We start from the raw sequence: 72,089 nt of genomic DNA on the forward strand, positions 1-72,089 counted from the left end.
ACGGCTTTGACTACCATCTCTACGCAGATGACACGCAGATCTACATCTCCGCCCCGTCCTCTCCCCCTCCCTTCAGGCTCCCATCTCCTCCCGCCTCCAGGATGTCTCCACCTGGATGTCGGCCCGCCACCTAAAACTCAACATGAGCGAGACTGAGCTCCTCATCTTCCCTCCCAAACCCGGTCCTCTCCCAGACTTCCCTATCACCGTGGATGCCACAACCATCCTTCCCATCTCTCGGGCCCGCGATCTCGGTGTCATCCTTGACTCGTCTCTCTCGTTCACCCCACGCATCCTATCCGTTACCGACACCTGCCAGTTTCACCATTACAATATTGCCGAGATCCGCCCTTTCCTCTCCACCCAAATGGTTACCTTACTGCTACGGGCTCTCGTTATATCCCGGCTAGACTACTGTGTCAGCCTTCTCTCTGATCTCCCTTCCTCCTCTCTCGCCCCGCTCCAGTCTATTCTTCACTCTGCTGCCCGGCTCATCTTCCCGCAGAAACGATCTGGGCATGTCACTCCCCTTCTTAAACACCTCCAGTGGTTGCCTATCAACCTCCGCTCCAAACAAAAACTCCTCACTCTAGGCTTCAAGGCTCTACATCACCTTGCCCCGTCCTACCTCTCCTCCCTTCTCTCTTTCTACTGCCCACCCCACACGCTCCGCTCCTCTGCCGCCCACCTCCTCACCATCCCTCGGTCTCGCCTATCCCGCAGTCGACCCCTGGACCACGTCTTCCCGCGGTCCTGGAACGCCCTCCCTCGTCACCTCCGCCAAACTGATTCTCTTCCCCTCTTCAAAACCCTACTTAAAACTCACCTCCTCCAAGAGGCCTTCCCAGACTGAGCTCCCCTTCTCCCTCTACTCCCTCTACCGCCCCCCTTCACCTCTCCGCAGCTTAACCCTCTTTTCCCCCCATCTCCCTCTGCTCCTCCCCCTCCCCCTTCCCATCTCCTCAGCTACTCGTCTGCTCAACTGTATATATTTTCATTACCCTATTTATTTTGTTAATTTTGTTAATGAAATGTACATCGCCTTGATTCTATTTAGTTGCCATTGTTTTTACGAGATATTCTTCCTCTTGACTCTATTTATTGCCATTGTTCTTGTCTGTCTGTCTCCCCCGATTAGACTGCAAGCCCGTCAAACGGCAGGGACTGTCTCTATCTGTTGCCGACTTGTTCATTCCAAGCACTTAGTACAGTGCTCTGCACATAGTAAGCGCTCAATAAATACTATTGAATGAATGAATGAATGAATGGTCTGTGAACTCCTGTGGGCAGGGATTATCTGTACCTACTCTTTTGTATTATACTCTCCCAAGTGCTCAGTACAGGGTTCTACATTCAGTAAGTGCTCAATAAATAGCACTGATTGAATGATTGACCACAGGATTAAAAAGTCAGTGGAGGAGAAGATCCTTAAGAAACCTCAGGACACTGGAAGGAGTCTTTAATTATTCTGTTATTGGATTAATGGGGAAAAAATGGACTGATGAGAAGGACAGCAAGGTCACCTGAACATTCCTGCTAAACAGCCTCTTTTTGACATATTGTCTTTAAGGTTTAATTGCTAATTGCTTCTTAACCGTCGTCACCTGCCCAAAAGGTGGTCACGGATTGACTAGCTTCCTTTCCTTTTTTTTTCAATCCTCAAGCACCTAATATAATGTGGTTGCATTTAAAGGTGCCCAATAGACATTTTTGTGCTGCTGTTGATTACAAGTTTTTATGCTCCCTGCATATGGGGGAAAGATAAGCTAAACATGAGGAGCAGCATGGCTTAGTGGAAAGAACCCGGGCTTGGGAGTCAGAGGTTGTGGGTTCTAATCCCAGATCTGCCACTTATTAGCTGTGTGACTTTGGGCAAGTCACTAAACTTCTCTGTGCCTCAGTTACCTCATCTGTAAAATGGGGATTAAGACTGTGAGCCCCATGTGGGACAACCTGATTCCCCTGTGTCTACCCCAGCGCTTAGAACAGTGCTCGGCACATAGTAAGCGCTTAACAAATACCAACATTATTATAATTAAAATGGGGATTAAGACTGTGAGCCCCACGTGGGACAACTTGATTACCTTGTATCTACCTCAGTGCTTAGAACAGTGCTTGGCACACAGTAAGCACTTAAGAAATACCGTTGTTGTTATTATACTTAATAGTGAGCATATACTATCCCTAAAACAAAAATATGATAAAATATGTTCTAATATTGATATTCTGACTATTCCTGGACATATTCACTTGCATTTCAAATTAACAAGGTTACTAAAACCTTTTAGTTTTTAAACAATTAGGACAATAATGCCAAAACAGATTTTTCTGCAATTCCTCCTCACACATGCTTAAAGACCACCAGATGATAGCATATGATATGAATTATTTAACCTTCTTCGGGAATCTTGGGAGACACTGTCACCTCCCATTTTAGAAACAGGCTGATCAAACAATGGAATGTTTCCGTTTAAAGCTGCATCTCCAGCAGGACATGTTTATTGGAATACAGGGAGCAAAGCTACGTGAGGAAGGATCCTTGTTATTACCATGCTACAAGATAGCTGGAAGAAATGCTCTGTGGACATCGATTAGTGGGATTGCTCTTTGGTCTCCGGACAGGCTCAGGATTTAAGGTCTTAATCTTTGGCATAATGAATACCCTTGCAATTTAATAAGATTAGAATCACTTTGTGGACATAGTGTTTTCTTATCTCTCCCTAATATACCTGGTGTGTGCAAGCAATTGACAGCCACAGACCTAAAAAAACCTAGTGTGAATATTTCTCCAGTGCCTTTCAAATCTTTTTTTTCTTTTTTCTTATATTTCTTCCTTAAGAAGAGGGATTTTTTTTCAGGCATGGAGAAAACTCCACCCTCTTTCTCAGAATGAATGCTGGGAATCAGTACTGGAAAAGGGATCTTCTGTAATTGTTTTTTTAAGAGCTGACTTGCAATTTTTCTTTATCTCTTGGGACTTAAACCTAACACAAGAAGAGAAGGTTAATGTTTTGAGTCTCAGAAGAATATAAATAAATGGAGGAGTGTGCTGTAATGGAAAAGCCATGATGAGGGCGAGGACCTGAGTTCTAATCCCAGCTTTACTACTTGCCTGCTGTGTGACCTTGGACCAGTCACTTGACTTCTCTGTAGCTCAGTTTCCTCAATGTACATCTTCCAAGCTGCATTATCATAAAACTGTTAGCTGACCATTGGAAATAAAGCAGTAGCCCCTCAATGTAAGCCCTTGTAGCAACGTTGGTGTCATCTTTGACTCAGCTCTCTCATTCACCCCACACATCCAATCCGTCACCACCACCTGCCGGTCTCACCTTCACAATATAGCCAGATCCACCCTTTCCTCTCCATCCAAACGGCTATCGTGCTGGTACAAGCTCTCATAATATCCCGACTGGATTATTGTGTCAGCCTCCTCTTGGATCTCCCTTCCTCCTGTCTCTCCCAACTCCAGTCTAGTCTTCATTCCGCTGCCCAGATCATCTTCCTACAGAATCGCTCTGGGCATGTCACTCCCCTCCTCAAAAACCTCCAGTGGCTGCCTATCATCCTTCACACTCCTCACGAAGTGAAAACTCCTCACTCTTGGCGTCAAAGCTCTCCATCACTTTGCCCCCTCCTACTTCACCTCCCTTCTCTCTACTGCCCACCCCATACACTCTGCTCCTCTGCCTCTCACCTCCTCATGGTCCCCTGTTCACGCCTATCCAGCTGTCGACCCCTTGCCCATGTCCTACTGCTGTCCTGGAATGCCCTCCCTCCTCACCTCTGCCAAACTAATTCTCTTCTCCTCTTCAAAGCCCTACTGAGAGCTCATGTCCCCCAGGAAGCCTTCCTAGACTGATGCCCCCCGTCCCTCTGCTTCTCTTTGACACTGCCTTTGACGCTGTGGACCATCCCCTTCTCCTCAGTATGTTACCAGCCTTGGCTTCACTGACTCTGGGCTCTCCTGGTTCTCCTCTTATCTCTCTGGCTGTTCATTCTCAGTCGCTTTCACGGGCTCCACGGGCTCCTCCTCCCCTTTCTATGCCATAACTGTAGGGGTCCCTCAAGGTTCAGTACTTGGTCCCCTTCTGTTCTCCATCTACACTCACTCCCTTGGAGAAGTCATTCACTCCCACAGCTTCAACTATCATCTCTATGCTGATGACACCCAATCTATATCTCTTTCCTTGTTCGCTCTTCCTCCTCAAAGTTCACAACTCTTCCTGCCTTCAGGATATGTCTGCTTGGATGTTCTCCTGCCACCTCAAAGTTGATATGTTCAAGACAGAGCTCCTTATCTTCCCTTCCAAACCTTGTCCTCTCCCGAACTTTCCCTTCACTGAAGACAGCACAACCATCTTTTCCGTCTCACAAACACATATCCTAGGTATCATCCTTGACTCCACTTACTCTTTCACCCCATATATCCAATCCCTCACCAAAACCTGCCGGTCTCACCTTCACAATATCGCCAGGATCCTCCCTTTCCTCTCCAACCAAACCACTACCATGCTAATACAATCACTCATCCTATTCTGACTGCATCAACCTCCTTTCTGATCGCCCAACCTCCTGTCTCTCCCCACTTCAGTCCATACTTCACTCCACTGCCCGGATTATCTTTCTACAGAAACGTTCAGGGCATGTCACCCCCCCTCCTCAAAAATCTCCAGTGGTTGCCTATCAACCTTTGTATCAAACAAAAACTCTTCACTATTTAAGCTCTCCATCACTTTGCCCCTTCCTACCTCATCTCCCTCACAGATTGCACACACTACTTCTCTGGTGCTAACCTTCTCACCGTGCCTCGATCTCTCCTGTTTCACTGCTGACGCCTGGCCCACAACCAACTTCTGGCCCGTAAGACCGTCCCTCCTCAAATCTGCCAAAGAATCACTCTTCCCCACTTCAAAGGCCTACTGAAGGTGCACCTCCTCCAAGAGGCCTTCCCAGAGTAAGTCCTCTTTTCTTCAGCTCCCCCTCCGTTCTGCATCACCTTGACTTGCTCCTTATGCTCTTCCCTCATCCCCACCCCACAGCCTTTATGTATATATGTATATATCTATAATTCTAATTATTTTTATTGATGCCTATTCACTTTTTTTGATGTCTGTCTCCCCCCTTCTAGATTGTAAGGCCGTTGTGGGCAGGAATTGTTTCTCTCAATTGGTGTATTGTAATAATAATAATGGTATTTGTTAAGTTCTTACTATATGCCAAGCACTGTTCTAAGTATTGGGGTAGATACAAGATAAACTGTTTGTCCCATATGGGATTCACAGTCTTCATCCCCATTTTGCAGATGAGGGAACTGAGGCACAGAGAAGTTAAGTAACTTGCCCAAGGTCACAGACAAGTGGCGGGACTGGGATTAGAACCCACATCCTCTGACTTCCAAACCCGTGCTCTTTCCACTAAGACACACTGCTTCTCCTTTCCAAGTGTTCTGCACACAGTAAGCACTCAATGAATATGATTGAATTAATGAATAAATATGGATGTTCATTCATTCAATAGTATTTCTTGAGCACTTACTATGTGCAGACCACTGTACTAAGCGCTTGGAATGTACATTTCGGCAACACATAGAGACAATCCCTGCCCACTGACGGTCTTAGAGTCTAAATCGTGCAGGATGTTGTGAGGTAATAGTTAATCCTGAGGTAGGGGACAGCATTGAAGTGTGGGGCAGCATTTAGATGAGGGCATTTGGCAAGTGATGTGGGAGAGCAAGTCAAGTTTCCTTACAGGTCCCTCTTTGTAAGGGTCAGTATGTCAAAAGGGGGCAACTTTGACTAGTTGAACAATTGTGGGGTGGATTTATATTACTTAAAACAATTAATCTCTTCTGAAATTTTTCACATACACATACAAACACACTCACTCTATAATTTTCTTTAGTAAAACACTCCTCATGAAAAGGAATTATTTTTTCCAGCATACATTCACACACAGACTTTGAACTACTAGGGATCTATGCCAGGCTTTTTCACAAAAGGAGTTAATATATCTGTGTTTAAGTTTCACCCTTGTCAGGTAGCATTTTCCGCCACCATTATAGCTTTAAAGTAAGGGTGGGATAATCATAATAATTATATCCCATTAGCAAAGTGATCTGGCATCAGAGTCTTCCTCCTGTTCTCCAGACCACCCTTTGGAGTTACTCTCTAAATGGACTTTCAGAGTATTTAAGTGGAAGATAATCAGAAGTCTAAAAATGAACCAGAGACAGTGAATATATCAACCCATTGAGGTTGGTTAATGGATCAAGACCAAGGATATCTATTTCTTTTAGCATTTCTAGTGAATGAATAACAAACAGCTATCAATTCATAGATTTGAACAATAACATTGTCATATCTCAGCATATCAATTATTCACCTATCCATCCACCCTCTCCCTGAAATACTGGAGAAAATTAAGTTTTCAAGAGAGTTAAAATTCTCAGTAGAATCCCAATGTTTATTTTGGGCCAGATTCTGTTGGTTAAACTTTCTACTGGGCAGTTATATGAGCCTGTGGTAAAAACCACATTCTGATTCGTGACTATTTTGGTCTTTAACTGAGAGAAGAAATGAAGCATCATATAACTGGGGCAGAAGGCAGCCTAAAGTCTGTAAATATTTGAAATAATTATGTGTCATTTTGTCTCTTGGATCACAACTTCTGGCTGGACCTTTTGTTTCCTTTGACATCTGTGGGAGCTGACTCTCCTATATTTTGCACTAGTCCCCAGCTTCTTCTGATGGTCACCAGCTGCCAGAAGACAGCTGACCTGAGGTCAGCCGTGCTTAATTATTGCAGTTGCTAGCTTATTGATTGCCATGGTTTATTTTTAGTAAGTTCTCCATTAATTATGCTTCCTGCTTAAAGGTTAAGATGATGATGAAAAGGTGTGAAAATTGTCCTTTCCATTTATGCTGAGATGGCCCTCATTCTGGATGCTTAGGGATCTATATATCGCTACTGGAAACAGATCTCTAATGAGGAGTGAAATAAATAAATGTAGTTTTTTTTACCCACGTGGTATTTGGGGGTGAGGGAGGAAAATAGGGTGACCATTTCTCCCAGTGGTAATACTAACTAAAATGCTTATTTTTTGTGCTGGTGGAAGGAAGATCTCCTGAGAGTTTGAAAATGAAAGGCGGAAAGAATAGCAATGACTTGGCCCTCTAGACTGTAAGCTCATTGTAAGCCACGAGAAGCAACATGGGTAGTGGAAAGAGCATGGGCTTGGAAGTCAGAGGATGTGGGTTCTAATCCCGGATCTGTCACTTGTCTGCTGTATGACCTTGGGCAAGCCACTTAACTTTTCTGTGCCTCAGTTACCTCTGTCAAATGAGGATTAAGACTGTGAGCCCTATGTGGGACAACTTAATTACCTTGTATCTACCGCAGTGCTTAGAACAGTGCTTGGCACATAGTAAGCAGTTAACAAATACCATTTTTATTATTATTATAATTATCATTATTATGGGCAGGGAACAAGACTACCAACTTTTCTATATTGTACTTTTCCAAGCACCTAGTATTGTGCTCTGCGCACATTAAGCACTCAAAAAAAAAAAGATCGATTGACTTAAATCTTTTTAAGACTTTGATTTTTCTATTTCACATACTTAACACATCAATCAATGGTATTTATTGAGTACTTAGTGAAGAGTACTAAGTGCTTGGGAGAGTTCAATACAGCAGAGTTAGTAGACAGGTTTCCTGCCCACAACAAACTTTCTTTATTCATACAACATGCCAGTGAGGTGGGAAAAGATACCTTTTACTATCCCCATGTTAGATCTGAGGAAACTGAGACTCAAGTTAAATAATTTATCTGAGGTCCCACAGCAAGCCAATGTGGAGCTGGACCTAAAACCTATAATTCCTGCTACGCAGTTCCGTGGTCTTTACAATAGACCATATCACTTCCCCTTTCCCATGGTGGGGATTTAATACTAATACTAACAATAATAATAACTGTGGTATTTGTTAAGCACTTACTATGTTCCAGGCACTGTTCTAAGTGCTGCTATAGATACAAGATTAATCACGTTGGACACAGTCTCTGTCCCAAATAGAGGTCACAGTCTTAATCCCCATTTTACAGATGAGGAAACTGAAGCACAGAGAAGTTGAGTGACTTAGTCAAGGTCACACAGCAGACAAGTTAGGAAGCCGGGATTAGAACCCACACCCTTCTCACTCCCAGCCCTGTGCTCTTTCCCCTAGGCCATACTGAGATTTGGGATTGATATAGGTTTTTATAGACATCTGGACCTTTCTGTCCATTTGATTTATGCATTGTTGAGAATGTTTATCTTTTGTTGGGCACATGTTCTTATTCCAGGATTTTGAAAATGTCCTGTGAAGTCTGGGCACAGTCAGTATACCTTAAACCTTATTGTAAATAGCCTGTGGCAAGACTAATGATCAGTTAGCTTGTTTTCTACTAACATAGGCTCAAATTAATTTGCTTACCTCTCTGTTGATCTCAGAATAAATATTCTGAACAAATATTTCGTGAAGCAGATTTGGCACATTAATAAAAGAAACTTACATGTCTTTCATTTTTTGTTATGCAATTAGTCTTAATAATAAAAAGAATGTGAAAAGATCAAGAATCTCTCTATTCCCCATTCTCCAATGTCTCTCCTCATTTATTAAATCAGTTGCTAGTATTGATTGAGTACCCACTGTGTGGTGAAGTCTACAGTAGTCTCACGGGAAACTACTGTAGAAGACCAGTAGCCTGAAAACCATACAAACGGTCTTATTTAGAAGTAAAAAATACCTCAGAACTGTTTTCAGAGCCTGAAGCCCTTTTCTAACTTTTGCATTTGGGATAGAGCTGGTTATAAAAGGACATAAAAGTCTTAACACTGCCACACTGAGTCAGATCTACTGTTCATATAGCTCAGTTATTCTGTCTCTAATGGGAACACTGAAGTACACTTGGAGGAATAGTCTGATGATTGCCCTCCTCAGCACCTGATTTCTGGTCTTAGAACCTATCTATTCACATCCTTAACTTCTCCCTTTTGTAAACCTATTCCCTACTTCTCATCAGGAGTACCTTCAACCTCCCCCTCGCACTCTCACCCCTTGAAATTTTGGCTAGCACATTTGTCTCTTTCATTCATTCATTCAATCATATTTATTGAGACCTTACTGTGTGCAGAGCACTGTATTAAGTGCTTGGAAAGTACAATTCAGCAACAAATTGAGACAATTCCTACCCCACAATGGGCTCACAGTCTAGAAGGGGGAAGACAGACAACAAAACAAAACAAGTAGACCAGCATCAATAGCATCAATATAAATAAATAGAATTATAAATATATACATGTCATTAAAATAATAGAATCATAAATACGTACATATATACACAAGTGCTGTGGGACAGGGAGGGGGGTAGAGCAGAGGGAGGGAGTTGGGGTGATGGGGAGGGGAGGAGAAACAGAGAAAAAGGGGGGCTCAGTCTGGGAAAGCCTCCTGGAAGAGCTGAGCTTTCAGTAAAGCTTTCAAAGCTTTCAGAGGTTTCAGGGCTTTGAAGGGGAGAAGTGTGCTAGTTGGTCAGATGTGAAGAGGAAGGGCATTCCAGGCCAGAGGTAGGATATGGCCCGGGGTCGACAGCGGGACAGGTGAGAACGAGGCACAGTGAGAAGGCTAGCACCAGAGGAGTGGAGTATGTGGGCTGGGATGTAGAAGGAGAGAAGGGAGGTGAGGTAGGAAGGGGCAAGGTGATGGAGAACTTTGAAGTCAAGACCTCCTTCTTGCCAAATCCAATGGCTCTTACTCTATCCTGATCCTCCTTGACCTCTCAGCTGCCTTTGGCACTGTTGGCACTGTTGACCATCTCCTTCTCCTCAACACGTTATTCAACCTTGGCTTCATGGACTCCATCCTCTCCTGGTTTTCCTCTTATCTCTCTGGCCATTCATTCTCAGTCTCCTTCACGAGCTCCTCCTTCCCCTCCCATCCCTTAATTGTAGGGAGGTTCCTCAAGGGTCACTTCTTGGTCCTGTTTCATTCATTCATTCAATTGTATTTATTGAGCACTTACTGTGTGCAGAGCATTGTACTAAGCACTTGGAAAGTACAATTTGGCAACAGACCGAGACAATCCCTACCCAGCAATGGGCTCACAGTCTAGAAGGGGCAGACAGACAACAAAACAAGTAGACAGGCATCAATACCATCAAAATAGATAAATAGAATCATACATATATATGATAGATAGATATATATATACATCATTAATAAAATGTAGTAATAAATATGTACAAATATACACAAGTGCTGTGGGGAGGCGAAGGGGGTAGAGGGGCAATGGGGAGGGAAGGAGGGACAGAGGGAAAGGGAGGGCTCAATCTGGGAAGGTGAGCTCTCAGTAGGGCTTTGAATGGAGGAAGAGAGTTAGGTTGGCGGTTGTGAGGAGGGAGGGCCCCTTCTATTCTCCATCTACACTCACTGCCTTGGTAAACTCATTCATGCCCACGGCTTCAACTATCATCTCTAAGTAGATGACACTCAAATCTACATCTCCTTCCCTGTTCTCTCCCCCTCCCTCCAGGCTCGTAACTCCTCCTGCCTTCAGGACGTCTCCACCTGGATGTCTGCCAGCCACTTAAAACTCAACATGTCCAAGACTGAGCTCCTCATCTTCCCTCCCAAACCCTGTTCTGTCCCAGACTTTCCCACCACTGTGGACAGCACTACCATCCTTCCCTTCTCACAAGCCTGCAACCTTGGTGTCATCCTTGACTCCACACTCTCATTCACTCCACACATCCAAACCGTCACCAAAACCTGCCGGTCTCACCTTCACAACATCACCAAGATCCGCCCTTTCCTCTCCATCCAAACCATTACCTTGTTGGTACAATCATCTCTCATCAAATCCCAACTGGATTATGACATCAGCCTCCTTTCTGATCTCCCAATCTCCTGTCTCTCCCCACTTCAGTCCATACTTCAGTCTTCTGCCCAGATTATCTTTCTACAGAAATGCTCTGGGCATGTTACCTCCCTCCTCAAAAATCTCCAGTATTTGTCTATCAACCTCCGCATCAAGCAAAAACTCTTCACTATTGACTTCAAAACTTTCCATCACCTTGCTCCCTCCTACTTCACCTCCCTTCTTTCCTTTTACAGCCCAGTCCACACACTCTGGTCCTCTGCCTCTAACCTCTTCACTGTGCCTCATTCTCGCCTGTCCCATTGTCAACCCCTGGCCCACGTCCTACCTCTGGCCTCAAATGCCCTCCCTCCTCACATCCACCACACTAGCTCTCTTCCCCCCTTCAAAGCCCTACTGACAGCTCACCTTCTCCAGGAGCCCTTCCGCGGCTTAGCCCCCCCTTTTCCTCTGCTCCTCCTCCTCTCCCCATCACTGCAACTCCCTCCCTCTGCTCTACCCCCTTCCCTGCCCCGCAGCACTTGTGTATATTTGTGCATATTTTTTATTCTATTTTTTATTAATGATGTGTATATATCTATAATTCTTTTGATCTATTTTGATGCTTTTGATGCCTGTCTACTGGTTTTGTTTTGTTCTCTGTCTCCCCCTTCTAGACTGTGAGCCCGTTGTTGGAAAGGGATTGTCTCTATTGGTTGCAGGATTGTACTTTCCAAGGGCTTAGTACAGTGCTTTGCACACAGTTAACATTCAATAAATACAATTGAATGAATGAATGAATGAATAGTGAGGAGTTCAAAGTGTCTTTGCTTTGTGATGAAGTGTTCATTTTGCTCATTTTGACCCTTCTGTCTTGCCATCACCTGCTTGCCATTTGCCTGCTCTGTGACTTCGGGCAAGTCACTTAACTTCTCTGCTTCAGTTTCCTCAACTACAAAATGGGGATTTATTACCCCTTCTTCTTCCTATGTAGTTTGTGATCCCAGTGTGGGGCTGGAACTGTGTCCCACCTCCTTATCTTGTTTCTACCCCAAAACATAGTTCAATGCTTGGCACTACAAGTATTGCTACCTTGAATTGATACCCCTTTGTCTGGGCAGTGTATACCATGCAGCCCTGCATTCAATCCTAGGGGAAGAGGCATTTCTCCCACCCGCCTAAATACATGTGCAGCTCGGGATGCATCCTCACACTGGTTTAGGCTGCCCCACACTTGGAAATGTTCCCAGAATCGTCAAGATACAAGAATCAAATCTTGGCCAGTAAAATCTATGTTCCTCATCACTGAAGCACTCAATCATCTAACCTTCTCTTACCTTACCTCATTGATTGCTTGCTACAGACCAGAATGTAAGCTCACTGTGGGCAGGCAATGTGTCTGTTTATTGTTGTATTGTATCTCCCAAGCCTTAGTACCAGTGTACCAGTTCTGCATACAGTAAGCACTCAAGAAATACAATTGAATGAATTCACACTTTGCTCCTCTAATGCCAGCCTGCTTACTATGTCTGGATCTCATCTATCTCACCTCTGACCCCTTTTCCACGTCCTCCCTCAAACCTGAAACTCCCTACCCTTTCATATACCCCAGACCCACCACTCTCCCCACCTTCAAAGCCTTATTAAAATCCCATCTTCTCCAAGAAGTCTTTCCTGATTAAGCCCTCCTCTTCTATCTGTGTCACCATTGTACTTGGGTCTGCACCTTTAAGCATTTGATGTCCACCCAGCTGCCCCACAGCAATTATGCACATACCCATAATTTATTTATATTAATGTCTATCTCCCTTTCTAGGCTTGTGAGATCCTTGTGGGCAAGGAATGTGTCTACTAACTCTGATATACTCCCAAGCGCTTAGTACAGTATTCTGCATACAGTAAGTGCTCAGTACATGCCATTGATTGATTGACTGACTGTGGCCCGGGGTACCGGTGTGAAGTGGAAACTGAAAGACAGGAAAAGCCAATTTAGTTTTGTTACCCCTGGATCGAAAAGAAGAGATGAGGGTAGAGAAGAGGTAATCTGCTCTGGAATAACACAGAAACTGTCTGGAATAACACGGAAACTGTCTGGATCACTTAACTATGATGAGAAATTTAGACAACAAGTGTCCGTTTCCTGGAAATCTCTAGCAGCACCCAAAGCAGAACATACAAACAATATTGTCTCTTGCTGAGTCCCTGTACATAATGCTATGCTAGCTGGCAATGGCCTCGGCATGGAACAAAGTAAACAAGTATTGTACCTGCTCTCTGGATGTCTTCCTTAGCAAATGTGGATGGAGTAAACATAAGAAAGTCATTTATACAAGCACATATCAAATCAGGAAAAGCAAAAATGTCACTGATAACACGTTTCCAAGTTGTCTTCCCTCGGTATGAAGTGAGCTCTTAGGGAAAATTTTCAAACAACAAGCCCCAACTAATTCTTTTGGGAAAACAATGGAAAAAAATCAATATTACACTTTGAAAATATACAAGACTTAATAAGAGACTGGAAAACCTGGGAAAATAACAGTGAACTGATGGTAATGAATTAATCAGTGCCATTTATTGAGAACTTGTTCTGTACAGAGCACTGTACTAAGTTCTTGGGAGAGTACAGTAGAATTAATAGAAATGATCCCTTGCTCCTAAGAAGCTTACAATCTAGTGAAGGAGACAGGCACTAAAACAAATGTAGATAAGGAGAAACAATAGAGGTTAAAGACCTGCATATAATTGCTCCAGCTTGGAGTAGGGGAGAAGAAACCAAGTGTTTTGGTGATTTCGAAGAGGGGAAATAGAGGTGGGAGATGAGAGATTGATCATTCATTCATTCAATCGTATTTATTGAGTGCTTACTGTGTGCAGAGCACTGTAATAAGTGCTGGGAAAGTACAATTCAGCAATAAAGAGAGACAATCCCTGCCCACTCCGGGCTTACAGTCTAGAAGAGGGAAGACAGACATCAAAACAAGTAAACAGGCATCAATATAAATAAATAGAATTATAGATATAAACATAAATACATAAGTGTAGTGGGGTAGGGTGGGAGGGGAAGAGCAAAAAGGAGCAAGTTGAGGTGATGTGGAAAGGAGGGGGAGCTGAGGAAAAGGGGGGCTTAGTATGGGAAGGCTTCTTGGAGGAGGTGAGCCTTCATTAGGGCTTTGAACTGGGAAAGAGTGATTGGTGGGTTTTTGAGGAGGGCAGGCATTCCAGGCCAGAGGTAGGATATGGGTCAGGGGTTGACAGTGGGATAGGTGAGATCGAGGCACAGTGAAAGGGTTAGCACCAGAGGAGCAGAGTGTGGGGGCTGGGATGTAGAAGGAGAGAAGGGCAGTGAAGTAAGGGCTAAGGCGATGGAGAGCTTTGTAGCCAATAGTGAGGAGATTTTGTTTGATATGGAGGTTGATAGGCAACCACTGGAGATTTTTGAGGAAGGGGGTGACATGCTCTGAATGTTTCTATAGAAAGATAATCCAGGCAGCAGAGTGAAGTATAGACTGAAATGGGGACAGGCAGGAGGTTGGGAGTCAGAAAGAAGGCTGATGCAGTAATCCAATCGGGTAAGGACAAGTAATTGTACTAGTATGGTAGCGGTTTGGATGGAGAGGAAAGGGAGAATCTTGGCAGAATTATGAAGGTGAGACTGGTGGGATTTGGTGACAGATTGGATATGTAGGGTGAATGAGAGAGAGCGAAGTCAAGGATGACACTAAGGCTATGGGCTTGTGAAATGGGAAGGATGGTTGTGCCATCCACAGTGATGGGAAAGTTTGGAGAAGACAGGGTTTGGGAGGGAAGATAAAGAGCTCTGTCTTGGACATCTTGAGTTTGAGGAGGCAGAAGGACATCCAAGCAGTGATGTCCTGAAAGCAGGAGGAGATGAGAGCCTGGAGAGAGAGAGTACAGGGGAGGAGATATAGATTTGGGTGTCATCGGCATAGAGAAGGTAGTTGAAGCCATGGGAGCAAATGAGTTCTCCAAGGGAGTGAGTGTAGATAGAGAATAGAAGGGAACCAAGAACTGAACCTTGAGGGACCCCCACAGTTAGGAGATGGAAAGGGGAGGAGGAGCCCATGAAAGAGACTGAGAATGAACAGCCAGAGAGATAAAAGGAGAACCAGGAGAAGGAGAACCAGGAGAGGCTGGAGTCAGTGAAGCGAGGGCTGGATGATGCATTGAGGAGAAGGGGGTGGTCCACAGTGTCAAAAGCAGCTGAGAGGTTGAAGAGGATTAGGATGGAGTAGGAGTCATTGGATTTAGCAAAAAGGAGGTCATTGGTGACCTATGAGAGGGCTATTTCAGTGGAGTGAAGGGGATGGAATCCAGTTTGGAGTGGGTCCAAGAGAGAACTGGAGGAGAGAAATTTGAGGCAATGAGTGTAGACTACTAGCTCAAGGAGTTTGGAGAGGAAGGGTAAGAGGGAGATGGGGGCGATATCTGGAGGGGGCTGTGGGGTCAAGGGAGGGGTTTTTTTAGGATGATGGAGATGTGGGCATGTTTGCAGGCTGTGGGGAAGAAGGCATTGGAGAGTGAGCAGTTGAAGATGGTAGTTAAGGGAAGGAGGGAAGGGTGAGAGTTTTTATAAGGTGCAAAGGAATGGGGTCCAATATTCATGTGGAGGGGGTGGCCCTTGAGAGGTGACAGGAGATCTCTGAAGATACTGCTGGGAAGGATGGGAAAGTTGAAAAGGGGGCTGAGAGGATGAAGGATGGAGGAGGAGAGGTTATTTTGGGGAGCTCAGACCTGATAGTGTTAATTTTCTTAATGAAGTAGACAGATTGTTGGGGGCGAAAGATGGGGGTGGCGGGGGACAGGGGGCCTGAAGAGGGAGTTAATGTCTGGAACAAATGATGATGGTGATGGGCATGGATGTCAGTAAAGGAAGAGAAATAGTTTTACCAGGCAAAGAAGAGAGCAGTCTTAAGGCAAGAAAGGACAAACTTGAAATGGACAAGCTCGACCTGAAGTTTAGATTTCTGCCAGCAGTGTTCAGTGGCTTGAGCATAAGAACAAAGGAGGTGGATGATGCAGGTGATCCAGGGCTGGGGGTTAGTGGGAAAGCGATGAAGGGATAGGGGAGCGAGTGAGTTGAGTTGAGAAGAGAGGGTGGTGTTTAGAGCATCTATTTGGACATCAAGAGTGGGTAGAATGGATATGGAGGCTAGGTGGGGTGTGATGCGTTGAGAAAGATGGATGGTGTCGAAAGAGTGGAAGTTTCTTTTGGGGGGAATAGTACAGATTTACGGGGAGGAGGAGAGCGGGAGAGGTGGCAAGTGAGAAGGTTGTGTTCAGAGAGAGGAATTTCAGACTTGGTGAAGGTAGAGATTGTGCAGCAGTTAGAGATGATGAAATCAGGGAAAGCCTTCTGGAACAGATTTTTAAATGATCTTTGAAGATGGGGAAAGCAGTAGTCTACCAGATGCGTAAGAGAGAGAATTCTGAGAAACAGTGGCCTAGTGGATAAAGCACAGGCCTGAGAGTCAGAGGACCTGGGTTCTAGTCCTGCTCTGCCATTTATCTGCTGTGTGACCTGGGACAAATCTCTTAACTTCTCTGCACCTCAGTTACCTTATCTGTAAAATGGAGATTAACACCGGGAGCCCTCTGTGGGACAGGGATTGGGTCCAACCTGTATGTACCTTGTGAGTACCCCAGTATTTAACAAATGCCTGGAACATAATAAGTGCTGAACAAATACCACAAAAACAATTCCAGGCAGGAGGAAAGGCATGAAAGAGTTCAATGGCAGATGTGTAAACTTGTGAGCAAGAGATCTTGTCTATCAACTTTTTGTATTGCAGAGAAGCAGCGTGGTCTAGTGGATAGAGCACGGGCCTGGAAGTCAGAAGATCATGGGTTCTAATGCTGTCTCCAACACTTGTCTGCTGTGTGATCTTGGGCAAGTCACTTCCCTTCTCTGTGCCTTAGTTACCTCAACTGTAAAATGGGGATTGAGACTGTGAGCCCCATGTGGGACAGGGACTGTGCCTGAACCAATTTGCTTATAACCACCCCAATGCTAAGTACAGTGCCTGGCACACAATAAGCACTTAGCAAATACCATAATAATAATTATTATTAATGTCCCCGAACCCTAGTACAGTGCTTTGCACAGAGTAAGTCCTCAAATACCATTGATTGAGAAAGATAAAAACAAAGCAGAGTGAGAAGGTTGACTTGAGTGGCATGAAGCGTATGATGTGGAGTGAAGTGGGAATTGAAGGAGGATGGGTAGGGGTGAGAGCTGATTGAGTCTTTTACAGCTTGTGGTCGGGAGTTTTTGCTTGGTGCAGATGCTTGATTGAACCACTTTTAAGGAACATAATTCTGTATTCCACTGAACATCTTAAAGCTGTTAACACTTCATTGTTCTTAAGCAGAGGATGGGATCCCTCTCAAAAAGCTCTCAAATGTCTCTGCTGTCTATAGAATCTGAGTCCATCCCAACCTTTTCTCTTATAGCCATACAGGCCAACCCAAGTCTGATCCCATTTCTCCTTAATTTACAGAAAGCTGTGGAAGTTGCCTGGTGAAATGCAAGCCTAAGGCAACTTCCTCATCAGGCTCTATTCATGCATTCAATTGTATTTACTGAGCACTTATTGTGTGTAAAGCACTGTTCTAAGTGCTTAAATCAGAGACCAACAGGAACACTTCCTGTTTGGTATCTGAGAACAACAAGCTATTTTAATCTCAGTAGTGAGATTGTACTCACTGTACTCTCCCAAGTGCTTAAGACTGTGCTCTGCACAAAATAAACTTTCAATAAATACTGATGATTGATTGATAGTACTGGGGTTGATTAAGTACCCTGTGCATGCAGCGTGGCTCAGTGGAAAGAGCCTGGGCTTCGGAGTCCGAGATCATGGGTTCGAATCCCGGCTCTGCCACTTGTCAGCTGTGTGACTGTGGGCCAGTCACTTAACTTCTCTGTGCCTCAGTTACCTCATCTGTAAAATGGGGATTAACTGTGAGCCTCACGTGGGACATCCTGATTACCCTGTATATACCCCAGCGCTTAGAACAGTGCTCGGCACATAGTAAGCGCTTAACAAATACCAAACCAAAAAAAAATACACTGTACTAATCTAGCTGATGTTTCTCCTTCCCTGTGATAAAACTAAAGCTAAAGAGGACACCTTCAAGATAATTTTCCAGATTTGAGAGAGCAAAATGTTCATTCTCTGAAATTTTTATAAAACTTCAAATAAATTTAGAAAGCGTGTATATGTTCTCAGTACTCTATGTCTTAAGTTCTGTCCATTTCTGATGCTGCGGTGAGTTTCTAGTCCCGTCTATCAACCCAAGGATCAGAAACTGGAACTTGGGGGTCACCTCCTACCCTGTAACACAGGATCTAGGTGGGAGGCGAGAGGAAACTAGAAATGTCCTCTCACTTTCAGCACTTTATTAAAAGGATTACTCAAGTAAATCTCTAAAGTGAGTTTAAACCACCATTATGAAGAGTACATGCTCCCAATGCACTCCCAATCCATATGTGTGGAGAAGCTACATTCCTTTCAGGTAAAGCACTGACACTTGATAACTCTCTTTTAAGCTAATTAAGTTGATTACAGTTTCTCCAGGAAAAAAAAAGCCCGAATTGCTAAAGTTGAGACTATCATAATCTCTGCACATAACATAATTGTTCTGCACTTACAACCAACTCTCATATGCCTTAATGATTAGTCCTCTTTTTCTTTAATTTATATGCAAAATTGATTTTTCCAATCAATATCCCTGTGGGCTTACAAGGCCCCGCTCTACTAGTATAGTTTGACTGGGGCTGTCTGAATTTTAATTGTTGCTACTGTTGACTCCGGGAGCTCAGGATGGGGGGGGGGCCTCAATTCAGAGGCTAAATTTGGCCATGTGTCAAAATCTATAACAAGCACCAGGGTCATTTTTCTCCAGACCCCCCAAATAAAGTGAGATTAATCACATTTGTCCTCCTTGCTCCCTTCTCGAGATGGGGCTTCAGTTTACAAGCGGCTTGTTGACTCTTAATTTTCTGAAACTCCAGAGTGCAGTTTGAGGGCTAAATAGGCAGACTGTGGGGCTAACTCCTTTACTGACAGAATTGTCTGACTAGACACTTGAAAGGGTAGGAGGAAAGCTCCCAAGTCAAAGAAGGAGGGGAAAGTAGGTAAGCAATCAACCAATCAATCATATTTATTGAGGGCTTATTGTGTGCAGAGCACTGCATTAAGCACTTGGGAGAGAATAACACAGCAATATAACAGACATATCCCCTGCCCACAACCAGCTTACAATCTAGAGCGGGAGACAGACATTAATATGAATAAATCAATTATGGATATGTACGAAAGTACTGAGGGGTGAGTAGCAGGACCAATAAAGAGCCGTCAGGGTAATGAAAACGGGATTAGGAGAAAAAAAAAATGAGGCTTTAGGGAAGGTCTCTTGGAGATGTGCCTTCAGGAAGGCTTTGAAGGGGGAAAGAGTAATGCTCTACAGGATATAAAGAGGGAGGGAGTTTCAGGCCAGAGGCAGGATGTGGAAGAGAGGTCGGTGGTGAGATAGACAAGATCGAGGTACAGGGAGTAGGTTAGCATTTGAGCAGTGAAATGTGAGGACTGGGTTCTAGTATGAAATCAAGGAGGTAAGGAAAGAAAGGGAAAGGTGATTGAGTGCTTTTAAGCTGATGCTAAGGAGTTTTTGATTCAGAGGCAGATGGGCAACCTCTGGAAGATCTAGAGGAGTGGGGAAACACGGACTGAAGATTTCTGTAGAAAAATGATCCGAGCAGCAGCATGAAATGTGGGCTGGAATGTGGAAAGATAGGAGGTACAGAGGTCAGCAAGGAGGCTGGGAGGTCCGCAGGATGGCTAATACCTTAATCAAGGCAGGATAGGATAAATGCTTGGATTAACATGGTAACATTTTCAATTGAGAGTAAAGGATAGATTTTACTGTTATTGTGAAGGTTGAACCAACAGGATTTAGTGATAGATTGAATATGTGGGTTGAATGAGAAAGAGGAGTCAAGGATCATGCCAAGGATATGGGATTGTGAGACAGGAAGGATGGTGGTGCTGGCTCAGTAGAGAAGAAGCGTGGCTCAGTGGAAAGAAGATGGGCTTGGTAATAAGAGGTCATGGGTTCTACTCCTGGCTCCACCGCTTGTCAGCTGTGTGACTTTGGGCAAGTTACTTCACTTCTCATGCCTCAGTTACCTTATCTGTAAAATGGGGATTAAGATTGTGAGCCCCATGTGGGACAACCTGATCACCTTGTATGACCCCTGCCCCCCAGTGCTTAGAACAGTGCTTTGCACATAGTAAGTGCTTAACAAATCATTATTATTATTATTACAGTGATAAGAAAATCATGGGGTGGACAAGGTTCGGGTTGGAAGATAAATTCTGTTTGGGATGTGTTTAAGTTTGAGGTGACAGTAGGACAACCAAGTAGAGAGGTCTTGAAAACAGGAAGAAATGTGAGACGAGAAAAGGAGATCGGGGCTGGAGATGTAGATTTGGGAATCATCTGCATAGAGGTGGTAGTTGAAGCCAGATAAGCAAATGCATTCTCCAAGGCAGTGGGTGTAATTGGAAAATGGAAGGGGACCCGGAACTGAACTTTGAGGAACATCCACAGTTAGGGGTTGGGAGGCATAGGAGCAGCCCACAAAAGAGACTGAGAATGAGCGGCCAGAGAGACAGGAGAATCAGGAGAGGACAGTGTCAGTGAAGCCCATGTTGGATAATGTTTCCAGGAGAAGGGGGAGGTCGACAGTGTCGAAGGTAGCTGAGAGGTCAACGAGGATTAGGATGGAGCAGAAGTCATTGGATTTGGCAAGAAGGAAATCATTTGTGCATCATACAATTATAGCTGCAAAACCTTCCAACCTCTTTGCCTCTCTGTTGCCATGGCTACCAGGTGAGAGCATGGTATGGACTCCAAAAGGGAGAAGAGATCATCCACCTGATTGCCCATCCACACTTCATGATCCAATGGCGCCTTTGAGGAGGTGGTTTCCCCGGCTTGTCTTCTGACATCTTTGAGGTTCTGCCATCCATTTGGCTCCAGTTGAAGAGGTTTGAAAGTTAGAGGAAAGGCAAGGCATTCCAGGTGAGACCACAGTCCTACCTTAGAGCTTCCACAGGGTTGGAAGTCACCAAGTGATCGACACCACACCTACGCAGGCCAAGAGGTTTGTTGAGGCAGTCGTCTCATTCATTCATTCATTCATTCATTCATTCATTCATTCATTCGATCATATTTACTGGGTGCATACTGTGTGCAGAGCACTGAACAAGTTCTTGGGGGAGCACAATACAACAATAAACAGACACATTCCCTGCCCACAGTGAGTTTACGGTCTATAGGACGAGCTTACACTTATTTCCTCAACTCTCCATGACACGCTGCCTGCATAGACAAAGGACCCAAACTGAATGAAGTTTTGTCTAGTCAGCTCCTGGATAGGAGCATATTTTCCATTCTTTCAACCTACTGTTTTTGGGCATGTTCACCTTATTCCTTCAGAGGTTAGAGACAGGAAAAGGAAATAAGGCAATGTGATCATAGCATGCTAGACTGTAAGCCTGTCAATGGGCAGGGATTTTCTCTATCTGTTGCCGAATTGTACATTCCAGGCACTTAGTACAGTGCTCTGCACATAGTAAGTGCTCAATAAATACTATTGAATGAATGAATGGTAGCTCGATGACTCAACTGTAGGAAGCAAGATGGAAACTAGTCATCTCCCATGCTCAAGTGGCGGAATCAAAAGAAGTGTCAAGCCTGGCACAAACCAACTGCAAAATCACGACACAGAGTAATCTTCAGTCAGCATCTGTTATGAGAAGCAGCATGGCTTAGTGGATAGTGCACTGGCTTGGGAATCAGAAGGACCTGGGTTTTAATCCTGGCTCCACTACATGTCTGTTGTGTGACCTTGGGCAAGTCACTTCACTTCTCTATGCCTCAGTTACCTCATCTGTAAAATGGGGATAAGAGTCTGAGCCCTCATGTAGGACCGGGACTGTGTCCAACCTGATTAACTTGTATCTGCCCCAGGGTTTAGAACAGTGCTTGGCACATGGTGAGGGCTTAATTATTAATTATTATTATTATTGGCATTATCCATCTTTCCAGCCTAACTTATGCTAAGCAATAAATTCCTCTGTTGGATGAGTCATCTTAAATTATGAAGGAAAGTGAGATGTGGCATTTGCTGAGAAGTACATCTTAAAATCCTGTATTCAACATGGATCAGTATTATGATTCTCAATGAATGGTGCCTATGTGCATTCTCATTTAAGTCTTGATCTATGTTGTTTTCCCCATTGGGATAACATCCTGTCTTCCATTTCCCTAACATCACTGCTGATGCCCTTGGCCCAGTGCGCTGCTTTATACCTTCTATCTATCAATAGTATCACTTCCATTAATTTGGTATGATGTTTATTGAGACCTAGCTCAGGAAGATCATGCATTAAGCAAGCCTCCAGGGTACAAATAAATATCTTGTAAATACAACGGATCTTCTGAACCTTAATTTGCATTCAAAATTTCTTGTTCCCCCCTCTATTTTTTTCTCCTCAGTCTGTCTTCCTCCTATATTTCCTATCTCTGCTTTGAATTTGCTCTGTTTTTAGTTATTGTCAGGATGAAAGATATTGCTTTTCTTAGAAAGAAAACTGACTTAATAGGATATAGATTTTAACGTGGGCACTCATAGTAGGACTGAATTGGGCTCTTATATGATTCTACTGTTTATCTCAAAGAGCTTCACAAAGACTTGAGTTACAACAGAAAAAATCGCTGGCCTCACTAGAGAATTGACCCCCCCTTCTCTTTTCAAAAAATTTCCCAGACTTTTTCCACTTTTGTCTATGCCCTTTGTAGAATATTGATTGAGTTCCATTGGCTGTTTCTCAGAGCCTAGTTAAATTCTGGCCAGGGTGGTTGGGCTTTGTTGTCAAATTAGACACCCAATAAATGCATTTCAGCCAAGACCCCAAATTCCAAGGATAAGATGGTCAACACTTTCATTCATTTATTCAATTATATTTATTAAGCGATTACTGTGTGCAGAGCACTGTACTAAATGCTTGGGAAAGTACAATACCACAATAATAAAATACAACACCATATTTAGTCAATAATTATAGGGTTGGATCCAACTGGGATCTGTCCATTATTTCCCACAGCACTTATGTCCATAGGCTTAATTTGTTTACATTAATATTCATCTCTGCCTCTAGACTGTGAGCTCATTCTGGGCATGAACTGTGCCTAACAACTGCTGTATCATATTCTCTCAATCAGTGCAGTGCTCTACACTCAGTAAATGCTCAATAAATACCATTGATTAGTTGATTGATCTTCCATCAGGGTCTACGAGGGAAAGGGGGTGGTTTCTGAGGGGAAAACATTTAGAGCAGGAATTTGATAGAAGGGCAAGAGGAATCATGCAGCCTGGGAACCACAGAAGCAGGAAGGAAGGACTTAAGCTTGTTGCTTTTTCTGAAAAGTAGTATTTATGACCAAATAGACCTACCCCAAGAGTCTCTTAGGCTCCATAAGGAGCACTTAATGTCATCAAATCAGCTTCTAGCAATAGTTGAATACAATGAATAAGGGCCTTCATGGCTTTCCTCCCAGTTTTGCTGTTTCAAGGAATGCCTTTAGGGTGTCTACTGGATGTTTCATCTTTCCATGGATGCAGCTATGGTACTGATGCTAATTATTGACCTTTGAAGTTCACTTTGATTCTGGGGCTTTGATGAATGATGAGGAAATGGGCAATATTCCAAACCCACCCAAATCATGCCTTCTGAAAAGAATCCACATTGCTGTGAGTTTGGGTTTTGTCAAACTTAAAGGTTGCAAGGTGAGTACACTTCAAGTCTCTTCTGAGTGTGACCTAATTCTTTCCCCAGGGACTAATTTTTGATGCTGAGTTTAAAAAACTTCACTCTTATATTAGGAAAAATGTTCCCATAAGAAGCATAGTTCTTCCAATGCCGTGAGATACTGTAGAAAGCATTACTCTGGATGAAGTACAGAAAAGACATCTCTAGCCCAATCAGTGGTATTTATTGAGCACTTACTGTATGCAGAACATTGCAATAAGTGCTTGGGAGACTGCAGTAGAGTTGGTAGACACAATTCCTGCCATGCAGGACCTAATAATCTTTCAGGGAAGACAGTATTTAAATACTAAATTACAGATAGGACTATGCACATAACTGCTGTGGGGGTGGGATGAGTATCAGAATGCTTTGGGGGTATGGACTTAAGTGCACAGATGATGAAGAAGAGAGAGAGAGAATAAGGTGAGGAGATGAGAGATTATTCAGGGAAAACTTCCTGAAGTTGATAGGATTTCTGTAGGACTTTGAAGATGCGGAGAGTAGTGATCTGTCAGATATGAAGCAGGAGGCAGTTCCAGGCAGGGGGGAGAGTGTGAGCAAGGGATTGATGGTGAGCATGATAAGATCGCTGCACAGTAATTAGGTCTAAGTTAGTTTTAGAGCTGAGCAAAGTGTATAAACTGGGTTGTAGCGAGAGAGGAGAGCAAATAGGTAGGAGGGAGATAACTTATTGAGGGTCTTAAAACTGATCAATCAATCAATCAGTAGGATTTATTGGGTCCTTACTGTACTTCAAGAGAAGCAGCGTGGCTCAGTGGAAAGAGCATGGGCTTGGGAGTCAGAGGTCATGAGCTTGAATCCTGGCTCTGCCACTTAGCTGTGTGACTGTGGGCAAGTCACTTAACTTCTCTGTGCCTCAGTTACCTCATCTGTAAAATGGGGATTAACCATGAGCCTCACGTGGGACAGCCTGATTACCCTGTATCTACCCCAGTGCTTAGAACAGTGCTCGGCACATAGTAAGTGCTTAACAAATACCTACATTATTATTATTACTAAGAGTTTGGGAGAGTACAATATAACAGAGTTGGTAGACATGTTCCCTGCCCACAAAGAGCTTACAGTCTAGCGGGGGAGACAAACACTGAAATAAATTATGGATATGTACATAAGTGTTGTGGGGCTGAGGGTGGGGTGAATATTAAGTGCTTAAAGGGTACAGATCCAAGTGTTGCAAGAGGCAGAGGGAGTAGGGGAAATGAGGCCTTAGTAGGGGAAGCCCTTTTGGAGGAGATGTGATTTTTATATGAATTTGAAGGTGGTGGGCATGGTCATCAGGCATATATGAAGAGGGAGGATTTACAGGGATCGAGGTGCAGGGAGTACATTGGGATTAGAGGAGTCAAGTGTGAAATCTGGGTAGTAGGAAATCAGGGAGATAAGGTAGGAGGGAGCAAGGTGGTTGAGTGCTTAAAAGTCTATGGTAAGGAGTTTCTGTTTGATGGGGAGGTGGACAGACAAGCACGGAAAGTTATTAAGGAGTAGAGAAATGTGGACTGAATGTTTTTGTAAAAAAATATCGAGTCAATATAGGCTGGAGTGGAGAGAGACAGGAGGTAGGGAGGTCACCAAGGAGGCTGATACTGTAATCGAGGCAAAATAGGATAAGTGCTTAGATCAGCATGGTAGCAGTTTGGATGCCGAGGAAAGGGCAGATTTTAACAATGTCGTGAAGGTAGAACCGACGGGGCTTGGTGACCTTGAACATGTGGGTTGAATGAGAGCGATAAGTTGAGAATTGCACCAAATCATAGGCTTGTGAGACAGGGAGACTGGTGGTTCTATCTACAGTGAAGAGGAGGTCAGAGGAAGGATAGGGTTTGAGTGGAAAGATGAGGAGTTCTGTTCTGGATATATTAATAATAATGTTGGTATTTGTTAAGCGCTTACTATGTGCCGAGCACTGTTCTAAGCGCTGGGGTAGACATAGGGGAAGCAGGTTGTCCCACGTGGGGCTCACAGTCTTAATCCCCATTTTACAGATGAGGGAACTGAGGCACAGAGAAGTTAAGTGACTTGCCCACAGTCACACAGCCGACAAGTGGCAGAGCTGGGATTCGAACTCATGAGTCCTGATTCCAGGGCCCGTGCTCTTTCCACTGAGCCACGCTGCTTCTCGTTTAAGGTGTCAGTGGGACATCCAAGTAGAGATGCTTTTGGAGGCAGGAGAAAATATGAGACCCCAGAGAAGAGAGATCAGGGCTGGAAATGTAGATTTGGGAATCATCTACAGAGAGATGGCAGTTGAAGCCATGGGAGTGAATGAGTTCTCCAAGGGAGTGGATGTAGATGGAGAAAAGAAGGGGACCCAGAACTGAGCATTGAGGGATCCCCACTGTCAGAGGGTGGGAGGCAGAGAAGCCAGCAAAAGAAAGTGAGAAGGAGCAGTCAGAGGGATAGAAGGAGAACCAAGAGAAAACAGTACCAGTGAAGCCAAGGTTGGATAGTTTTCCAGAAGAAGGGGTTGGACTACAGTGGAAGCCAGCTAAGAGGTTGAGGAATTAGGATGGATTAGAGACCACTGGATTTGATGCTGAGGGTGAGGAGTTTGTTTCCTAAGGAGATGAATGGGCAACCATTAGATATTTTTAAGGAATGTGGAAATCTGTGCAGAACAATTTTTTAGAAAAATGATAAGCATGTCAGAGTGAAGAATGGACTAGAGAAGGGAGAGGCTGAAGGCAAGGAGGTCAACAAAGATGTTGTTGAGATAGGATATAGGGGCTCAGACTGGATGGAAATATGTTGTTGAGATAGGATATAGGGGCTCAGACTGGATGGAAATAAAGGGGCAGATTCAGTAGATAATGTGAAGATCGGACTTCCAGGATTTGGTGACTGAAGACAAGCGTAATGCCAAGGTTGTGGGTTTATGAGACAGGGAGGTTGGTGGTATTGCCAACAGTGATGGGGAAGGAGAGAGTTCAAGGGGGAAGATGAGCATTTCAATTAATTCACTAACACTTTTTCAAGAACCCGTGAATGAGTAAAATTGAAGGTTTCACCAGGTTGATTTATTGAACTTCTTAATGTATCGCTTGTACTGTTAACCTACTCATGGTGAGGGCATGTGACTATAATGCCCATCCTGGGCTCAGTCTTATAGGACCGCAGTCATATAATCCCTGATGTAGCCTCTCTTGCTTATTTCCTGCTGCCCTCCATGGTGGTTAGAGGGAGAATAGGAGAGGGAATGCAGAAACTCTGTTTGTCAGGGGAGGGACTAGTATGGAATATGGAAATTTTGGACTCTGGTGGTTGAGAGGAGGTGAAAGGAAATTATCTGAGCTATGCAATACCCAGACTTTTACACTTCCCTTGGGACTAAAGTATAATGTGAAAAATATGTAAAGAACCGGCAAAGGAAATTTGGGATTTGAGCTGTCACTGACAGGAGTATGATATGGAAGAGATTAAAAGTATAATCTGCATTATCCTATTCTATACTGCTTGTAGTCTTAGAGTATCTAGGTTTAGTCAATGCATTTTTAAAACTGGAAAGGGAACCTAGCTGAAGAAAGCAGCATGGCCTAGGGAAGCAGCGTGTCCTAGTAGAAAGAGAAAGGACCAAGAATCAGAGGACCTGGGTTCTGGTCCTGACTCTGCCACTTATCTGCAAATCACTTAACTTCTCTGTGCTTTAGTTCCATCATCTGCACAACGGAGATTCAATTCTTGTTCTCTTTCCTACTTAGACTGTGAGCTCCATGTGAGACCTGATTATTTTGCATCTACCCCAGCACTTAATACAGTGCTTGACATGGAGTAAGAGCTTAACAAATACCACAATTATTTTAATATAGCAGAACTGGTAGTGCCATTCCCTTATCCAAAAAGAACTCATAGTCTTGATCTATACCTAGTTGGCTAGTTTGATTCTTGAGACTTGATAGCTTTTCACAGTTTTGTAACTATGTATAGATATGATCTGCCTACCTATTGTTCCCCATTTGTAAATAAAGTAAAAGATGATCTGCCCACCCTAATCAGGCCCTTCAATTAGGCTTCCTTTGAGTTTAGAAAATAATACATTGATAAAGGAAAGAAGATACCAAATACCAGTGTTATTGGCTGAGAAATGAAAGAGGATAAATGTTTGCAAAATGTGCAGATGAGATGCTAAAGTTATACTGAAGCAAAATCTGTAGACAGTGTAACACAGTCATCAGTGACTTGCAGCCAGCAACTTGTGTTGTCCTAAAGAAATACAAAAGGATGCCGTTCAATGTGGACAAAAATCTATTGATCAGATAAGACCACTACAGACACTGCAATGAGTGGTAAATCATCAACCATAGGACAGGCAGTACTTGTTAGAAGTAAGACTGACTTAGATCTCGTCATACAATATCTCTAAAATGGCATCCATTCGAAGTGTGTAGTGTACACATAGATCCGATAACATCCCTGCAGAATAATAATAGTATAATACACAACTGTACTCTCCCAAGTGCTTACTATAGTGCTCTGAACATAATAAATGCCCAGTATATATGATTACTGGCAATCATGTGTCAAAGTAATGAGATAGATACAAAATAATCTGATCTAATCCAGTCCTTTTCCAACGGCAGCTCAAAATCTAAAAGATATAGAGAGCAGATATCTCACCTCCAATTTACATTGAGGAAATGGGGGCTCAGAGAGGTTAAATGATTTGTTCAAGGTCACCCAAAGGGCCATGGCAGAGTTGGGATTTTAGAGCCCATCTTATCTTGAGTCCCAATTCTTTGGAGTTTCACCAGGTCATGGTATATTCCAGGCACTGTAGTAAGCACTGGGGTGGTTACAAGCAAATCGAGTTGGACCCAATCCCTGTCTCACATGGGGCTTATGGTCTCAATCCCCATTTTACAAATGGGGTAATTGAGGCACAGAGAAGTGAAGTGACTTGCCCAAGGTCACCCAGCAGAGTTATAGAAAACTGTAAAAATGCATCGTCTCTGTCCCTAGAATCCTTCCTCATTAGCTTTGGCATTCTGGGTTCCCACACTGTCTCAAAGGTGTCAAGGGCTCAATTGTTGTGATGCACCAGGAGCAGTTGCTGGCTGACTAGGAAAAAGCAGGACTTAAAAATGACTTCAGTTCCAAAAGCAGAGTGTGCACCTGGCTCTGTTAGCATTCCTGAAGAAATCTACAGGCCAGGAGAGCACCTGATAATTTGTGTTTTCCTTTAGCTTCTCCTCCATATGTTGAAAACAGCATAGGTTAGTTCTGTAGACAACCCGTTCCCTTCCTCTAGTCTGAGAAAACAAGTTTGCACAGGTAGGTATTAGTGCCATGCCATTTTTAGAAGGAGCCGGAAAGCCAAAGGAACAGTGATCATTTTAAGGTTTAGATGGTTATTAAACACGTTTTTACCCCTATCCTGGTGAACTTTCCAGTTGCTCTTGGTGACCAGAAGACCTATTTTTCCTTGATTTCCATGTACAAGGTAATCACATATTCAACACAATATACAATACACAAAATACAAGACAATACAAATATTCAATTTTCAAAGAGAGATGATTGTATTTTCTACTTGTCACCACATGGCAAATGTGATCTCTCTATATAATAGTGTAAAAGGAAAAGGGAGCTTCCATAAAGCAGGAAACAGATCTTTCTAAGGAAATCCCTTTCCTCACATTACTAAGCAGAGAGTAGAGTATTCCTAAAATCAATGTTTGAGTTCCAAAGTTTTTAATAGATGTTTTCCCCAATGATGATGACCAAGGCAGAAGTGCTACTTCAAGGCACTGAGAATTTTGTTGTCTAAATGGGCATTTTCCATTAGGTCTCAAAGCTATACGACTGAGCCCATCAGATTTGTTTAGTCATCTGGCTTATTAAAATCATTTTTGTCAATTTTCTAGATTTCTCTAACTGCTTTCATGTCATTGGTCATTCCTGTCATTCATTGGACATTACTGTCATTTTACTTTTCTCTACAATAACAGATGATCACTGTGCATTTTCAGAAACTCACCGAGAAAAGACTAAAACTAGCGTGTGTTTTATTTTCTCTTGCCGTATCCAGTAGGCCGTTCTGGCTCTCAAGTGCGGGTGAAGAAGGGTGCTGCATGAATAAAATTATTATCATTCCTGACAGTGACAGATGGTTTGTGGTAAAATAATGATTTGGGAATAATATGAGAATATGATTAATACTAAAATTGTTGCCAAGACTTTTTGTTTACTCAATGAGATTCCACTAGATACTTCAGATCCTGTTATATTTTTTAAATGAGGGGATATATGGAAGATGCATTTGTAGTATAATCAAGTGCTCTGAAAATTGCACCTGTCAGTATCCATGTAAAATGTATCTGATTTAGATCAGTTAAACCTGTTTTAATCTAGAGGGAGACTATGTCCAGGACATAAAGGTCATTATTGATTTTACAGGGCCGAGAGCCAAAATTGACTCTGGGAGGTTGTACCAAGCAGCAGAACTAAGCCACCTGACCTGTGGGTGTTGGAGGGAGAGAGGGAGGGGACAATTTTATCTGTCCTTCTAAAGAAACACCAAACCTTTGGTCCCCTATTTTAAGAAATTCTAAAATTGGAAAGGGCAGAAGGATTGCACCTAGAAGTTAATGCTTGGTTAGTAGCAGTTTTTAACATCCTATAATGTGAATATTAAAACTTTTATTTTCTGAACTACGTATTCTAAATTCTTACCTCATAATAGCCTAGTGGAAAAAGTATGGTCCTGGGAGTCAGAAGACCTGTATTCTAATCCCAACTTCACCACGTGCCAGCTTTGTGACTTTAGGCAATCAATAAATTGCTGGTATTTATTGAGCACCTACTCTGTGTAGACCACAGAACATTGTACTAAGTGCTTGGGAGAATACAATACAGCAGAGTTTCTACACGTTCCCTGCAGTAAGGAGCTGACAATCTAGACGGGGGCAAGTCAGAACTTCTCTGTGCTTCAGTTTCCTCATCTGTAAAATGGGGATTCAGAACCCGGTCTCCTTCCCCTTTAGAGTGTGAATGCATGTTGGGTAGAGACTGTGTCTGACCTAACAATCTCATATTTATCCCAGCGCTTAGTGCAGTACTTGGCATATACTAAGTACTCAGCAAATACCACAGTTATTGTTAGTATAACCCCCTTCCTTCCGTCAGTCAGTCAATTGTATTTCTTGAGGGCTTACTGTGTGTAAAGCACTGTACTAGTGCCTGGGAGAGTAAAATGCAACAATATAACAGACACACTCTCTGCCCCAAATGGGTTTGTAGTCTAGAGGGAGAAACAGACATTAATATAAATAAATTATGGAAAAGTACTTACATGTGGATGCTTTTTGTTATTATGATTATTATGATGGTATTTATTAAGCACTTACTCTGTGCCAAGCACTAAGTTCTAAGCGCTGAGGTATATGCAAGGTAATGAGTTTGTCCCACGTGGGGGTCACAGTCTTAATCCCTATTTTATAGATGAGGGAACTGAGGCACAGGGAAGTAAAGTGACTTGCCCAAAGTAACACAGCTGACAAGTGGCAGAGTTAGGATTAGAACCCACAGCCTCTGACTCCCAAGCCTGGTCTCTTGCCACTGAGCCATGCTGCTTCCCCGGGGCTTACCTCTAGCGCTCTTGGTTGACTCCCGCAAGGTGGGCAAAAGGACTGGATCAACCTTGCAACCCTTGTACTCGTATTGCAGGACTCCCTGGAGAGGAGCAGAGTTTAAGATGAGGGGTTTAGGGCAGAGTCTCAGTAACAACATTTAGTAGTACAGTGGCATGGTATGCGAACTGATGCGTCTTCACCTCAGTCGGTCTCAACTTCATCCTAGTAAAATCCTTATTTATTTATTTATTTATTGATGATGTTGGTATTTGTTAAGCGCTTACTATGTGCAGAGCACTTTTCTAAGCGCTGGGGTAGATACAGGGTAATCAGGTTGTCCCATGTGAGGCTCACAGTTAATCCCCATTTTACAGATGAGGTAACTGAGGCCCAGAGAAGTTAAGTGACTTGCCCACAGTCACACAGCTGACAAGTGGCAGAGCCGGGATTCAAACCCATGACCTCTGACTCCCAAGCCCTAGCTCTTTCCACTGAGCCACGCTGCTTCTCTGAGCCACACTGCTTCTCTACTTGCTTACTTACTTATAAAATCCTAATTAATTTGTATTGATGTCTGTATCCCCCCACAAACTCGTTGTGGGCAGAGAATGTTGTTGTTGAATTGTACTCTCCCAAGTGTTTAGTACAGTGCTGTGCACAAAGCAAGCAGTCAATAAATACAATTGAATGAATGAATCCTAAGTCTAGGTCCCCTGGTGCTGTGTGGCCCGAAGGAGACCCAGCAACATCTGGCATATTGCTGTTCATTTATGTAGGTGAGGTGGAGCAATTCTTCTTCTCACATGGGGCTCACAGTCTAAGTAGAAAGGAGAACAGGTATTGAATCCCCATCTTATAGTTAGGAAGCACCTTGTTTCCCAGGATGGGGAAATGGGGCTGTCTCTTGGGCTAGAAAACCGAAAAACTTTTGGTTGTATTTCCCCCGGGGTCAGAACCCACCAACACCCCAAATTCCCTCTTGAACAATATATTTTTCACAGTGCCAAATGAACTTTAGGAAGTCAAGAAAAAGTGAAATAGCTTACCTTTTTCCCATTAGTTATATCACTGGGCAAACACTAATCCCAAGAAGATTGAAAATCTTTGTTCTGCATATTCACTGCAGGTTATTCACTCAGGTTAGATTATATTGAAACTCGTATATTTCTCTTCTGGTCAGATAGCTGAGTGAAATAGGAAAAGCTATTGTGGACCAAAAAGATCAAAATTAATCATTACAGTATGTGACATCCTCCTATTGAAAGAGGTTGGGAGGTTATTACTAAACACAACCTTTGCTGATGTATCTTTCTCAGGTCTGTTGTTTTCCATGACAGGAAAGTGGCTACCAATTCTGTTGTATTGTACGCTACCAAGTGCTTAGTACATTGTTCTGCACAGAGTAAGCACCCAATAAATGCTATAAATAAATAAATGAGAAGCCTCGTGCCTTAGTGAAAAGAGCATGGGCTTGGGAGTCAGAGGTTGTGAGATCTAATCCTGCCTCCGCCACTAATCAGCTATGTGATTTTGGGCAAGTCACTTAACTTCTCTCTGGCTCAGTTACCTCATCTGTAAAATGGGGATTATGACTGTGAGCCCCACGTGGGACACCCTGATTACCTTGTATCTACCCGAGTGCATAGAACAGTGCATGGCACATAGTAAGCTCTTAACTAATACCACCATTATTATTATTATAAATACCATATATTGATTGGTATTTGTGACCCACATTATTATTATTGTTTTGGTATCCAAAGAGGTTAGTAATTGGTAGGTCAAACCTGATTGGGATATGTTTTAACCGGGTAAATTTTCATTTGGTGGTAGACAAAAAATGTTCATGAAAGGGAATTATGATAATTTATACTTCAGCTGAGGATTTCAAAGTGCTTTACATTCTTCAGCACTCTTTCTAATACTCCAAGGTGGACTAGCTCAGTGACATTTTTACCTGTTCTTTGTCTCTCCAGATGATGTCCTGGTAATAAAATGACTGAAAAGATCAGTCTCTAGAAGAGGCAAATGAAAAGTTGAAAAGCTGAAGGATAGTATAATTCACTTAGTTCAATTCTTCCCTTTTGGGGCAGAAGAGAGATAGCAGGAAATCCTCTCAGTGAAGTGTATGATTCCAATCAAATTGCCTGAAATTGTTTTGGGATCCCAGGGACGTTTATGTACTAATTATCTTTTTTGCCATCCTCCTCCTTCCTCCTCCCCACTCCTACCTCTAGGAGAATATTAGGGTGAATTCATCCTCAAATAGTAATAATTATGGTATTTGTTAAGTGCTTACTATGTGCCAGGCACTGTTCTAAGTGTTGGGGTAGATTCAAGATGATCGGGTTGGACACAGTCCCTGGCCCATATTGGGCTGACACTCTTAATTCCCATTTTACAAATGGGAACTGAGGCACAGAGAAGTGAAGTGACTTTCCCAAGGTCACACAGCAAAGTGCAGAGCTGGGATTAGAACCCTTGACCTTCTGACTCCCAGGCCTGTGCTCTATCCAGAGGGCCATGTTACTTCCTATAGGCCATGCTGCTACCTTAAAGTATCCCCAAAATATTGTTATATCTATTTAAACATGATATGGGATACTTGCCTGCGTGACCCTGGACAAATCACTTAATTACTCTGTCAGTTTTCTCATCTACGAATTGGAGATTGAATACCTGTTCGGCCTCTTTCTTAGTCTGTGGGTTTCATTGTGGGACAGAGGCTGACTGTGTCCACTCTGATTATCTTGTATATGCTCCCGTGCTTAGTACAGTGTGGGGCACATAGCAAATATGATGATGATTATCATTAATGATAATAATGATAATAAAGTGGATCTTTGGGTAGGTTCATTATTCAGTTAATGATCTGTAATAAAGTTAAGCGATATTGGGATTAGATGGATAATTGAAATGTACAGATAATCCCAAATCCTCAGTTTAGCAATAGTTTCACTTCCTCCATCAATCTGTTTTCTAGAACTGCTGAAAAGCAATACAAAGGACTGACAGCTATGTGTACAGCTCTCTTTCCTAAACCTGCCTGCATTGGCAGAGGGATTCACTCAGAGGGAAATCAACAGTAGAAGGACAAAGGAGGAAAATCTAAGAGCCACAGTTATATTACCCATGATTAAAGGAGGAGAATCTAAGAGCCACAGTTATATTGTCCACAATTAAAGATGGGTAATGGGACTGTAATTCTGGGAACAGGATCCTGAATTCTGAACTCAACTTGACTATTCAATGATATTGACAGACTGCCCTGAAACTCTATCTCATCCTCGGAGAGGATGAGAAAAATAATTTGGAAGGGGTAGGATTTAGGAAGAGTGAGGAGGGTCGATGAAAGTAATATTCACAAGAAAATCCCTGGGCTGTATGGCTTAAGAAGTTGTGTAAGATGAAGAGCACTTGTTGCCTTCCGGCTAAAATTCTGAAAGGAAGCACGGTACTTAGCTTCCCTCTGAGATTGAATCCATGTGAAGCAGAGTAGCCCAGTGGAAAGAGCCTGGGTTTGGGAATCAATGGACCTGGGTTCTAATGCCAGCTCTGCTACTTGGCTGCTTTGGGACCTTGGGGAGGTCGCTTAACTTCTCTGTGTCTGTTTCCTCATCTGTAAAATGGAGATTCAAGATCAGTTCTCCCTTCCACTTAGAGAGAACCTCATATGGAAAAGAGGCTGTGTTTGACCTGATTATCTTATACCTACCCCATGCTTAGTACAGTGCTTGACATTTAGTAAGTACTTAGTAAATACAATTTATTATTATTGTTAATAATAATAATGATACCATTCTTTCAAGAAATGGGCAGAAATTGCCTTTCCCCTTAATGCCCCTGCAGAGAAAAATAAATATGACTGTACTCTAACTCTTAGGGGAAAGGACATTTCTGCAAGCCAATCTCTTCTAATGATGGAACAGTTGCGATGCCAGAGGCAGAGTTGAGGATGAGTGGTGGGATGAAAAGTTACTCAGCTTGAATATCATAGTATGATGTTCCAGCCATGTGCCAGTCCAGACACATATTAATGGTTTGGGTCAGAGTTGATTAGCCCTGAATTGCAGCTGGGTTGTAGTAAACACTTAAAGGAGGTGGTGTGTGAGTGTGTGTGTGTGTGTGTGTGTGTGTGTAGGTGAGGTGGGGTGGGGTGGGGTGGGGGTGGGGGGTGCTAGAGATGCATTCTTCAACTCTTCAAGGAATGGAGGGTTTTGGAAACTCTCCAAGCAGCTTTAACAGGAATTTCACTGCTTCTGCAGCTACATCACTTCATTTGAAAATCCAGGCCTGCAGAAGCTGCAAATTGTTAATGAGGGAAAATCAGAATTAGGTATTGATTCATTTCCCTACTAGACTCAGTCTCAAACTAATAACGTACTTCCAAGATCAGAGCTCATGCAAAGCTTTTATATATCTCCCAAGCATCTAATACAGTGCTTTGCATGAATGAAATGGACTTATTAGGCACTCAATAAATACTATTTATTGATTTTTTTCCCTCTGAGAGCAAGAGGCCATAATAATAATGATGGTATTTGTTAAATGCTTACTATGTGCCAGACTCTGAACTAAATGCCAGAGTGCATACAGGCAAATGGGGTTGGTCACAGTCGCTGTCCCATGTGGGGCTCTCAGTCTTAATCCCTATTTTGCAGACGAGGTAACCGAGGCCTGGAGAAGTGAAGTGACTTGTCCAAGGTCACACAGCAGACATGTGACAGAGCAGGGATTAGAGCCCATGACCTTCTGACTCCCAGGCCTTTGCTCTATCCACTACACCATGTTCTATCTTCCTGGAAAAGGAGCATTGGTTGACCGGATTGTGTCTGGAGTCATGGGTGAAGGGACCTGGAACTCTTCATTCATAGTAATTCAATGCCTGTGGAACCTGCTTAACTAAGTATCATGGCCCTTGTAACTCTCCCTGTTCTATCTCCTGAGGGACTGCAAGGTGAAGAGAAACAGTTTGACCTAATGGAAGGAGCACCGACCTGGAAGTCAGAGCAACAGGGAGAGTTACAAGGGCCAGGTTGGGTTCGAAACCCGGCTCTGCCACTTTTCAGCTGTGTGACTGTGGGCAAATCACTAAACTTCTCTGTGCCTCAGTTACCTCATCTGTAAAATGGGGATTAAGACTGTGAGCCTCCCATGGGACAACATGATTACCCTGTATCTACCCCAGCACTTAGAACAGTGCTTTACACATAGTAAGCGCTTAACAAATACCAACAGCATCATCATTATTATTATTACCTAGTTAAGCAGGTTCCACAGATATTGAGTTACTAAGAATGAAGAGTTCCAGAGCCCCTCTCCCATTACTGCAGACACTGTTTGGTCCACTAATATTCCTTTTCCAGAGTTCTAATCCCAACTCTGCCACTTATCTGATGTCTGACCTTGTTCAGGTCATGTAACTTCTGGGTGCCTTAGTTACTTCATCTGTAAAATGCAGATTAAGACAGTGAGACTCATGTGGGATATGTACTGTGTCCAACCTGATATTTTATATCTACCATGGGACTGGGGTAGATAAAGTGCCTGGCACAGAGTAAGCACCGAACAAGTACCATTTTAAAAAAGGAAATGGTGAGGATAGTGTACTAACTGTTTTGCTGCAACTTCTTGATCTGGAGGGTTTTCTTATCAGTCCACTTCTCGGGATCTTCCCTGTTGATGCTTGCATTTCGGGTGCTTTGATCCAAAGGGGCCAGCTTAGATCTTGTCAAAGCCTATGATACCCAAATCTACATATCCAGCCCTGATCTCTCTCCTTCTCTCCAGTCTCGCATCTCTTCTGGCCTTCAAGACATCTCTACTTGGATGTCCTCCCGTCACCTCAATAAATATGATTTTGAATGAATTATCTCATAACAATACTATTACCACCTCAGAAACAACCAGCATTAACTACTTGGATGTTAAGCAAATTATAATACTCATTTTTGAGTTTACAGAATTGTCACGGGAGACTAGTAGAGAGAGAGATTAGATTATCAAAGTCCCCAAGATGGAAAAAGTTACTGTTGTTTGCTCTGCGAAGCAGCGGACAAATTCATATTTCCCAAACAATAGAAGCAGCTTGGAATTTTACACTACTCGTCACCCAGAGCTACCCTCCCCTCCCCCAGAAGCTTTGCAGATCATCTAATTATCTCCTGATAGAGATGGGAGTGCCGACATGTGCCAACACGGCTGCCATGAGGTGCCAGCGGCATCAGTCAGGTGCCAGCGGCATCAGTCAGATTGAGATGAATATGAGTGCCAGGCAATCTGGGCTGGTCTGGGGTGGCAGTGAAATGAGATAGAACAGAAACATCCAGATCAGCCTGCTTCTTCTTGCACTGGGCAGTGAGTTTGGCTCATTTCCGTCTAAGAAGCCACCAGAAGAGACAGGCTGGAGGTCGGGCTCCAGTCATTTTAAAAGGCTCTGACCACAGCCACCCAGATTGTTCCTATGCCAGGACCTGGAGGTGGCATATGTCTGGGTTCACCAACTGCTATTGGATCCTCCACATGGAAAGCCCAGAGCAAAGCTTCATTAGCAGTCAGCAGGACGTAAGCGTGGCTTCTTCACTGAATAAAAACCAGCTGACAGCATTTGGTCCCACTTTTTCCTGAGAGAATTGAAGGCAGCCCATATTTACGTATCTCTAAGAACCACCTCATGGAATGTAGATCACTAAACCTAGGGTTCAGAAATTAATAATACCATGTTGATAGGGGTTGAGCCAGTTTTGGAAATTTATCTTCCAAAGTAACATTCCTAAAAGAGTTGATATGGGAGCTTCCAGAGTGGTCTAATTGACAACTGTGGAGAATCTTGAGTTTTAGGAAAATATGACACTTTATAGACAGCCTCACTTGAGATCAAAATAACCTTTGACACAAGCAGCAGAGCCGTTGCCCACTGTGATCGTCAGACTAATAATCCCAATGATCATGGCGTGGCGGGGTTGGGGGGGAGGGGGCACAAGCAGGTTAGGTTGTGAAGAGAGTTTAGGGGCCATAGCAGGTTAAATTGTGAAGAGAGTTTCAGAAGGTTGTCTCCTTTCAGAAGGTGCTGACTTTGTCCCACTCTGACCCACTCCCGATTTCCTTCAGGTGACCTTTCAGCTGTCTCTTTTCACAGCTGATACCTGAAGCCAATAAAAGGCAACGGTAGAAATGTGCTAACTTGTAAATAGGATTTCTCCAGGCTGTTATGATGCAAGTGTTTTTCAGCAATTGTTCAAGGGTTACCTTGAAGGCAGAGGGCTCTTTAGAATACTAACTCCCTGATCTGTGAATGGCTGAAAGCCTAGTTGGAGAGCCTTAGGTCAGAGAGCTGGTTACCCTTTCCTCGAACTGTGGTGGAGGCTTGAAGATGGATTTAAAACAGGTCAGTAAATGTGAAATGCATCCTTCGTCAATATCTTCACTAACTTTTGAGCTTCAAGTTGAAGACATTTTGCTGTATGGCATTTTGGATGTGAATGTATGTATCAGTTACTTCTCCAATAAGGGTAAGGGACTTTCTGAGTGTTGAATGGGGTAAAGATACTAAAAGATGAGGATGAGAAAGACAGGAACATATCAGCCTCCTTTTATTTTGCCATTATTTTATGAAACAAAAAAGTTATTTTCTAAGTCATGTTTGATGCTATAGTTTTAACAGAGGAATTAATGGTGTTTTTACTGTGAACTTACAGAAATTAATGGTGTTTACAAAGGAAGCTAAAAAATTAATGATGTTACATTGTTAGAAAACAAAAGATTAAGTAGAAAATGGAAATGTTTGGGTCAGCATCCGGGAAGGCTTTCTCCTGGTTTTGTGGGTTTCTAGCTTGTGTCCTGCTTAAATTTTTTCCCACTGTACCTTGTGTTACATTGCTACTGTGGTATGGTCTCTGTGCAGTCTGGAGTTATGGCTGTTTCCATGAAGAATAAGGTCATTTTAATTTCCTTGTTCCTCCTCTACTGTCTAGGAGTTAAGCCTATAAATGAAGAAGATTCACTGCAGGGTAACTTGTCTATGGGAGTAGGTCCATGAGTCTGGGTCCTCCTATCCTTTTTTTTTTTTAAATGTCTGTTTCCCACCTCCAGACTGTAAGATCATTGTGGACAGTTCCCTGCCCTGTTCCCATGTCTTTTATATTGTACTAACTCAAGCGCTTAATGCAGTACTCTATTCACACAGTAAGCACTCAATAAATCCCACTGATTGTTTGATTGCTCAAAGGAAGAAAGGAGTTGCTTATGAAGAGAAAAACTCTAAGCGAAGACAATTATCACCTTTGAACATACATGAGTAAAGTTAATATAGATTTGGCTCAGGCAGAAATTCAGTAGTTTAGACATACATTCACATGCTTTAGACATTCAGTCATATTTATTGAGCACTTAGAGTGTGCAAAGCAGTGTAATAATGGAATTTGTTAAGCACTTAGAGAAGCAGTGTGGCTTGGTGGAAAGAGCACGGGCTGGGGAGTCAAAGGTCATGAGTTCAAATTCCTGCTCTGCCACTTGTCAGCTGAGTGACTTTGGGCAAGTCACTTCACTTCTCTTTGCCTCAGTTCCCTCATCTGTCAAATGGGGATGAAGACTGTGAGCCCCATGTGTGACAACCTGATGACCTTGTATCCTCCCCAGTGCTTAGAACAGTGCTTGGCACATAGTAAGCACTTAACAAATCCCATCATTATTATTATTATTATTACTATGTGCCAAGAACTGTTCTAAGCACTGGGATAGATGCAAGATTATCAGGTGGTCCCACGTGGGGTTTATAGTCTTAATCCCCATTTTACAGATGAGGTAACTGAAGCACAGAAAAGTTTAGTGATGTGTCCAAAGTCACACAGCTGACTAGTGGTGGAGCTGGGGTTAGAACTCACAACCTGTGGCTCCCAACCCAGGGCTCCATCCACTAAGCCATGCTTGGGAGAGTACAATATAGCAGACACATTCCTGTCCACAATGAGCTCACAGTCTAGAAGGGGAGACAGACAATATAAATAGACAAATAAGATATATGCTTATACACATAGGTGCTGTGGTGAGATAAATTTGTCTCAATCTATACATATTTGTGCTCAAATAAAATTTATAACATATTTTACTCATTTTTCCCCCCACCACTCTCCCACCCAAAATTTGAATAATCAGGTTCTTTTGTCTTCTTATCACACCCAGCTTGGAAACAGCTGTTTCGACTTTGTAAAGCTTCATTTCTAGAACCTCTGAATCTGTGAATTTTGATCAGATTTGCTTCCAGAGACTTTTCCTGGCTTGGCTTTTAGGAGAAAGTGAAGTGTAATCCAATTCCTAATAGGATTTAGATTTCATTGCTTATGGTTTCTAAATGTTAATTTGTAATGTGGAACTTTCATTCCATCATGCATAATGGGAAAGTTTAGTTTGATCAACATGCTGCTAATGTCTTCTAAAAATATAGGACTAGAGAACGTAATCCTAACGGCCTGTTGGAAAATTGCTTTTTTCAGGAGAAATGAATTTAGACCAATCAGGGGATTGGATTAGTCAGGCTTGACCTGCTAAATTGAATCAGACACTTCTACAGCATCAGATGTTCACTGCATTGACCTTTTTAATGAGATATGGGTCTATTAGATCTGTTTTACTCTGCTATAAAATATTTTATGAATCTGTACAGGGCTCTCCATCATTGAGATGGATCTAAAGATCTGAAGATGAGTTAGGAAGGTCCGAGCAAAATTAGCTCTCTAGCTTGGCCAGGTGGAAATGTATACATTGTTAACTTGCTGACCCTCTCTCACTAGTGTGCCCAAAGCTTCATAAGACCAGACACTTGTGAATACCTTTTATGGGGAGAAGAATAAAGCCAGAGGGACCAGCAGAAATTCTTTGGCAAATCTCATAAAGTATGCAACCTCTCATGTTGGGTGAGGACAATGGAACAGGACTGTTCGCTTTCATGTCACACATTCTGCTCCTGTTGTCTGATGCAGCTTCAGGGGATGACAACTGGAGTAGACCAGTTAGGTGGGTCTAAAGTTTCCTTTCTGAAATCACCCAGCTGTTCTTTTTTGTCTCCCTCAGCTGGTGAAGAGGTTGTTACTATTGTGAACCAGGAAACAGAGGCTTGGAGGCAGGTGTGAATGGGGCCAGAGTGCCAGTGGAGGGTCATTTTGCTTACTACACTATTCTATCTCTGGTGGAAAGTCGAATTGTGTGCAGGCCTGTGTGCTGATGTTTTTCTAAGAAAAGGTAGATTGTACTCTATTAGGGTTTAATCCATCGATCAATTGTATTTTCTGAACACTTTGCGCAGAGCACTATGCTAAGCACTTGGGAGAGTGAAATATAATAGAGTTAGTACATCTATTCCCTGCTGTGTGACCTTGGATAAGTCAATTACTTTCTCTATGCCTCAGTTCTCTCAGTGGCAAAATGGGGATTCAATACCTGTTCTCCCTCCTACTTAAACTGTGAGCCCCAAGTGGGACACGATTATTTTGTATTTCTCCCAGTGCTTGGCAAATACCACAGTTATTGTTACTTACTAAAGAGATTACAGTCAAGAGGGAGTTTACAGAGACTCCACTGGCCTGTGAAGTGTGCTGAGGATTCCTGGGCTTGAGTCCAGGTTCAAAGTCTGACTGCTATACCATGTGACTCAGAGAGAGCCCTTTAACATCCTCAGCCCTCAGTTTTCTCCTGGGGAAATTCATATTAGTTAACTTCAGGCCTGTGAAAAACATGTAGGGCACTTTAAAAAAAATACAAAAGTGTACTTGTATCTATATCAAATAGTATATGTTTAAGTGAAGTGGACTAGTAGAAAGAGCACAGGCCTTGGGGTCAGAGGACCTCATTCTAATCCCTGTGCATCCCTTTGCCTACTGTGTGACCCAGGATAAGTGACTTAACTTCTCTATACCTCAGTTTCTTCATCTGTAAAGTGGGGTTTAAGCACTTGTTTTTCCTTCCCTTTATACTCTGAGCCCCAGTGGGAGAGTGTCTATGTGTGACCTCATTATAGTGTATGTATGTACAGTATGGTGCTTGGTACATATTAAGCACTTGATGATAACTTATCGTTATTGAACATGTTCTGTGTTCAGAATACTATGATATTAAGTAGCTGAGAGAGTACAGGATAATTGGTATGGTCCCTGCCAGCAATGAATTTACAATCCAGTGGTGGAAGCAGACATTAAAATGTAAATTATAGGTATGTGGAAATAGAATATTTAAAATATGTCCATAAGCACTAAGGGGGTTGGGAAAGCTCTGAAGTAGCAGGTGTAAGGAGCTAAGACATTGGTCTTGGAAGACCTCCTGGGGTGGACATTGAAGATGGGGAGAGCAAGATGTGAAGAGGAGGAGGTTCATGGTGGTGGGGCTATAGGAAGGCTGTGAGCAGGAGGTTGGAAGGTCAGAGAGATGACAACAACACAGGTACCCATCTGAGACTGGATTGGGTCCACTCTGGCATGCTTGACCCCAATTTGGTAGGGGGGGGCAGATGCAGGGGGAGCTAGAGCCATTCTCGGCACAAAGTGTGAATTCCTTGGAGTGGTGCTCCATGGTGGGTGGCTGAGGGGAGCGAGAGATGGGGGAGACGGGACACCCCATCCTACCCCTCTGGCTCAGGCCTGGACTAGCCCTGAGGCAACAATTATGATAATACTGGAGGGTGAATTTCAGTTTGGGCCGTGAAGGTCACGGTCTCTCAGCTGTAAGGTTGTCTGTCTTCCCTCTGTGAAGAAAACTTCATGGACTCTGTGTTCAGAGACAAGTGAATTACTATTAACACTTCTAGTACTAGTAGGGAGTGGTGGTTGTCGTAGTATTTTCTCTATTAATCCAGTCCAGCTCAACTTCATACAATAATTGCTTTATATACAGTTGGCACAACATCCTAGCTTCACATGTGACTGAGGAGCACAAATATTGTATATATACCTTTAGCCAAACAGCAGTAAATTCTAATCGGGGTAATTATCAGGCCCCACCTGGTTCTCTCCACTATAAGGTTCTTGTGGGAAAACAATATTGATAAGCAGTTAGAAATTCTGACCTGGATTCTTCCTGTCTCAAGACCTTAACAAATCAAACTTCCTGATAAAACAGCTAAAATGAAACCAAAGAGAGAGGAGGATATGTGATGTGTCCACTTCGAGTAAATGGCTACTTGGCCAGACAAAATGAATTCCAGGCCTAAAGGCCCATCATGTTCTATATCTTGTTATTCTACCACTCCTAGGTATTCTAGTCACCAGAGTTGCTCTTGTTCACTTAAACTAGGGTTAGGAGACAATCAAACAGGTCTAGAAACAAAACAGCTGAAAGGGAACAGTTGGATGAAAAGGGGCTAGTGCCAGGTCCAGACCACTGTGCTTCCACAACCTCTAGACAAACAGAGGAAGCAACACGGCCTAATGGATAGATAATGGACCTGGGTTCTAATTCTGACTCTGCCACTTGTCTGCTGTGTGACCTTGGGCAAGTTACTAAACTTCTCTGTACCTCAGTTATCTCATCTGTAAAATGGGGATTAAGACTGTGAGCTCTATATGGGACAGGGACTGTGTCCAGCTCAATTATCTTGTATCTACCCCAGGTCTTATTGCTGGACACATAGTAAACACTTAAATACCACAGTTTTCATTTAGACTCTAAGCTTCTTGTGTGCAGGGACCTTGTTGACCAATTCTATTGTATTGCACTCTCCCAAGTGCTAAATATAGTGCTCTGCAAAGAGTAAAGACTATACTAAGAACCTATATATACTATATAGTGAAGCAGAGTGGCCTAGAGGAAAGAGGACAAGCCTGGGAGTCAAAGGACCTGGATTCTAATCCCAGCCCCACCACTTGTCTGCTGTGACCTTGGGCAGGTCATTTAACTTCTCTGTGCCTTAGTTAAGACTTTGAATCCCAAGTCAGATATGGACTGCATCCAAACTGATCAGCTTGAATCTACCCCATCACTTAGTGTCTGGCACTTAGTGCTTAGATGTTTGCTTAACAAAAACCATTAAAAAAGTGCTCAAATGCCCTGATTGAATGATTAAAGGCTCATAAACACATTAGTGAAAGCTAATTAAGGCTTCATTGTCAGGAATATTAACTATCCAAACAAACCCATTACTGGTCCCAAAACGAAAACTGCTTATAAAGGTGTCCTGACAATTGGATTTAAGTATTCCTACCATCTTTCTCTTTCTTAGATATCTGCTCTCTGGATTCATTACTCTTTGCTCCACCCAAGCTAGCTCTCTTAGTGTACCTGTCTCTCTACTCTCCAACCTCCACCTTTGCTCATGTCCTTCCCTCCATTTGGAACGCTTTCCCTTCTTCATATTCTCCAGACCAAAGCCCTCCTGAATATGAACGTCCTATAGGAGGTTTTCCACCACCTTAGTCGTATAATTCCAACAGCCATCTTTAGACCTTTGGTATACACACACATTTACCTATTCCATTAATTCATTCATTTTTCCATTCTACTGCTAGTTGTATCTTTCCTCATGCTCCCATTTTATGTAAAAAAAAAAAAATGCCTATCCCCCTCATTAGATTAACTGTTCTTTTACTTCAGTTATAATCTCTGAAGCACTTGGTAGTAGAGGCTGTCTACTACATCAGCATATAACTTCATCTTTCAAAAGAGATGGCAATTCTCTGGGAAGGACCAGGGAAGCAATTCCTTCTCGGTATCCTGGATCCTGATTGTGTTTTCCCATAACTAGGTTTCTTCTCTGTCTCTAAGCTTGTTTGTTCAAGGAAAGTATGGTCTCACTCCATGGACTTTACTTTCCTGTGAAGAGTGGGCCGGGAAGGACCAGCATGGGCTAGTTTCCATTCTTCCTATCTCAAGCCCTTTCCTCTCCACCCAAACGGCTACCTTACTGTTACGGGCTCTCGTTATATCCCGGCTAGACTACTGTGTCAGCCTTCTCTCTGACCTCCCTTCCTCCTCTCTCGCCCCACTCCGGTCTATTCTTCACTCTGCTGCCCGGCTCATCTTCCTGCAGAAACGATCTGGGCATGTCACTCCCCTTCTTAAACAACTCCAGTGGTTGCCTATCGACCTCCGCTCCAAACAAAAACTCCTCACTCTAGGCTTCAAGGCTCTCCATCACCTTGCCCCTTCCTACCTCTCCTCCCTTCTCTCTTTCTACCACCCACCCCGCACGCTCCGCTCCTCTGCCGCCCACCTCCTCACCGTCCTTCGGTCTCGCCTATCCCGCTGTCGACCCCTGGGCCACGTCCTCCCGCGGTCCCGGAACGCCCTCCCTCCTCACCTCCGCCAAACTGACTCTCTTTCCCTCTTCAAAACCCTACTTAAAACTCACCTCCTCCAAGAGGCGTTCCCAGACTGAGCTCCTCTTCCCCCTCTACTCCCTCTGCCACCCCCCCTTTACCTCTCCGCAGCTAAACCCTCTTTTTCCCCTTTTCCCTCTGCTCCTCCACTTCTCCCTTCCCATCCCCACAGCACTGTACTTGTCCGCTCAACTGTATATATTTTAATTACCCTATTTATTTTGTTAATGAATTGTACATCACCTTGATTCTATTTAGTTGCCATTGTTTTTACGAGATGTTCTTCCCCTTGACTCTATTTATTGCCATTGTTCTTGTCTGTCCATCTCCCCCGATTAGACTGTAAGCCCGTCAAACGGCAGGGACTGTCTCTATCTGTTGCCGACTTGTTCATCCCAAGCGCTTAGTCCAGTGCTCTGCACATAGTAAGCGCTCAATAAATACTATTGAATGAATGAATGAATGAAGTGTCTGTCTGCCATGTGCCTGAAAACATCCAAGTGCTGCTGGGCTGTGATGAGATCACAATTAACCCCATACCCACGATACTCTCATTCTTCTTATAGCTCTGCAATTCATGCTCTGCCCTTCTGTGATCTCTACAGATGAACAAGGACCGAAACAGCTGTGTATTTTTAGGAACAGCTGGCACATGCCTACACCTACCATGATTCTGTGACAGTAAACATTCTTCAGTGTCTTCCATACTCTCCGGGGACTCAGCCTATCCATTGCTTCCTGGCGCAAAACATCTCTTGATGAACGCTGTCGCAGATGTCAATCTAGTGAAGCACTGTTTCTGGTCTTGTTTCTATCACCTGATTTTTGGATCCGCAGGGCTGAGGAATTGCTTAAGGCTGGGATTGGAAGACTCTGTTTTGGACATAATCCGAGAAGCAGCGTGGCTCAGTGGAAAGAGCCTGGGCTTTGGAGTCAGAGGTCGTGGGTTCGAATCCCAGCTCTGCCACTTGTCAGCTATGTGACTGTGGGCAAGTCACTTAACTTCTCTGGGCCTCAGTTACCTCATCTGTAAAATGGGGATTAACTGTGAGCCTCACGTGGGATAACCCGATTACCCTGTATCCACCCCAGCGCTTAGAACAGTGCTCTGCACATAGTAAGTGCTTAACAAATACCAACATTATTATCCCTAGCAGCTGATTTTCAGTGGAATGAGGGTGAGGACATATTTCATTCTCTCTTAAAAACAGTCCCAACCCTAAAATACCAGGGAAATACAGGGAGAGTGAGATTTAGCCACTCCAACCTCACCTGTTGAGTAATGTTGAATAAATAAATTTCAATTGTATTTATTGAGCCCTTAATGGGTGCAGAGCATTTTACTAAGCATTTAGGAGAGTTTAGTATATCAGAGTTGGTAGATACATTCCCTACAGATAAGGAGACTACAGTCTGGAGGGGGTTGTCCTCTGTGAAAGGAACATTAAATAGATTTGATGTGATTTGGAGGAAAGTAGCTCCAGAGGAATTGGGATTTTCCTCCTGAGCACGTGGCATCCTGTCTTCTGAGCATGGGAACTATGGCTTCTGGGGCTCTATGCCCTTTCTCCTGCATCCTAATAAAAATTGGACAAATGGAGGAGAATAGTCTCTCAGACCAACCACAAGAGAACTATGCAGGAGTGCATGATGGAAGTCACTGTTTGGATGAATTCATATGTCTGAGCCACTTCTCAGTGCCTTTGATTCATATTGATAAAAGGGAAGTGGAGCTGAAAAGCATAGATTGGGAAACAGGTGTGGGGAGAAGAGGTAAAATTGCAAATAGTTATGTGAAGTAGGAGCTCCCACTGTTATCCTGGTCCATACCCTCCTCCTAAGCAGACCATGTGGCATCACCCTAAAAGCTTTGATATATGACATCTTGGGAGGAGATTGCAGCTGGATAATCAGCCAAGAACAAAAAAAAGGACTTTATTTCCCTTAGCTTGGCTTCCCTCAGGGAAAGTAAGACAGGTAGTTGCTGCTGATCACATTACAGGAGGTACAGTCAATCAATCATGCTTACCATGTGCAGAACACTGTACTAAGTGCTTAGAAGAGTACAGTAGCTCAGAGTTGGTGGATGCGTTCCCTATCCACCAGGAATCCCAGCACTCTTTCTTTTTTTAATTGCATTTGTTATGTGTTTACTATATGCCAGAAACTGTACTAAGCACTGGGATAGAAGATACAAGATCATCAGATTGGATACAGTCCATGTCCCACATGGAGTTCACAGACTTAATTCCCATTTTACAAATGAGGTAACTGAGACTCAGAGAAATGAAGTGACTTGCCTAAGGTCACCACAGCAGACAAGTGGCAGAGCTGTGATTAGAATGTAGATCCTGCTGACTCCCATGTCCATGCTCCCAATGCTACTTTTCTTCTTCTGATGACTCCCCAGTGCACCCACAGGGCAAACTCACCAACTGTCAATTTATACCGCTTCTCACATCTCCTAATGTCTCTTTGTAAACTATTTTAGTGATCCAATGATTGCTCAGCTATGAGGAAAGTATACCTCAGGACGCCAGTGCTAGAGTGCAGCATGATATAGTGGATAGAACATGGGCCTGGGAGTCAGAAGGTCTTGGATTCTAATCTTGACTCTGCCACTTCTCTGCAGTGTCACCTTGGGCAAGTCACTTCACTTCTCTGGGCTGCAGTTACTTCATCTGTAAAATGGGGATTGAGACTGTGAGCCCCATGTGGGACAGGGACCGTGTCCAACCCGATTTGATTGTATCCCGCCCAGCACTTAGTACACTTAGTACCTAGTCCCTACTCTGCCACTTATCAGCTGTGACTTTGGACAAGTCACTTCACTTCTCTGTGCCTCAGTTCCCTCATCTGTAAAATGGAAAGAGCACGGGCTTTGGAGTCAGGGCTCATGAGTTCGAATCCCAGCTTCTCTGTGCCTCAGTTCCCTCATCTGTAAAATGGAAAGAGCACGGGCTTTGGAGTCAGGGCTCATGAGTTCGAATCCCAGCTCTGCCACTTGTCAGCTGTGTGACTGTGGGCAAGTCACTTAACTTCTCTGTGCCTCAGTTCCCTCATCTGTAAAATGGGGATTAAGACTGTGAGCCCCACGTGGGACAACCTGATTCCCCTGTGTCTACCCCAGCGCTTAGAACAGTGCTCTGCACATAGTAAGCGCTTAACAAATACCAACATTATTATTATTAAAATGGGGATTAAGTCTATGAGTCCCACATGGGACAACCTGATTATCCTGTATCTACCTAACCCACTGCTTAGTACAGTGCCTGGCACCTAGAAAGTTTTGAATAAATACCACAGTTATCATTATTATTAGAGTGGAGATCCAGTCCCAGGGGAAGATCCAAAGAGTGTTGGGCTTGGGGAGGCCTTTTGGTCTCTAGTAAGGCTGGGTGGGGAAGACCCAGAAGCATTTGGTCCTCAGTGACAGTTGGTCTGAAGTGTTGCTGCCTTCAGGCATTGCAACCGCCCAAGGAAGGTACCCATGCCTGTCAATGAATTCATTCCAATCACAGAGACTTGTTTAATAATGATGGTACTTGTTTAGTGCTTGCTATGTGCCAAGCACTCTTCTAAGCGCTGGGATACGTAGCTACAGGGTAATCAGGTTGTCACATGTGGGGTTTATAGTCTTAATCCCCATTTTACAGATGAGGGAACTGAGGCACAGAGAATTGAAGTGACTTGCCCAAAGTCACAGCTGATAAAGACTGTGAGCCCCACGTGGGACAACCTGATTCCCCTATGTCTACCCCAGCGCTTAGAACAGTGCTCGGCACATAGTAAGCGCTTAACAAATACCAACATTATTATTATTATAAATAGCAGAGCAGGAACTAGAACCCATGACCTCTGACTCCCAAGCCTGGGCTTTTTCCACCAAGCCACATTGCTTCTTTGTGCAAATTCTCCACTTTGTTCTTGCCACCTCTGCCTCCAAAATCCTCAACAGCAGTGGAGGCAGAAGTCTTAGGGAGCCCAAAAGGTAGGGTCAGAAAGTGACCTAGTGGGTTAGGACCGGCAGCTGCCATGATACTGTCAGTGGAAGTGGGTGTTTTTAGGGTGCAGAGCTCCTAGAGACATTGCTTGAGGCTCCATGTGATCAAACATTTGGATCCTTGAAGAGATCTTTGTTCTCCAGCCTTTGAGCCCTGGTCCTCTTGTCTAACTTGTTCCTGTAACGCCTGAAACCCTAGGCCTAGAGCTGCTTTTCTATTCCCCCTAGCAAACAAATCTGCTCCCTTCTCCTCCCACCCACAGAGTTGCCCACCTTCAGGTCTTTTCACATTCCCTTCCTCTTAAATGGAATGTTCCCCCAACTCCCCTTCACCAGATCTTATTCCTCTACTCCTTTAAAACTCTATTTTAAAATTCTCCTCCTCTACAAAAAATTTCCTGAGTTCTGACTCTTCAATCAGATTATTCCAGCTTTTCCACCAGCCCTCATACAAATCCCTGAAAATTATGTACTCTTTGCCTGCATTCTGCTTGTTTTTCCATGGATCATTTGGACCCTGTCTAGCTATGTATGAGACTTTTTATTTGTTTTTCCTGAATCCCCTAAGTTCTAATCCTGTCTCCACCACTTGTCTATTATATGACCATAGGCAACTAACTTATATTCTCTGTATCTGTTTCCTTGTGGCTCAGTGGAAAGAGCACGGGCTTGGGAATCAGAAGTCATGGGTTTGAATCCTGGCTCTGCCACTTGTCAGCTATGTGACTCTGGGCAAGTCACTTAACTTCTCTGTGCCTCAGTTACCTCATCTGTGAGCCTCATGTGGGACAGTCTGATTACCCTGTATCTACTCCAGAGCTTAGAACAGTGCTCTGCACATAGTAAGCGCTTAACAAATACCAACAGTAAGTGCTCAATAAATACCATCATTTTGATCATTCTACAGTTGTTCACTCTCTCTCTCTCTCTCTCTCTCCCACAGGTTCAGCCTTCCTGATTGCTCCAAATTGAGGCTGCACTCCTCTGTGTGATTCTGATGGGTGTGGGGAGGACTTAGCCTCCAAATCACATCCCAGAAGGACTCTGATATGCACAATTCTATTTGGGTCCATCAGCCATTCTAAGTACTGAACTTTTCAAATGTAAATAATGTAGGCTGATGTCCTTCTATAACTCCACTTGCCTGATTACACAGCTCTCTTGGCTCATGTTCCTTGGGTTATTAAACTGTGAAGGATATTAAGCTTGTGAAAAAGATTCATTTTAAACCACCAAAGTCATTAAATCATGTTTTAAATGGAAGCCATTGAGAGAGTCCCCATGGCATATGAAGTCTGAGTCCATAAAGCATGAGGGGTTGATTCTTTTTCAAACTCATGCCCATTTACTTGCTTTAAAAGTTATCATTTCTGGCCTTCTTTCCCTCCCAATGGGCTTTCAAAGGTAAAGAGGATGCCATAGGTAGAATTCTTTGTACTCTTCAGAATTCTAGGTAAAACTCAAGTTTAGGGTTCAGAAGTTGTTCCAGTTCTTATTCCTGTCCATTTCTGAGACCTGTCCCACAGCCCCAGTCAATAGTATTTCTGTCCAGCTTTAAGGATCCAAAAGGTTGGGCTTTTTTTAAAATGTCAGCCAGAGTTATAAGAAAGAATGAGAAGAAAGTGTGGATCTGTGCATCACAGTTTTTTTAAAGCATTTGTCATTCACTGAAGTCCTGTCCAATGTCCAGGTAATGAAGATCTCCTAAGCAGTGGGTAAACCAGGAGGCTGACTCCCATTCCATTACCTGTCCGCATCTGTAGAAGAGGTATGTGGGGCCAGTGCTACTGAAATGGTGGAAACTCTAATTTTTTGGTTGAGGTGAGAAGTACCACACTTGCCACTGGCTAAGCTCTCTGCCCTCTCAGAGCCACAGCTATTTCTAAGGAGTAGCCACATGTCTTGTTGGCATCGTTGCATTGCAACATATACTGCGTGATGTAATAATGTCACATGGCACATAGGTGGTCATAAATTATACATCTTTTTTCAAGCCATCAGTTCAACTGTTTCATTTTCTTTTTTGACTCCTGGAAAAGATGGTTGCCAACCTCTGTTCTATTGAATGGAGATTTCCCAGGATGAATTGTGTGTATGTGTGTACGCATGCCGAAGACTTAGGTATTGTAATTTTAAAGCAGAAACCTTTAGGACCAACTAAGAGGTTTAGCTCATCAATCTTAGAAGGATGAGGCCTTTCCAACCCATTTCTACCAAAACAGGATTTACAGAAGCAAAGGAAGGCAGTATAAAAACACTTTAAAGAAGTGTTAAAGCTCAGCCTTAATCAAATGACAGCATCAGATTGGCAGGAGACAACCACACTGATGTGTGTGACACCTGAGAGAGGGGTGGTGCTCTTCAAATAAAAGCTTTGGGTTACCAAGAGGCAGATTTGAAGACAATGTAAGTCCCCACAAGAGGTAAACACATTTGTTCAATGGGGGATAGCGTGTGCAGTGTGGAATGGATTGTTGTGCAGTGGCCTTTTCAGCCACACTTACATGCATGGATAGGATCTCTCCCTCAGGAACATCACCTTCAGGTATTAAGGACAGCTATATAAATGCAGTGCATTTATCTTGGGTCAAAAGGAAAACATTCATAACCTGCCTGGGCTTCCCAGTACAATTGAATCACCTGGAAGTACAGATTATAATTCTCTTAGATAAATAGAATTACATTTCTCAATTTAAGTATACTGTTGTCATAAAATTATTTCATCACTGGCAAGTATAACCTCCCTCATTTCATGGGAAATGCTATGTGAGAAGTGCCAATTTATCATTTCTAAACAAGACTCTGAAATACAATTTTGTGATGTTTATTGTTGTCCTACCAATCTTCTTTTTCTTGGTCCTATTTTTCAATGAGTTTTCCAAGGTTCAGAGGAAGTAGTAAGAGCCCTGGCCTGGAATCAGAAAGCTTGGTCATTACACAGCTTTGCTTCTCCATAACTTTAGACAAGCTCATGTTATCTTTCCCTGCTTCAGGATTCCCATCTGTTATATGAAGACAATGTCATATTTCCCAAGCAAACTGATGAAGATATTGAGAACATGAACTCTATCTCTTTGGTGTGTTCAGCCATATTCTCTCCTTTGGCCCAGTTTAGAATAAGTAGGGTCTCTTTATAGTAGCATAACTGGCACAATAGGGCATCTTTGCCCCTCCTCAGTCAGTAAATTGGAGATTCAGGGTTGCTTAGTGGATAGAGCACAGGCTTGGGGGTTCGAGGACCTGAGTTTTAGTCCTGACTCAGCCAGTTACCAGCAGTGTGACCTTGGGTAAGTAACAACTTTTCTGTGCCTTAGTTGTCTCATCTGTAAAATGGGGTTAAAATACCTGTTCTCTCTCCCTCTTAGACTTTGTATGTAACTAACTCAGTGCTTAATCCCCTCTCAGGATTAGCAAATGTCATCCTTATCATCATAGAACAGGACAGGGGCAGGCAGAGAGCTCCTCAGAGGCTGAGAAGACATAGCAGTATCTTTTACAGCCTGCCCAGCCCCTGCAAAGCATGCTGGGGGCAATCAGGCAGTTTATTTGGACACACTGTGGGGAGCTAAGGGCAAAAAGAGAGGCTTGACAGCAATAATAGTTGTGGTATTTGTTAAGCGCTTACTCTGTGCCAAACAATATACTGAGCACTGGGGCAGATACAAGATAATCAGGTCCCTTATGGGGCTCACATTTTAAATAGGAGGGAGAACATGTATGGAATCCCCATTTTATGGATGAGAAAACTGAGGCACAGAGAAGACTTGCCCAAGGTAACAAAGCGGGCAAAGGGTGGAGCTGGGATTAGAACCTAGGTCCTCTGACCCCTAGGTCCATGTTCTTTCCACAGTTGCACTCTGCTAATCAGTAATCAGATGTCTAATTTGGCCATGGTGTTTAACTTGATGTTTAGGGGCTATTGGTAGGGGTGAAGTGATCCTCCAATCTTGTAGAATTTTGGAAGTAATCCTCTCATGTTTAATTTATAAAGAGTTGAATAGTGGTGTATGAAGCTGATGCTTCTCACGCTGAGCTTTTATTCATGGATATGGCCTAGTGGAGAGAGCTCAGGCCTGGAAGGTAGAAGGAACTGGGTTCTAATTTAGACTCCTCCACTTGTCTGCTGTGACCTTGAGCAAGTCTCTTAACTTCTTTGTGCCTCAACTATCTCATCTGTAAAATGGGGATTAAGACTGTGAGCCCCATGTGTGACAGAGACTGTGTCCAAGCTGATTAGCTTGTAACTACCTGAACATTTAATAGCGTGCCTGGCACTCAGTAAGCACTTAACAAATGCAATAAAAAAGTACTTATACACACCTGATGATCCTACCCAGTGTGCACACATCAAGATTGTCTGTGGCCCTGCATCTGCTATTTTCAATCTCCAGCATTGTTTTCAAATCTGCCTCTTGGTAGCCCTATCACATAGAAGGTTCTTTTTTTTCTTTAATGACACAATCAGGTTGCTGATTAAAACTCATTAGCTTAATGGTGATCGTTGAACTTATTAGCAACTTGTTTAAGATGCATTAAGCCTTTAGGGAAGAGCCTAAAAAGGACTTTTCAGAATTGGTGTTTTTGCCTTGAGTAATCATTTCTTTTGCCACTGTTGACTGCCTGGACTTTTGAGTGAAAAATGTTAGGTTTCTCTTCTCCTGGTAGCAAGGAGCAGAGGGGTTGCTGTCTCTGATTTAGCCTTAGCATTTTCTGCAGCTGGGAAGTGGAGGATGAGTTATAATCAAAATAAATTATCTTGGGAGTAGAAGATTAAGGGCCCAATATAGAGTACTCCTGGAATAAGTTACTTTTCCAGATTACTATGTTGCCAGTCAACATACATTTTTGTGAGAGGCATCTGTTTCCACTTCAAAGTTTATAAGATTAATGTAACAGCTTAGGGAAAATATTTTTATAATTATGGCACTTGTACTTATTATTGTCATGATATTTAAATGCTTACAAAGTGGCAAGCACTGTTCTAAGCACTGGGATAGATACAAGCTAATCAAGTCAGGTACAGTGCCTGTCTCTACTGGGGCACTGGTAGTCTGAGTAGGTAGGAGTACAGACATTGATGCCCCATTTTACAAATGAGGAAACTGAGGCACAGAGAAGTTAAATATGTTTAAGTGACTTGCTCATGGTCACATAGCTAGCAAGTGGCAGACCCAGGGTTAAAATCCAGGTCCTCTGATTCCCAGGCCCATGTTTTTTTCACTAGGTCTCATTGTTCCTCAGCAACAGTATGTATGCACATTATTAGGATTATTGTTTGGGATCTTCAAAAAGCTATAGGGATCGCTTTTGGCAGCATATCCCTGGATAAAAGACATCAGGGTGAATAATCACCATACTTGAGTCCAAAGATCGTTGCGTTAAGCTTCTTAAAAAGTGAAAATGCTCTCTAAAGCAGTGAGTGCCACTCTCATATACTCGAGAATGTCAGGAAATACTAAGTGGCCTGGAAAGTGTTCTTTAATTAAAAAAAATATATATAACTCTGTAGACCTGATAGTCCCTTTTTACAAACAGTGTCTCCTGGATTTGTTGGCCATTTTCTATTCTGCTAGAAAGGGATCCACTTGGGCAGGTGGTCACCTTTAAGAGGTCGTGGATTAAGGGAGCCTTCAAGCACTGCTCTGTGACTGCTCTGCTTATGGCCGCCCTGCTTTGATCGCCCATATGTAATATTCTTGGGTATCGCGCTGTCATCCATTTTCTATGACAAATGATAGAAACACTACTTCAGAAGATGTCTCATGAGTCACAGGAGCCTGTTGGCCACCCTGCTTTGATCGCCCATATGTAGTATTCTTGGGTTTCGTGCTGTCGTCCATTTTCTATGACACATGATAGAATCACTACTTCAAAAAATGACTCATGAGTCACAGGAGCCTGTTGGGTAGTGAAGGTGGTGTCACCCAATGTAGAGTGCCTGACACACAACTGCCACATTCACAAATAAAGAGGTTTAATCTTTGAACCTTAGGGGACTATGATGTTTAAGTATTTACTAAAATAGTACCAGCATTGTTGCTAGTGGCTCCAGGTCATTTAACACATTGTGAGCCCAGGGTTAATAGCTCTTTTGGGGTCCCCCTGTGAGACACAGGTCACTTTAACTCTTTCATAACATGGAGCTGTCTTCCCAGTTTAACTGATTAAAGACATAATAATGTTGGCATTTAAGTGCTTACTATGTGCAGAGCACTGTTCTAAGCGCTGGGGTAGATACAGGATAATCAGGTTGTCCCACATGAGGCTCACAGTCTTAATCCCCATTTTACAGATGAGGTAACTGTGGCATTGAGAAGTTAAGTGACTTGCCCACAGTCACACAGTTGCCAAGTGGCAGAGCTGGGATTAGAACCCATGACCTCTGACTCCCAAGCCCATGCTCTTTCCGCTGAACCACGCTGCTTCTATAAGGAGAAGCAGCCTAGTCTAGTGGTAAGATCAAGGGCCTGGGAGTCAGCGGACTCGAGTTCTAATCCCTGCTCCACCACTTGTCTGTTATGTGACCTTGGGCACATCCCTTGACTTCTCTATGCCTCAGTTCCCTCATCTGTAAAATGGGGATTAAGACTGTGAGCCCCACATGGGATATGGACTGCATCCAACCCAGAGCTTAGAACAGTGCTCGGCACATAGTGCTTAACAAATGCCATTATTATTATTATATTCTTGTACCTACCCCAGTCCTTAGTAAATTTCCTGGCACATCATAAGTGCTTAGCAAATACCATTTAAAAAAAATGGAGACCTCCCCATCCCCCACTGGCTCTCCGCTTCCTAGCCCTTCCCCTAACTCTCCTATTACTGTAGATGGCACCACCAATTCTTCCTGTCTTACTAGCTCATAACCTTGGCCCTATGACTGACACCTCACTCTCATTCAACCCGCATACTCAATCCATCACTAAATCCTGCCGGTTTGACCTTCACATCACTAAAATCCACCCTTTCCTCTTCATCCAAACTTCTACCATGTTAACCCAAGCATTTATCCTATCCTACCTTTACTGCTGTATCAGTTTCCTTGCTGACCTCCCTGTCTCCCGTCCCTCCCCGGCTCCAGTCCGTATTCCAGTCTGCTCCCTGGATCATTTTTCTATGAAAATGTTCAGGCCATGTTTCCCCACTCCTCAAGAACCACCTGTAGTTGCCCATCCACCCCCCACATCAAACAGAAACTCCTCACCATTGGTTTTAAAGTACTCAATCAACTTGACCCCTCCTACCTCTCCTCACTACTCTCCCACTACAACCCAGTCCAAACTCTTCGCTCCTCTAATGCTAACCTCCTCACTGTACCTCGATCTCATCAATCTTACCACCGTCCACTACCCTACTTCATGCCTCTGGCCTGGAGTGCCCTCCCTCTTCATATCTGACAGTTACTCTACCCACCTTCAAAACCTTATTGACGGTACAATTCCTCCAAGAGGCCTTCCCTGACTAAGCCCTCATTTCCTCTTTTTATCATTCCCTTCTACATCGCCCTGACTTGCTCCCTTTATTAACCACCCCTCCCATTCCCGCAGCACTTGTGTACATTACCTGTAACCTTATAGTAATGTCTATCTCCCCTTCTGGACTGTAAACTTGCTGTGGGCAGGGAATGTGTCTATACTGTACTCTCCCAAGCGCTTAGTACAGTGCTCTGTGCACAGTAAGCACTCACTAATTACGACTGACTGACTGATTTGTACAGAATGAATTGTGGTTCTTTCTGGCCTCCCTGAGCTCTTATTCCTGTATCCAGGGGTAGCCTTGGCTCCTTGCCTCAGCCTGGGGTTTCTTCAGGAATCTCAGCACATTTCCTCTAGACTGTAAACTCGTTGTGAGCAGGTAACGGTATCTGTTTATTATTGTACTCTCCCAAGCACTTAGTACAGTGCTCTGCACACAGGAAGCATTCGATAAATATGATTAATGAGCTGATTGCTCTGAGCAGCACTTGCATTAAGAATCACTCATCCTCTCAACAACCAGAACTTGTTAATGGGGCTATTAGTATGTTTGGCCCCAAGGGAGTTGCTTTCTCCAGAATGCAGCAGGGTGTCGGGGTGGCTCCTTTAGAGTAGTCTCTAGAGCAGCCACAGAGTTTTGGGGCAAGGGTTTTTTTGAAAGCAGCATGGTTTTTGGATAAAGCACGGGCCTGGGAGTCACAAGGACCTGGGTTCTAATGCCGCTTCTGCCATATATCTGCTGTGTGACCTTGGGCAAGTCATTTCACTTCTCAGTTACTTTATCTGCAAAATGGGATTAAGACTGTGAGTCCCAGGTGGTACAGGGACTGTGTTCAACCTGATTAACTTGTATCAACCCCAGTGCTTAGGATGGTGCTTGGCACATAGTAAGCACTTAATAAGTACTATCATTGCTGTTATTCTTTGAGGAGAGGGTAGGGGAGGGGAATCCTCCAGTCCCACTTTTCTAGTCTGGGGCTCATCCCGATTTATTGACGTTAAGGTGGGGTTCATCAGAACAGGGTCGGTTTGGGCTGCCAATCTGCTTGGGTCTGGGGCCTGTGGGTCCGGGGCATCTCTTTCAAGTTGTCCTTGGCAATGGGCTAGGGTGCTGTAGAAGAGGGATTGACTGAGCGGGAAGGGGGCTCCAAACTGGTTGTGCTGGAGGGGGACTTGGCCACTGTGGGGGCTGGAACAGCAGTGACATCTCAGACAGTTGAGTCCACATTGTGGGTCGTTTAGGAGCCCCTCAACCTGGGCATCCTTTGGCTTTGGCCCCATAAACCTCTGGATTAATCCAATCCTGGGTGGCTTCTCCTACCTTCTCCTACTACATCCTGGATGAGGTATTAAGTAGAGATTCATTCATTCATTCATTCAATCGTATTTATTGAGCACTTACTGAGTGCAGAGCACTATATGTGTCTCCGAAAATGATGGAAACTCCCCTAGAACATAGAACAGATGTACAAAACATGGAATCATTCAATAAGCGTGGCCTAGAGGAAATAGCATGGACCTGGTAATCAGAAGCTTGGGCTTTAATCCCTGATCCACGATGTACCTGCTCTCTGTGACTTAGGGCAAGTCAAAGCAGCATGGCGTAGTGAATAGGTCACGGGTTTGGGAGTCAGAAGGTTTTGAGTTCTAATCCTGGCTCTGCCACTGTTTTCTGCTGTGTGAACTTGGGCAAGTCACTTCACTTCTCTGGGCCTCAGTTCACTCATCTGTAAAATGGGGATTGAGACTGTGGGGCAGGGACTGTGTCCAACCCAATTTGCTTGTATCCATCCCAGCACTTAGTACAGTACCTGGCACATGGTGCATGTTTAACAAATAATATAATTATTATTTAACTTCTCTGTGCCTCATTTCCCTCATTTGCCAAATGGGAATTCAATGCCTGTTCTCCCTCCTACTTAGACTGTGAGCACTAAGTGGGATCTGATTATTTTGTATCTCCCCAGCAATTAGAATAGTGGTTGGCATATAGTAAGTGCTTAACAAATAACACAATTGTGATGGGGATTAAATCCTCTTCCCTCTGATTTAGACTCTGAGCCTCATGTGGAACAAGGACTGTGTCCAACCTGATTACCTTGTATCTACCTGAGCATTTAGTACAGTGTCTGGCAAATAGTAAGCACTTAAGCACTACTAACACTAAATAAATATTAATTGATGGTAATTATGGAGGGTGATTTTATCCTATTCCCCAGCAAAGTCGAATAAGGCCAGCCAAGCTGTCCTTACTCAGCTTCACGCTAGCCTGTTCCTTTCCATATGGGAAGCCAGTTGGGATCTAAATTTCCCATATGTACAATGCATCTCCTTTTTTTCTTCCAGTGGAATCAAAAGTTGGAAGTTGCATTTGGAAAGTAATTCTATTTCTTTTCCTGTTCCATGTTTGTTTTCCCTAATTGCAAATTTAAAATGCAAACTATCCCTCCCTGAGCAGTAAGATTTTGAGATCCTTGTTGATTATCCTTCTGTTTACCTCTGTTTTTGGTAAGGTCTTCAGCTGTGTTGTTGTTTTTCAGCTAATAGTCATTTATCTCTCCATTTTCTTTTATTGACTGCAATATTCAACTAAAGAGCATTCTGATACCAACTGTAAAATTGTAGAAAGCCTAACCCCAAAGGTTAAGATTGTGAAACTCCCTTCCAATAGAAGATTTTCCCTTAGCATGAAAGTTTCTTTGAGGACAGGAGCTGTGACATCTCCACACCCTGGTGCCTTCCTTAAAGACATTTCAACATTTCTAGTTCGATGTACTCAGTAGCTTATTTGAGAAAAGGAAAATTCTTATTTGATCCCCCGCTCTGTCACTTTTGCGCACCCATTCCAGGAATCTGCTAAGAAAGAACGTTTTGAAAAGCAGTGTCAATTCTACCTTTTAAGAGAGAGTCCAAGTATTGGAGCTGAGTTCAGGGTGGGAGCCTTAATTCCTTGTTCTAATGCCCAGCAAGCTCTGGCAAATCCATTAACAATTCGTTATTTTTCTTTCTTGAAGAAAAACAAGTAATAGCCCTCTGAATGTAATTGCTCTCATATTTGACTTGGTGTCAGAGCTAAAATGCGAGTTAACCCATTAAAAACTCCCTTTGCACCGGAGTACCCATATCACTCCTGGGCACCAATAAATGGCATCCTTTAATGTATTGCAGGATCCAGGTTGGAGCATGCTGGGCAAATGTCCGGAGTCCGCGATGGGGCTTTGGGACACTTCAAAATGGTCTTCTCCATCATATAAGCTTGCAACCTTGCAATCTCCTCTTTTTCTTCTATCCCGAGGGCTTTCCTTCTGTCCCCATTTCTCCCTGCCATCCTTTTCCCACTCTTTCCCTTGGCACTTCTGAAAGGTTGATTAATTTATTCCTAAATTCAGGTAGACTAGGCGCAGTGTTTTCCATTTTATGCAGACAAGAGGCTGTGTATAATGAAATTATGATGGAAAGCTTCCAAAAGCTCCCTTAAGACTTGAAAGGATATTACCACAATCACCCTTGAACCAGAAGGAGGTGAGACTGTGCACCCACCCAAAGCGTTACCTGCTAAAAGTCAGAATCTCTCAAATGGCCTGTTGTTGAGTAGAGATTGTCCTTATCTGTTACTGAATTGTACTTTCCAAGTGCTTAGTACAGTGCTCTGCACACTGTGCTCAATAAATACGATTGAAATAATGAATAATAATAATAATATTTGTTAAACACTTACTATGTACCAAGCACTGTTTTAAGCACTGGGATAGATACAAGTCATTCAGATTGGACACAGACCCTGTCCTACTTGGGGCTCGCACTCATAATCCCCATTTTTACAGATGAGGTAACCGAGACGCAGAGAAGTGAAGTGAACTAGCTCAAGATCACACAGCAGACGTTTGGTGGAGCTGGAATTAGGACCCATGTCCTTCTGACTCCCAGGGCCGTGCTCTATCCACTAAGCCATGATGCTTCTAGTTTCTCTTGATGTATAGAGGAGTGGACCATTGGAAGTTTCTGAGGAGTGGAGACACATGGGAAGAATGATAACTTTAAGCAAAGTATGGACTGGAGAGGGAAGAGATTGAAAGCTGATGTAACTGTGTTGGGATATGACAAGTGTGTGATCTCACATGCAGGCTTTCAAGATGGAGAAGAAGGATATTCACTCAATAGTATTTATTAAGTGCTTACTATGTGCAGAGCACTGTACTAAGCTAATGTACAATTCCGCAACAGATAGAGACAATCCCTGCCCAGTGATGGGCTCACAGTCTAAATGGGGGAGACAGGCAGCAAAGCAAAACAGAACAAAACAAGAACAAAACAAAACAAGACATCATAGCATACACATAAGGATAGATCTAGGAGTTATGGTGCCGGAAGAACTGATACGATTTAGCAGCAGATTGAGTAAGGGGGTTGAAAGAGATGATTTGTGTATCATACCAAGATTGATATGGGAAGGATAATGGTGTCATCCATTCTGATAGGAATGTTAGGTGGAGTAGAGGGTTTTAGAGGGAAGATGAGTTGTTTTGGATATGTTAAATTTGAGGTACCAGCAATTAATCAATGGCATTTACTGAGCACTTACTGTGTGCCAAGCACTGTAGTAGGTGCTTGAGAGAGAGTTATTAGGCCTGTTCCATGCCCACAGGAAGTTTACAATCTAGAGAACATCCATGTAGTGATATCTTAGAGGTAGAAGAAGATGCAGGATGGCTGAGAAGGAAATAGATCAGAGGTGACAAGGTAAATTTGAGAGCTATCCACATAGAGGCTGTGAAAACAGATGAGCTCACCAAAGGAATGAGTTTAGAGTAAGAGAAATGTGCCTAGAACAGAGCCTTGAGAGGGCCATCCACTGTGAATAGCAGTACTCTCCCAAACACTTAGTACAGTGATCTGAACACACTAAAAGCTCAGTAAATACTATTGACTGACTGACTGAAAGAAACTGAGGTGATATGGCTAACTAGGTACAAAAAGACCTAGGGAAGCCATATGGCTTAGTGGAAAGAGTATGAGCCTGGGAGTCAGAGAACCTGAATTCTAATCCTGGCTCTACCTATCAGCTATGTATCCTTGGGCAAGTCACTTCATTTCTCTGTGCCTCAGTTACCTCATCTGTAAAATGGGGATGAAACCAGTGAGCCCCATGTGGGAATAATAATAATGATGGCATTTATGTGCCACTCACTGTTCTAAGTGCGGGGGTTGATACAAAGTTATCAGGTTGTCCCACATGGGGCTCACAGTCTTAATCCTATTCTACAGATGAGGTAACAGAGGCACAGAGAGGTTAAGTGACTTACCCAAAGTCACATAGCTGACAACTGGTGGAGCTGGGATTCGAACCCACGGCCTCTGACTCCCGAGCCCATGCTCTTTCCACGAAACACACTGCTTCTCCATGGACTGTGTCCAATCTATCTTGTACCTACCCCAGTGCGTAATTTAGTCAGTCGATCATATTGAGTGCTTACTGTTCATTCATTCATTCAATAGTATTTATTGAGCACTTACTATGTGCAGAGCACTGTAGTAAGCACTTGGAATGTACAAATCGGTAACAGAGACAGTCCCTGCCCTTTGACGGGTTTACAGTCTAATCGGGGGAGACAGACTGTGTCGAGCCTGTAGGACTGTAATAAGTGCTTGGGAGAGAACCATATAACAATATAACAGACATATTTGGTGCCTGACGCATAATAAGCATTTAACAAATACCATAAAAACACCCAAAACAAACAAAATAAAATTAGGGAAGGACTGGTTCAAACAATAAGCAAAATTAGTTAGTATTTCTAGGAGAGGGAGTGATTCACAATGTTGAAGGAGGCAGAGGAGGGTTAGGATTGAGAAGAGTTTACTAGATCAATCATATTGAGTGCTTACTATGTGCAGAGCACTGTACTAAGCGCTTGGGAGAATATAGTGTAACAGAGTTGATAGACGTGTTCCCCACCTATACAACAAATTTAGAGCCTAGAATTGGCACAGAGCAGTCTCAGAAGGCATGTTGGGAAGTTTTGGTGAGAGAGTGGAAATTCAGAACTGATGAGGTTAGAAATGGTATAGTGATGATTAGATCCTGGATGTGTCCAAGTTAGAGGGTGCAGAGTTACAGGATGAGAGCCAGTGGGACATCAGAAACATAGATAGTGAAGTCCCCAAGGATGAGTGAAGAGGTAGAGAAGGAGAGAAGAAAAGTGAGAAAGTCATCAGAATTATTCAGGACAGCACAGGTGGAGTTGAGGGGAAGGGAGGAGTAGATGATCGATTTATGAATCAGTGGTATTTATTGAGCACTTAATGGGTGCCCAGCACTGTACTAAGCACTTGGGAGAGTATAATATATAGTAGAGTTGATGGCAACCATTCAGAACCTATCTCACTGATCCCAGGTTTGAGAATAAGGTTTTAGCTGAAATTACTTTTAGAGGTCAGCCAGTCAATCATATTTAATGAGTACTTGTGTATAGTATACTGTGCTAAGAGCTTGGGAGAGTACAACAATATGACAAAATAACATAGGTCTTCCAAGCCATTGTTCTCCTTCACGTCAAGACTGGCACTTTAAGGCACTTAAAGTTACCCAGAAAAGACTATTTACACTCTTTACCCTAAAAATCTTTCCCGAGTCATCATAATGTCTTTCAGAAATATATTTCAGTGCCTCAGAACAGTAGAACCAGGATGTTCTTTCTAATGACTACTCTAAATCCCTCTTCCTGTACTTTCAGTCCATTTCTTCTTCTGTCCTCGGTGCAGAGTAGCTGCTCACCACCAACCATTCAATATATTCCTGTTCCAGTCACACCAGTGCTGCAAAAGCCATTCCTTTCTGGTTAATAGAGTAGAAAACTGATCTATTCAAGCAAATTGGCAATGCTGAACAAGTTAACTGAACCAAAGGTTGTCAGGTGGAATTGCTGGTAGCAGATGGTGTTGTCAAAAGGAGGCATAATTGCATTTAAAAAAAATTTCCCAATAGTTTTGCGAGCGTTAGGTAACTTCGATGACATTTAACAGCCTTTGAAAATCCCTTAAATGGATACAGAAATAAAAGGATTACTGAGGGAAATGTCAGCGTCTGAATTTGTCTTGGGTCTTATTGAAAGGAAACATCTGAGATTCTTGCTAATACTTAGCATCTCCATTCAGCAAGTTGAATGGAATGTATCATCATTTCATTAAATTCAACACATTTATCAGGGTAGTCCTTGCATAGCAGAAGGTTAGAGGATGCCGCTAATGGATTTAGTGCGCTAAAATAGGATGTCTGTGAGAACATTATAGATTGTCTTAAATTTGAATATAGGCACATTCACCAGAGCTTCCTGAGAAATGTAATTAATGCCATTGAAATTTAAGAAATCGTTGCTGTCATCTTCAGTTATTTGTCATTGTTATTGGATGTGGCATGTCAGGAATCAAATGAGAAAATATCCTCATGCCATTTGGAGAGTGAACAAATACCTAAACTGCAATCTGGTGAAAGGTATAAATTTCTTTTGCCTAGAAAATATACAGTCTCTAAGCAGTACAGAGAGAAAGAAGGGCCTGTTTGCTACACCACAGTTTAAAGACTGCAGTTTCTCCCTCTTTAAATGTCTCCCAGGGTCTAATGAACTGTGTATGGACACACATGCATGCAGCTATGTGGTTGCTCCAACTATATAATAATATTATGGTATTTGTTAGAACAGTGTTTGACAAATACTAAGCCCTCTAAGTTCTGGGGTAGATACAAGTTAATCAGGTAGTTTGATAGAGAAGCAGTGTGGCTCAGTGGAAAGAGCCTGGGCCTGGGAGTCAGAGGTCATGGGTTCAAATCCCTGCTCTGCCACTTGTCAGCTGTGTGATTGTGGGCAAGTGACTTAACTTCTCTGTGTCTTAGTTACCTCATCTGTAAAATGGGGATTAACTGTGAGCCTCACGTGGGACAACTTGATTACCCTGCATTGATTACCCCAGCGCTTAGAACAGTGCTCTGCACATAGTAAGTGCTTAACAAATACCAACATTATTATTATTAGTCCCTGTTCCCCCCAGGTCTCCCATAAGTATGACTTATGACACTATAAAGAGTCCCTCTTTAGACTGAGAGCTCCCTGTGGGCAGGGATTGTCATTGTTTATTGTTGTATGGTACTTTCCCAAACACTTGCTAAAGTGCTTTGCACACAGTAAGTGCTTAATAAATGTGATTGAATGAATGAATGAAGTATGAAAGCAAGCAGCCCCATGTAATTTGTACGTGAGAAAGCAGGGTATTGAAAATCAGGCAGCAAGGAAAACGTGCCTTGCCTTGCCTCTCCTTTCCGGTTGTTTTTCATCTGGCTTTTGTGACAACCTGTCTCTGGAAGAACTCTGTGTTCCTGCCCTAGGCAGATGGCTACATTGTCTTGGCTCAACGATGTGGGGAGCAAATATAAACCCAATTAAGGATTCCGTCTTTTCTGATATGGGTACCTGTTGTGGCAGGGCTCAGATATCTCATTTAGTAGGAGTAGGGTTCCTCTGAATGATGATAATGGTATTTGTTAGGTGCTTACTATGTGACAGTCTACTAAGCATTGGAGTAGATACAAGCAAACTGAGTTAGACACAGTCCCTGTCCCATTTGGGGCTCACAGCCTCTATCCCCATTTTACAGATGAAGTAACTGAGGCACAGAGAAGTGAAGTGATTTGCCCAAGGTCACACAGTCGACATGACATGGAGCCAGGATTAGAACCCATGACCTTCTTACTCCCAGGGTTCCTCTGAACACAGTCCTCCAGAAACCTTCCTTTTCTCCAGCCCACATCCTACCACCATTTCACTAGAGAAAACTAACTTGGATTGGGGATATTTTAATTCCAGAAATCTGTAAACCCTGGAGTTAGAATCCACCTGGATTCCATTTAACTATTTTTTCCATTAAAACTGGAGTAGTTGAGAAAATATGCTCAGGGTGGAAGGGAGGGCGAGTGGTCCAATGGAAAGAATATGTGCCAGGAGTCAGGACACCTAGGTTCTAGTCTCGTCTCTGCCACTTACCTACTGTGTGACCTTGACCAATTCATCTAACCTCTTTGGGCCCTAAGTTTCTTCATCTATAAAATGGAGGAAAAAAAACAAAAGCCCTGATATCCTTCCCTCATAGACTGTGAGCATTCTGTGGGTCAGGGACTGGGTCCAATCTGATTATATCTTTTAATCCACCCCAGTGCTTAGCACAGAATTTGGTGCTTAATAAAGCACTTAATAGACACCATAATTATTATTTCCAAATAAGTAAGGCATCACTCTTACTGGCATCATTTTCAAGATCCTCATTGTTTGTGTTAACCAAGTGCCTGCCACATTCTGGTCAGAACAGTTTACTCCCCAGCTGTTGTTACTTATTCATTCAGGGGCGAGCAATACTTCCCAATCTGCCTCAGGAAACCCTTTGGCTTCACTCTTTGGAAACTGACTTCCTGATGTGTCCAATCCATCACTCCTGCTTTTACTGAATAGCAACAGGACAAACCACCAGGAATTGGCCACTGATGAGGTCCAAGTCGAGAAAGCAGCACAGGAAGTATGGCATCAGGTCGCAAAATGTGGGTGATCGGCCATTCTGTTTCAGGCATAAAACCAGAAACTCTTAGCAGCTCTCACAATTATCTAGAGAAGGAGTGTGGTCAAACAGAGAGAGGATGGGCCTGGAAGTCAGGGAACCTGGGTTCTAATCCTGGTTTTGCCACATGATTGCTGTGTGACTTTGGCCAAGTCACTTAACTTCTCTGTAAATCCTCATGTAAAATGAAGATTAAATGCAATTAATCACTTGTATTTATTGAGCACTTACTGTGTGCAGAGCACTGTACTAAGCACTTGGGACAGTATACTATAACAGAGTTCACAGACCCATTCCTTGCCTACTATGAGATTAGTCTAAGGGAGTACCTATTCTTTTCCTCCTTAAACTATGAGCCTCATGAAGGATAGGGACAATGTCCGATCTTATTATTTGGTATACTCCTCAGTGCTTAGTACAGAGTATGTCACATAGCAGGAACCCTCTACTATTATTGCTACCTTCCTCTGTATTTTCAGCATTTTCTGAAATGGCTACCTCTTCTTGAATTTTTCTTTCTTCTTGTCATTTTAGATAAGTGCTTGCGGTCCTAGATCTCCATAACTAACAATAATAATAATATTGACACTTGTTAAGTGCTTTCCACAGTAAGCTCTGCTCTAAAGCAATGAGGTAGATACAAGTCAGATTGGACACAGTCCCTGTCCCACATGGGGCTCACACTCTTAATCCCCATTTTACAGATAAGTTAAGTGAGGCCCGGAGAAGTTAAGTGATTTGCCCTAGGTCACACAACAGACGTTGAAGAACTGGAATTAGAACCCAGGTCCTTCTGACTTCCAGGCCCCTGCTCTATCCACTAAGCTACACTGCCTTTCTTAGACACATGAAAATCTCCCTATCAGTAGCATAATTCATAGCCTGGTCCTCTTTCTTCCTCATTCCAAATGAAGTCAGCAAAGGATTCTTTAAGACATTGTCAGTGGTGCCTTTGAATATGAAAAAACTCTATGTAATACATAGCGTAAGGTCTTGGAGACACTGTTATGAATCAGACCTCATCGGCTATTACAGCTCTCATCAGGGCCTTCAGTTTCATTAATCCACATTGACTGATCACCGGTCTAATCATTAGTACCAGGAAAGGGATATCTGGAGCCCCCAGTTTCCCACTCCTGTTCCATTTATCATTCTTCAGGGCCTTCAAATCCATGTTACTGTGTCATTGTTTGAAAGATCAGAATGGGAATAAATATTGTAAATTTAGAAATATTTATTTTCTAAATATTGTGGACTTCTCCCCAGTAATCAAAACCCTCCAGTGGCTGCCCATTCCTCTCCCCAGCATGCTGAGACTCCTGACCACTGGCTTGAAGGCCTTCCATTAGTTTGATCCCTCCCAATTAGTCATGCTTCTCTCCCACTGCAGCTCACCAGTCATGCTTCTTTGGTCTTAAACCTATTTACTCTGCCTTATTCTTATCGCATACATCAATCCATCAAGCAGTCACATTTACCGGGCGCTATACTGTGTACATAGCACTGTATTAAGCAACCGGGTGAGTACAGTAGAGTACAGATTTGGTAGACTGGTTCCTTGCCCACAAGGAGTTTGCAGTCTTGCTCATGCCCTCCCTCCTGCCTGGTACTCTCGCCTTCCCTCACATCTCTCAAACTACTGCTCGCCCCATCTCTAATATCTGTTAGCAATCATATCTCCAGGAGGCCTTCCCTGAAATACCAGGCATTGTTCTAAGCACTGGGGAAGATAGATACAAGCTAATCAGGTTGGACACAGTCCCTGTCCCATATGGGGTTCACAGTCTCAATCCCCATTTTACAAATGAGACAACTGAGGCTCATAGAAGTTAAGTGACTTACCCAAAGGTCACACAGCAGACAAGTGGAAGAGCCAGGATTAGGACCCAGGTCCTCCTGGTTCCCAGTTTTGTGCTCTACCCACTAGGCCACGCTGCTTCTCAATGATTTCTCATCTCCACAACCTATTCCCCTACCCTCCCCAACCTGTCCCTTTAGCACTTCTGTGTCACTTAAGCACTTGGGTACTCATTCTCTCCCACCTCCATAGCATTAAGCCACATATGCATAGCCTAGTGGATAGAGCACAGGCCTATGAGTCAGAAGGACCTGGGTTCTAATCCTGACTCTTCCACTTGCCTGCTATGTGACCTTAGACAAGTCACTTAACATCTCTGTGACTATTACCTCATTTGTAAATTGGGGATTAAGACTGTGAGCCCCATATGGGACAGGGACTGTGTCCAACCTAATTAGCTTATATCTACCCCAGCACTTAGAATGGTGCTGGACACGTAGTAAGTGCTTAACCAATGCCATCATTTTCCTTATTATTATATCTTCAAACTCTGTTGCTTTCCTCTACCTGTAATGTATCATCTGCTAAATTGTAAGATCTCTGAGGGTAGGATTCACACCTGTACTCTCCCAATACTTTTTGTATTCTCCCAACACTTAGTACAGTGCTCTGCAGAAAGTAAGCAACCAATAAATACTCCTGATTATGCAATCAGATAACAGTATGGAAATGAAGGTGAATTTATTTGCATTTCCCCAGTTGACCTGGAGCACAGTTGCACTAGCACTGTCTTTGTGGTTCTTACAAGGCCTTTTGGCATCTGAGGTGTGTATTTTCTACCTTGATATCTGACCTCTATTCTCACGATTGCTGGTTAGCAGACAATTTGGGAATTTCAGCAAACCCAGGTTGATGTCAGAGGGTGCATTGGAAGGGTAGGTGAACAGGTGCCAGGAAGCCCATTCAATCTCACCCGGGCTGCCAACCGATAGAGTGCAGTCAGCAGAGACGCCCTTGGTTCATGATGTGTATGCCTTCTCGAGGACGTCTTCTGGGGAATTCGCTGAGGTTGATTTTGTTGGCCCTCAGCCAAGGATGCTGGGAAGAAATGTTTACATCCTTGTCTTTGCTGATTATGTCACTGAATAGTTAGAAATTCACTCACTTGTGGGGGCCGCAGCTCAGATTTCAGCAGGTCAATTGCAGAGGTGTCCCTGGAACATGGACGGGCAAACATCTGGCACTAGGCTGAAGGGCTCATGGGAGGAATTGGTTTAAAGAGTGATAACTAAGAAGTAGGATGTGAGGATCCCTAGGTTCTATCTGAAGCAGTACTACTTACTTTGAGTGGCATCTTGAGGTGAGTAAAAGCTGAGGTCCCAACCACAATGTTACAAAATGATTTAATAGTTGTTTCGTGAAGGGAAGGAGATTGATATTTGCGTGCATAAGTCTACCTTTTCATGAAGTCCCAAGTGGCTCTATAAAGTCTGGGCCCTAAAGAAATGCTGTTGATGGACCCTAGTGGTAACATATTTACACGAGGTAGTATCTTGACGGTGCATTAATGGTTCACAGTGGCATATGAGGCCTAGTCAACCCACTTGGATAAATGGGACTCTCACTGCTCACTGTGGCCAGGAAATGTGACTGTTATATTGTTATTCCAGTTGTGTGCAGGGAATTCATCTGTTTATTGTTGTATTGTACTCTCCCAAGTGCTTCGTATAGTGCTCCACACACAGTAAGTGCTCAGTAAATATGAATGAATAATGTACTCTCCCAAACACTTGGTACAGTGTTCTGCACACAGTAAATGCTCAGTAAATATGACTGTCAGGGATGATATCTTCTTCTCTGCATCAATTGATCTGTTGATGGTACTTATTGAGTACTGTATGCAGAACACTGTACTAAGTGTTTGGGAAAGTACAGTACAATAGGGTTGGTAGCATGTTCCCTGCTCACAAGGAGGTTACAGTCTACAAGGGGCAACAGACATTGAAATAGATTTCCTCAGAGCTCTACATTGTTTTGACTTAAAAGTGTTCTTTATTTAAAAACTTCTAACTTGGTTGGTTCCTGAGTCTGGACTGACAGACAAGAGTTGGGGGGAGGTGTGTGTGTGTGTTGGGGTTTGGGTGTGAGGGGGTAAGGTTTCTTAAAACAAAGTAATGTAATTCCAAGATAGCCATAGAACAGCTAATAGAATCCCCACTATTCACTTCTAGAAACTGCCAGAAGAAATGTTCAGGCCGATCAGTGTTCAGGATGGCACCTGAGGGAATAGCAAGGAGCCAACATGCTGAGGAAGATTCCTTTCCAAAGTTAACCCATGAGAAGATCATTTTAGGAAGATATTCCTCGATCTTTGGATATGTGGATCTGCTGAAAGTTTGGTACTTGATTATCACCTAATCTTTCCTGCTAGGGAAGCCAAGTTGGATAGGCAGTGCTTGAAGGCCAAGGCTTGAAAATTTTTTTTTTTATGGTATCTATAGACTCTGTACTAAGCACTGGAATTGGTACAAGATAATCAGTTTGGTTACAGATCTTGTCCCACATTGGGGCTCATGATATTAATCCCCATTTTACACATGAGAAGTGAAGTGACTTGCCCAAGGTCACACAGCAGACAGATGGTGGAGCAGGGGTTAGAATCCAGTTCTAATTAAACAAGGTAAAAATAATAATGATGGTATTTGTTAAGCTCTTACTATGTGCCAAGCACTGTTCTAAGCGCTGGGCTAGATACAAGGTTATCAGGTCGTCCCAGGTGGGGCTCATGGTCTTAATCCCCATTTTACAGATGGGGTAATTGAGGCCCAAAGAGGTTAAATGAATTGCCCAAAGTCACATAGCTGACAAGTGGTGGAGTTGGAATTCAAACCCTCTATCTCTGACTCCCTAGCCCGTACTCCTTCCACTAAGCCACGCTGCAAAGCCAGATGTTGGGTCACCTATCACAGGTAGGAAGAGGCACCGAGAATTCAATTATCGGAATGGGTGTCATTTAGTAAGTGCAAGTTGAAATCGTGGATCTGTTATTGATGGCTGTGGGATCTGGAGCTAATCACTCAAATTCTTTGTGCCTCCATAAAACAGAGATAGTGCTCTCCCTCACCCTGCCCCCTCATCTCCTGGGGTTGTGGTGAAGATTAAGAGCTGAATAATTGTCAAGGACCTTGACAATTTTAAAATCATTCAAATTATCCCATCAAATCAATAGGAAGCTCAGGGTAAGATCAGGCAGGGATGATTGGACTTGGGCGCAAAGGGAAGTAGAAGAGTAAAGGTGAATAGTTGCCATAGGTATATAGATCAGTGGAATTTAGCATTTAAGTACAGTTCTGTGTATACAGAGACAATCTTATGTGGTGTTCGCTGGGAAGGACACAAACCAACTTTGACTTCCCTTCTATATCACTTCACCCTTCCGAAGTGAGAGAAGGGTAGCTTTCGTATGCTTTCTCATCCCACGTTGGCCAGAAAGGAGCATGTACTGAAATGTGCCTCACTTCCCAAAGAAGCCAGTGG

General features: G+C 43.2%; 1 long non-coding RNA gene across 1 annotated transcript; it reads left to right on the plus strand.

Annotated features, from left to right (window-relative positions):
• Positions 1–38,493: 38,493 nt before the first annotated feature.
• Positions 38,494–50,879, plus strand: LOC114810253. The gene is made up of 2 exons (XR_003757972.2): positions 38,494–38,763; positions 50,623–50,879. It is a non-coding gene; the product is annotated as an uncharacterized LOC114810253 (long non-coding RNA).
• Positions 50,880–72,089: the final 21,210 nt, after the last annotated feature.

This window comes from Ornithorhynchus anatinus, chromosome 3 (genome assembly GCF_004115215.2).
Source record: "Ornithorhynchus anatinus isolate Pmale09 chromosome 3, mOrnAna1.pri.v4, whole genome shotgun sequence".
In the NCBI taxonomy this organism is placed as follows: domain Eukaryota; kingdom Metazoa; phylum Chordata; class Mammalia; order Monotremata; family Ornithorhynchidae; genus Ornithorhynchus; species Ornithorhynchus anatinus.